The sequence below is a fragment of the Peromyscus eremicus genome, chromosome 15, assembly GCF_949786415.1.
Source record: "Peromyscus eremicus chromosome 15, PerEre_H2_v1, whole genome shotgun sequence".
In the NCBI taxonomy this organism is placed as follows: Eukaryota; Metazoa; Chordata; class Mammalia; order Rodentia; family Cricetidae; genus Peromyscus; species Peromyscus eremicus.
This window is the reverse complement of record NC_081431.1, coordinates 83745788-83817876: the sequence shown is the minus strand read 5'-3', so window position 1 is coordinate 83817876 and position 72089 is coordinate 83745788. Positions and strand designations below refer to the sequence as shown.

The 72089-nt window shown below is 38.4% G+C and overlaps 1 protein-coding gene and 1 long non-coding RNA gene across 2 annotated transcripts in view; both read right to left on the bottom strand.

Moving 5' to 3' along the window:
• LOC131925353 (uncharacterized) overlaps positions 1-203 on the bottom strand; it is a 5859-nt gene extending 5656 nt beyond the window's left edge. Inside the window, exon 1 of the long non-coding RNA XR_009383227.1 lies at positions 8-203. This is a non-coding gene — a long non-coding RNA (uncharacterized LOC131925353). The remainder of the gene's footprint in view (positions 1-7) is intronic.
• A 40813-nt stretch (positions 204-41016) lies between these two features.
• On the bottom strand, positions 41017-41568 carry LOC131925424 (PEST proteolytic signal-containing nuclear protein-like). The gene has a single exon (XM_059280743.1). The coding sequence runs from the start codon at positions 41565-41567 to the stop codon at positions 41031-41033; it is 537 nt and encodes a 178-aa protein (XP_059136726.1). The 5' UTR covers position 41568; the 3' UTR covers positions 41017-41030.
• Positions 41569-72089: the final 30521 nt, after the last annotated feature.

Sequence of the window (72089 nt, the reverse complement as noted above, 5' to 3'; positions counted from 1 at the left end):
GTCGTACCACAGCTGGGGTCTGTGTTGATGTCTGTAGTCTGTGTTGTTACCAAAAGGCCAAACACATGTCCAGGGTCTGAGATGCCACCTGCAGTCATGTTGGTATCTAAGGGTGTGCCACCACTGTTACCATGCCAATCAGCGTGGCCTGAACTGGATCTGGGGCCATGCAGACATCTGGCCTGAGCTGCAGCCAAGGGTCATGTCTGGGTCCATGCCCTTGCTTAGCCAGGGTCTTTGTTGATGTCCATGCCTCCCATTATTACTGAAGGCCATGCAGATACCTGGGGGCTGGGTCTCTACCTGAAGACATGTTAGTGTCTGAGTCACATTGCAGCCTACAGCTGACATCATACATATCTGAGTGGCCCGCATCACCACATGGAGCCATGCTGACTGACATCTGGGCCCAAGATGCTCTCAAGGGCCATGTCTGGGTATATAGTCATGCTGTAGCTGGGGTCTGTGTGGATCTCCATGGTCCAAGTTACAAGAGGGGGCCATAGGAACCATTTGTATTGAAACCGAGTGCCATGCTGAGCCAGCACCACTGTTTGCTGGCCCTGGGAGAGCTGGCTCTGCCACTTGGTAACATCACAGCAGAAGAGCTGGTTCTACCCCTCATGGGAGAGCTGGTGCCATACTCAGAAGAGATGGCCCCATCCCTCATCACAGGCATGGTTGAGCTGGCCCCCATGACATTGGTGAAGAAGAGTTGTCTCTGTCCCTCACATGAGGGGGGGTGGTCCCATCTTCCCAGACTGACTAAGTCAGCTACAACCGAAACCCACATCCAGGCCTTTGAGTTGATCCATCTCAACATATACCCCATCTATGACATGCCAGAGTGTCTGAAGGAACTGGTCCTGCAGAACCACAGTTGCAGATTCTCCATCTGCAGGATATCCAATAGGAGTCTCAGTGAGGGTCCAGTAATGATGGCATACAAGAAAAACAATCTAGAGATTCAATGTAATCCCCATCAAAATTCCAAAACAATTCTTCACAGATCTTGGAAGGACGACTTCCAGCTTCATATGGAAACACACACACATACACAAAAAGATAGCTAAAACAGTCTTATATTATGAAAGAATGGCTCATGTTATCACCATCCCAGATTTCAAATTGTACTACAGAGCTATAGTCATGATGGTATTGGTATAAAAACAGGCATTAAGATCAATGGAATTGAACTAAAGAGCTAGATATAAATCCACACGCACCTATGGACACTTGATTTTTGCCAAAGAAGTCAGATATATACACTAGAAAAAGACAACATCTTCTACAAACTGTGGTGGTCAAACTGGATAGTTGCATATAGAAGAATGCAAATAGAGACATATTTATCACCCTGAAAAAACTCAATTGCAAATTTATCAATACCTTAACATAATTCCAATGGTTCAGATACCATGAATCTTATAGAAGAGGAAGTGTGGAAGCATCTTGAACTTTTGGCACAGGAAAGGATTTCCTGAACAGGACACCATTAGCACAGCACTAAGACAACAATTAATAAATGGGATCTCATGAAATGGAAAAGTTTCTATATGGCAAAGATACCATCATTCAGGCAAAGCACCAGGCTACACGATGGGAAACAGTTTTTACCAATTACATGTCTGATAGAAAGTTATTAAGATATTATATATCTAAAATATATAAAGTTATTTAGATATTATATATCTAAAATATATAAAGAACGGAAAAATCTTTACATTAAGAAACAACAATAACAAAAACCCTGTTAAAATTGTGTACCAAACTCCAGAGAGGATGCCCAGCTCAAAAATTGATTTATAAATGGCCAAGAAATAGTTAAGAAACGTTCAAGATCCTTAAGGATCAGGGAAATGCAAACCAAAACTACTCTGAGATTTCACCATTCACTATTACACCATTCACAATGGCCAAGATCAATAAAACAAATCACAACTCATGCTGATGAGGATGTGGAAAACATTCGTTTCTGGCAAGGGTGCAAACTTGTACAGGCACTGTGCACATCAGTGTGCTGCTTCCTCAGGAAGCTGGAATGGATCTACATCAAGATCCAGCATTACTTCTCTTATGAATATATCCAAAGGACTCTTCCTCCTACTGCAAAGACTCAATCATGTTCATTTTTACTCTGTTCATAATAGCCAGAAATTGGAAGCAGATAGCCATTAACAGATAAATGGAAAAAGAAAATGTGGAACATATACACAATAGAATATTATCCAACTGTTAAACAAAATCAAAACTTTTTCAGGTAAATGGATAAAACTGGAAAAAAAAACATCCTGAGTAAGGTAATCTAGACCCCAAAAGACATATAGTATATATTATCTTATAAATGGATATAAGATTTTAAGCTTTTGGCCAGGCGGTGGTGGTGCACGCCTTTAATCCCAGCACTCGGGAGGCAGAGGCAGGCAGATCTTTGTGAGTTCGAGGCCAGCCTGGTCTACAGAGCGAGATCCAGGAAAGGCACAAAGCTACACAGAGAAACCCTGTCTGGAAAAACCAAAAAAAAAAAAATTAAGCTTTTAATATATATGCTTGTAGCCAATAATCACGGAGGTTATGCACAGAATAATGAACTAGGTGGAGGAAAGACTTTCCCAAGTAAGGGAATATAATTATAGTGTTAGTGTGTTGGGTAGTTTTATGCCAACTTGACACAAGCTAAAACCATCTAAGAGGAGGGAACAGCAATTAATAAAATGACTCCTTAAGACTGGGCTGTAGGTAAGACTGTAAGGCATTTTCTTAATTATTAAACAATGGGGGAGCACTCAGCCCATGGCGGGTGGTACCACCCCTGGGTTCTGTAAGAAAGCATGCTGAGCAAGCCATGAAGGTCAAGCCCGGAACTGAGATCACTCCATAGCCTCTGCATCAGCTCCTGCCTTCGGGATCCTGCCCTATTTGAATTCTTGCTCTGACTTCCTTCAATGATGAACAGTGCTATGGATGTTTAAGCTGAATAAACCCTTTCCTTTCCAAGTGTCTTTGGTAATGGAGTTTCATCACAACAGTAGAAACCTTAAGACAAAGAGATAACAAGGGGAGACTGGAATAAGAGGATTAAATCAAAATGGAAAAGAAACAGGTGGTAAGGGACAGAATAGAGGAAGGGAAAGCTAAGACTAAGGATCATTTGAGGGGTTATATGGGATCCTACCACCATTCTACCAGAAGCAGAATCTTCTGAACGTTCTTAAAATGTGTATATATATGAAAGAAGTCTAAATGAAATCACCAAATGATGGGAGAGATATAGATCTAAATAGACATGCCCTGCCATCAGGAGAAAACTTCAATGCCAGGAATAGGTTACATCACCCAGGAATGAGTTACATATAAACCAGTTTTTGTTCAAGGGGCCCCATGGAAAACCCCAAACAACTCAGGCTACTGCCAAGTCTATTGGTTGCTCACTACAAAGGGATGATAATGCACTATTGCTGAAGACACCAACCATATATTTCATTATAGTGACAGGAAATAGAAATGCCTGTGAAAAAGGTGTTGTTACCTTTTTTTAGTCAGTTAATAATGATAAACCAGTGATTCTAGAATTTGTTCATTTATATTAACAGCATTTTGAGAGCAATAAAAAATACAAATAAATTTTATAAGTTTGTTTCAAAAGATTTTATGATTTTTAAATAAAGGAAAAAACACGTTGCTTTAGAAATTCCTTTCCTAGGTATTGCCAAGGAGATATCTATCTGCCATATATATTTAATGTATATGTGCATATGTATATGAAGTGTATATGCATATATATGTATATAATGTATACACACACACATACATACATACATTATCATTTCACAGGTCCTAAATGCACCCAGTGCTGTTTTATTTTGTACATGGTTAAAAAGTGTAAAGTACATGACTTCAAAAGAATAGCAAAACTGCATAGTTTAATAAGAGTAATAAAATAAATATAGATAAATATGGATACTGTTTAGTTGAGAGCAAAAAACAGAAACAATGAAGTATAACAAACAGCATGTACATTCCATTTATATGTCATAGCAAAATTGTCAATCTAAGCTATAATAATAGAAATCTTATCACTGATTATATCAGAAAGTATGTTAGGTCAGGCTAGTCTAAAACAGATTAGAGAACATTTATAGGTGACAAAAATAAATATTAACAAAGCAAATATTTTAATACATACATTTATCAAAATTCATAAAAATACACTTTAAAATATATTCACTTCATTATCTTAATTAAGTTTCAGCAATTTGCATGTATAAAATGGAAGATGAGCTTGAATCAGAGATTCAAGGTATCTTGATTCAAATGCATTTTTTAAGATGAGTGAAAAACACTTGCTGAGGACTGGATACTAAATTAAATTGAATAATGTCAATTTTTCAGTTATGTTCATGGCATCATTGTTATGTAAAAATGTCTCAGATACTCATAATGAACTATTCATTAGAAGTGATGTCTTAGATGTGTCTGAAGCTCGTTAAGGAAAAACTTGAAAATAGATAAAAATAATTGATAAACAGTTAGGTTGATGATGCTCAGTTAGATGATATTATGGAGATGCATAACAAATGCCTTCCAAAATGTTTACCTAATAGGTAGTTACAGTATTCATTCACTGGCTTCCATTGCAGTGGTTTGGAAGGTGTGGAAAAGTTGACTTCACTATGTATACTGTGAGCCTTGAAAGAGACAACATTTGTAAATTCTGAGAAGGCTTCCGTGGCTCCTGCAAAAGTCTGCTGGCAGGTAAGCAGAGGCTGTTTCAGGGAAAACTGCGTCACCCAAGTCTGTATGATCCTACAGTGCTGTTGCTGAAAGAAAAGCAAGCAAAACAGTTTAGATGGCTTGTGGTGGTGTTGTTCTTTGTGTGTGTGTGTGTGTGTGTGTGTGTGTGTGTGTGTGTGTGTGTGTGTGTAGGTATGGGGGCAGTTGGATTTGGACTGATTTGTATGTATGTGTGTGTGAGTGTGCAAGTAGGTATTGGGATGGGTTTTGTGGTGCATTTGTGTGAGCATGTGTGTAAGTATGATATTCTCCCACTAATGATATACTGTATAACTGATAACAGATGTTTTTTTTTTTTAATTTTTTATGCCCCTCTCTATCAAGCAATGAATACTTTCTATAGGCTTGAAAAATACTGAGAAAAAAAAAACTGTTCCAGATAATTACAAACTCCCAAAAAGTTATATTTTAGTACCAGGTACTTATAATTTAGGACAAATAGTTAAAACTTTTGCTTTTTTAGAGTAATTTGGCAGTAAATTATATCATTTCTCAAACTCAAAACAGTATTTTTCTGGCTTCTTTTTGTTTTACCTCAGGGATAGATGTATTTGATAATTCCAGGTTATGAAAAATGAGTGACAGAATAGATGTCATAGAAGAGAAGTCAAAGAAAGTACGTCATATGCTCCTTAAGATTTACTTTGGGTTTAATTTTCCTCTTCATACCCATGATATATGACTGTGAAGAGAATTAGCCATAGGTCTTCTCTGTGTTGCTAATTTTTCTTAGAGGGATAAAAATACCAGTGATGGAGCACCTGTAATAAACACCTGCATGAGTGCAGAGGACTGGTAAACCAGGTCATGCCAATATGCATGCTAATAAGCCTCCCGAAATGCTATCCGTGGCTTCGAGTGGAACAAGAAAGTATTTAATGTTTGCTTCTCAGCACGGGATTATTGCTAACTCTTTCCTGCTTGGTATCTTTCCTCCAATGGACTAAAATATGCAAATAATCATTTTAATTGTTCATGAGAACTCATTAAATTCCCATCTTATGATGAGATTTCATTCTTTTAATCAGCAGTTGTTTGGAACCTAATAGAAAACCGAAAGGATCAGTGTTAGCACACTTTGTATGGGTCTTGCTTTGCTTTTATAATTGAACAGGAAGGAAATTTTACACTGAAGTGACTGCAGAATTTAATTTAATAAACCACATTTCTTTTTTCATCTAATTAGAATTTAAAGTGGTTTCTTATATCAAAGATAAACCATCTGACCTCTGCTCTGCAATACTCATTGAGAATTCTGACTCTGGAAAGTACCAGATATGAATGGACACTTTGTCTCTTCTTCCTAGGAGGAAATGTAAATTCTTGGTTGAAATAGAGGCAAAATGAGTAAAGATTGTAATTCACAGAACTGAGAGTATCTAAATTAAAAAGCATGTTTTTCAGTCAAACTGCCAACCCATAAACAATGGAAAGCTGGCAAAACAAAATACTGAAATTTGGTCTGGTACAGTTCCTTCATTAGAAGATGGAGAAATTGATTAGTGATAAAACCATCACAGTGTTTGCCTCCTTTACCTGTATGAATACCCATGACACTGGGCTATTAAATCAACTGCCTGCCTATGGATAGGAGAAAACGGAAGTAAATTATTACTGATTTAATGGGAGTCAGTCTTTTGTAGTGGAGTACCCTGTTTAAAGATCCCGTTCACTATGTCTGGATAGCTCTCTGAGCTTGATGTAATATGGAGGACACCCTTTGCCGTAGAACTCCCTCTCTGCCTTATTTAATGTCTAGGCCCAAATGCCTGACCTTATTTGGAGGTTGACCTTGCACAAAAAGCTCCCTGCAAAGTCTGTGTGACTCAGCACACAAGTCCCTCTGCTTTTCCCAGATTTAAATGGGTGCATCATTAAAGTTCCACTGTTTGCAATCAGGTCTGCATGTGTAAATCAGGTGCACTCTCTCCGTGTTCATCCATCCTTCCTTCCCCTCTGACTTGGGCAGCGTAAATTGGCCTCAGGGCTTCAGTAAACTGAGCTGTCTCACTGAAGCTGACTTCCAAAGGTTCTTTGTGTTGTACTCACAGCCATTTGAACCATGGCTCCCTCTTCCTTCTTGGGCCAGTGACCAATGACCCCAGAGGAGGAGGGATACCCACATTCTGAAAGTCACTCAATCTACAGCATCCTGGTTGTTTTAAACAAAATTTAAGAACAGAATTTGGCATTATATCATTCTAATTTTACCTTGTTTTGAAAAAATATCAAGATCCTAATTATTATACAAGTTAATCAGATCATCTAGCTTAGCTAAACCATATGACTGCAGTCAGTGCCAAAAAGCTTAATAACTAAAAGTGTCTTTAGAAGGTCAGTTACAAAGAAAATTGATGGTTTCCAAAAGTGTGATTGACTTATTGATGGAAGCTAAATATTGAAAGGTATTTCTTTAAAATCAAGGCAGAAATTAACTTTAGTTTTCTTCTAATTTAGGAAATATTGTACATTAATGCACTGTCTTAGTTACTTTTTTGTTGCTGTGATAAAACACCATGACCAAAGCAATTTATAAAAGAAAGTCTTGAATCTGGCTTACAGTTTCAGAGGGTCAGAGTCCATAAAGGGACAATTAAGAGCTCACATCTTGTTCCATTAAAATGCGGCAAGGGGTGGGGAGTGGGGTAGAGGGGGGTAGAGGAGTAGGAAGGTAAGGTGTAGAAACCCTAAAGCACTTTAAAACTCTAATACCCCCAATGATACACCTGCTCCAACATGGTCACACTTCCTAATCCTCCACAAAGAGTTCGACCACATATTTCAACATATGAGACTGTGGGCATCATTCTTGTTCAAACCAGCACACGCACCCAGGGTAGCCGAAAGTGGGCTTCTGGAAGTGACACTGATCTGCAGTGTCATGCTGGTGGACATTAAAATCTAAAAAGACCTTTGTGTCAAATTTTCATTAGGTAGAGTATTCTTCATCCTTGTATGTTCTATCATTGCAACAGTCTTAAAACATGCATGTAATATTTCGACTGTCATACAGCCAAGAGTAAAATTCTTTTAAGTTACACTTTTGTGCCTTTGGAAATGTAATTCAGCATGAAACTACGGAGCTGATAGCACTGTGGTATTTTTCTGTATGACATTTCATTTTGCTTTTGATATTTAAGTTTTCTAAAACTATCACAATACTAAGTATTTTTAGTAATTATTGTGTTTTTTTCTAGTTAAAGAGCACCATTTCATTTAATAGAATTTCTAGTTTATCTCTGCTCTAGCATGTATATAGATATTATAACTGAATTAAATGTGTCTATTTTCCTACATTAGCAGGGTCAGTGGTCTATTACATCTACTGTCTTTTACAGATTTTTTTCTCATTTACTTTTTTCAAAATTTTCTTTTTAATAACTGAAATTAATTATATATTATATTTTCAAAACTAATCTTTCCTCGTGTACACCTTGAACAGTATTTCTTGTATTTTTTTTGTTTTAAGGTATCATTTATTTCCATAGTGACCTATTTTTCATTTATTTTATGCATCTTACGTTTGTCCCTCTTTTAATATATTTTTAATTAATTTATTTTTGTTTTCTCTAAGAAATTTATGAGTTTTAGAAATATCCTTTATGCTTTCTTCTGAACCTTACAACAATTGTTCTAACACATCATATTTATATTTATTTTGTTTGTTACATTTCTTTTATCAAATCTTTGGAGTTATTTATTTCATTTTAAAATCATTATTAATTTCTGTTTGTAGTAAAATTGATATGATAAAAACATTTTGGACAAAAGGTGTATGGGGTGCATTAAGTAATTAGTAGCTTCAACTGGGACTTTTTTATTTACCTTAGAACTAAATTGTGTGGCTTCTGCTTGGAGGCAAAGCTATTTTAATGCTCTCATTTCAAAAAAATGAAATAGTTGACTTGAGTGCAATGTAGTTTCTTGAGTGTGACATGCTATGATTTTCATCACATGACACAGAGAGTTTTCCTAATGCATGCATGCGATGTAAGTGGACTGCTCTGAGGAGGACACTAGATCCCAAGATTTTAGCCCTCCCAAACGATAAGTGAGTCAAAATAACAAAAAGTGCATATCTTTAAGCAAAACAAAACTTTTTAAATTCACTGAATTTTGTAGTAATTTTTACACAAAAAATGTGTAGTTGTAAAAGAATAAAATGGCTAATATAAGTAGCTACATTAGAATTCCCCATACATTCTATGTTTTGGGCCTCTATGCAGGTGAATTTGGCAAATAAATACATAGTGAGATATAGAAAGTAAAACTACGTACTTGGTTTTGGTGACAAGGTTGTGAGTATTTACTGGTAGAAGGGGAATGTGCCGTTTATCAATATTTTAGTAGTGTTGAACCATACAGCCATAGCATGAAAGAAACTACTGTAGTCAGCAGCTGAATTAGAAAGCCAACCAGAATAAAATGTAAAAAGTAGTACTCAGGAAAATTGAAAGGAAATAAAAGAGCAAAGGCCTTTTCAAGGCTCTTTCTCTTTGTATTATTTCTCTGAATATGCATACACTGATTATTTTTCTGTATACATAGTTAAGCATATGCTTTATTAGCTTCTTCTCTGTTTCTATGATAGCATGCCCTGAAAAAAGCAGTTGAAAGGAGAAAAATTTTATTTTGGTTTACACTTCCAGGGGTTCCATTCCATCATGGTAAGAATAGCCCAGCTACTTAGGGAGCAAGGAGAGACAGGAAGTGAATCCAGGCTCTAAGCACCCAAAGCCCGTGGCAGTGATGCACTTCCTCCTCAGCTGAGTCCCATAACCTTCCCAAAGAGTGTGACCACCTGGAGACCAAGCTTTTACACACATGAGCATATGGAAGACAATTTACAATCAAACTGCAACTTATTCATTGGATCTTACTTGTGTTGTTCAAGCAACTTAGTAATTGGAGACAATAAGACCCTTTTATTTGCTATAATCTTTTAAGATTAAAGATAGTTCTGTCTCACAGAATTTTTAGGTAGCTTTACAAAGATCCAGTTTGTTGGAAAAAATAATATGGGTAAAATTAGGATTTAAAATAAGGTTGCTAATATTAATTTTTGTAATGTTATTGTTGTAAAATGGCAGGAGAGAGACCTTGGTGGGTTGGAGCCTCATGGTGGGTGAGGGAGACATGCCATGCAAGCATGGTGAGCAGCTGTCAGGGCAGGTGAAAGCCAAGGGAAAGACATATCGTGAAGGTGGCACTTACAAGAAAAGTTTTATTATTAAAGGGGCAAGGGAGAAGGGAAGAGAAGGAGGGAGGGAGGGAGGGGAGAGAGAGAGAAGGCACGGAGGTGTGTACCTTGTGGAAAGAGAGGGGGGGAAGGAGGGGAGAGAGAGAGAGAGAGAGAGAGAGAGAGAGAGAGAGAGAGAGAGAGAGATGGAGGGAAGTTTTTTTCCTCTTAAAGGGGAATTTACATAGAACGGAGTTGTCAAGATGCTGGGTGGACCAAGGTATTATCTGTTTATTGGCCATGACTCCAAGAAGTGGATCTGAATACTAATAGTCATCATTTCTGGAGATTCAAAATCCTGACGGCCTACCCGAACAGGACACAGAAGTAACACAATTTAGGAACCTCTCAATAAAGAATATCAGTACTTGAGTGGCTTGAGCGTTTGTTAAGTCTAAAATTACTGCAAATCTTTCATGTGGTTCAGTGATAAATCAAACTGCACTTAACTGTCCATGAAAGATGAGAAGGGGAAGCTTCTTCTGTTTGCACCAGTTGATGCAAAAGGTCTTTTCAAGATTAAAGTCCATAGTGGTTGGCTATAATATCATAGATAAACTTGACATATCTTTAGCATTGAAAATTGCATACCCATCTGTTTCTTTGCCTTGACAACCCACCTTCCAGGGATCCTGAAGGACTACTTTATTTCTCTTCTTTTACAGTATTTTGGTTGCAGTAATTCAGTCCCCATACAGGTCAGCTTCAGTAATAAAGGTATTTCTAGTTCGTTATTAGGCCCTTCAATGTTAATGAGAGCTTAGTGATCGCAAGGCAAACCAATAACCTTCTGGTTATGAGTTGTTCTCCATTGTAGTTTTATTTAGCTGTAAGTCGTAAGCACCATTTGGCATTAAAAAGCAAATCCTGATTTATTTTCTTGGTAATACTTAAAGAGGCAACAATGCACCAAGAAAACTCACAGCAGCCCGGGGCAGGGGGAGGGGGGGGGATTCTGAACTTTAGAAATGTAACAACAGGCACAATTTAGGGTGAAATCCTATGATTTCCTAGAAATTCAAGTTTGTACAAATCCATTGCTGCATTTCACCTCTTTTCTGTCTCTTTTTTATTCCTGTGATAAAAACAGGGATTTTGCAAAGACATTCTAAACATTGTGATCTAAATGCATTATATGTATGATTTGATTCATGAGAAATATCTTTCATTTGGCCTCTGTTAAGAATTAAATTAAGCAGGGCGGTGGTGGCGCATGCCTTTAATCCCAGCACTCGGGAGGCAGAGGCAGGCGGATGTCTGTGAGTTCGAGGCCAGCCTGGGCTACCAAGTGAGTCCCAGGAAAGGCGCAAAGCTACACAGAGAAACCCTGTCTCGAAAAAAACAAACAAACAAACAAAAAAATCAAGAATTAAATTAAATGACTGATTGAGTTTTTAATGAAGTCTTAATGTGTCAACATTTGTTTCCTTGAACCCAGGAAAGATCAACATTAAACCACTTTTCTTTATTCTTTAAATATGATATTGCACCTTAAACAAGGTAGTTGTGATTCTGAATTCCATGTAATTTAGAAATTACTCCACCTATAATGTATGTCATAAATTTATTCAGTCAGTCATCAATATTAGCATCACAATGGGAAAGTAAACTTGAAGCATCATTTGAACTGTGTACAATTTTAAGGAGAAAGAACCTCATTAATAATGTAATATTCAGTTTAAAAATAAAACAAAATAACCTCTTGCTAATGAATATAAGAACTGAATTTATTGAGTTCTGTAATCTTTTGGAATCACAACTCCCTACCTGTGTGCATGTTTCTTTTAGTACATGTCTCTTTGCTTATTTTCCTTTGATAAGTAATAAAATCTACTCACTTCCAGACACTGCATATTTTCATTCTAAGACCATGAGTTCTTAGCAAAACTGTAATTGGACATAGGACAGCTCTTATGTGAATAATTTGAAAGCACCTTGGCTTCCTATCTGAAAATCCCTGCTTATTTGGTACCCAGACTCCTCAGCTAAGCAGCTCATGTTCCCTATCCTTTCATCACAGCACAAGAATTAGGAACCACTTTATGAAAACAAGAATTTGGAAGTTTTTGAAAAAACAGCTTCTCTTTCAGTACTTCCCACATGCTTTAGAGTTGCAGGGTACAAGCTCATGCTTTCATTCTCTATTAATCTGTAATCATAGCTTAAAATAAGTTAAATTAAAAATAATTAACCAATTATTGTTGTTGATCCTTGGACCTGTTGCCATCTATGAATGAGATGTTGGCCACAGTAATCAAAACATGAGTCTAGATGTGATGTCTGTTCTACTGAGGAACACAGTTGTGGGGTTTCTGAAATGGAGCATCTATGATCCTCAAGACTGACTAAATAATCCGCAAATGAGTCCCCACAACAACCATGTCTGTTCTGATCCTCCATCCTACTGACAAAGACTTTTGCTCTCACATCTGGCTAGAGTTCCTTATGGTCCACCTCACTAAGCACCTACCCAGCTGTTCCCTCCATGTTCAGAGTCTGTGAATACCCAGTGATCATGGTAAACAAGCACTGCAAACTGACCTGCATTGTAGTCCATACAGAACGTGAAGTGAGTCTCCAAATAAAAAAGATAAATCTTCACATTTATAAATAACTAGCAATTCTATCCCAATATTTAACTATTTCACACTGCTAAAATGCTCCATGGAATATCAAACCAACTGTAAGGGAGAAGTTCTTTTCTCTACTTTTTTTTTAATAAATTGTTGTCGAGGTAAAAATTCAGTTCACAAAAGTATATTTATCTAATATATTCATTTGTAGTATAAACATACACAATATATTCATGAAAATTCGTGAAAATACATCACTTAATATGTAAAATATTTATTATTTACATTTTTCAATAAGCAGAGAGTGATGGAGAGAATGCCCTATGCCTTCTTCCGGCCTACATGTGGGTACACAGTCACACATACCTGCACAGACATTTGTGCATACACAGATAGACATACACATAAATAGGTAAATAAACACATAACTACTGAAATAAACCAGTCTTTGGAAATACATACATATAGGAAAATCATCAAAAATTAAGATAACACTCAGGAGTGTTGCCATCATTTTATTTGTGAAGTAAGATTTGTTCTATAACATTCATTCTGGTTTAATTTTAGGTTTATGAGATACAGAGTGTCACTAAGAATAAAATCTCTTACTCTTAAGGTGAATACAGTAAAGAGAACATGGGAAAATGAATTCCATCACCCATTAACTATATCAGGAAAATAACAGACTAAACAGAATGAATTAAACAATTTTTTCTAAACACTGATTTTTGAAGTTCATGTCTCTACATTCTAATGGTTGTGGTAATAAATGTAAGACATACATAGCTTATGTGTCAACCATATGCTAATTACAGGAACCTTTCAGATTGAAGATTAGGTCTCCTTATTTTGAGAGACTAGAACACTAAAAAAGTCTGATTATAAGCATACCTACTTATTCCAATTTATGCTAGTGGTTCCTCCTTTTCAGAATTCACATTAATTATTTTGTATCCTCTGGATGAAAGCCTGCCATTAGGTTGGCAACCTCTGGTAATCCCTCCAGAATTTCACATCCAGTTTGAGACCTAACTGTAGGCCCTGCTGAACATCTTATTAAGATGTAGATCAAACTCTAATAATACTTGCAGGAGTTCATTTAAAATAAACTCAATTAAATCCAACAGTAATGAAACAAAACCTGAAAAATATGGGTTATGTGAAAAAATTGTAAAATTTTATTTGACAAGCAGTCTATGTTATTTTTAGTGTAAAGTTACTGCAAATTGAATAAAATATAAAATAGAATTAATTTTACCTTCTAAAATCAAGAATAAATATGACTGTCTTGAATTTGAAATTAAATTTGAAGCCAGGTAGACTCATTCACAATGAATTTTTAAACCCTTTCTAAGTGTCATAAGCAAAGTGTGTGCTTATACTCCAGTGTTCACTGTGCTGATCTCGCATTGGATATTTTAAAGTTGAAATGATTTGGCCACTGCTTTATGACAAGGCAGAAAGGGACAGAAAGAGGCTAAAATCAGATGGTATGAGGACTACTTCCTATTGGGTAGGCTTGTGAAGTGTTTTTCCAAATCTGAAGAAGATGCCCAAAGTATAACAGAAAATAAGGTGAGTCAGATTTTCAATTAATATTTTAAATATTAAAATCTAAAGCCATATGCAAGAAAGAATCGGCATTTGAAATAAAGGCGAAGTTAACAGAGCTAGTTTTTTGTTGTTGTTGTTGTTGTTGTTTTGGGTTTTTTTTTTTTGTCTCAAATGCCAATCCAACTGTGTATGACGTTACTTGGATTGGAACAACATGAAGGGCAACTTGAGAGGGTGTACTTGGCTTTGCTTACAGTCCTTCAGGATGGAAATAAAATCTTAATTAGGAACCAGAGTTTGCATGATTGATATGGGAAGTGGGGAGACACTGTAAAGTGCAACAAGATAGTAGAGATATCAGCAATGTCTGTAAAAATACAGCCAATGAGTATTTAGTACAGTTTCTCCAGAGTGCAATTCTCTTAAAGAAAAACAACAGCTCGGACTTTCTCTCGACCACTGCCAGTAGTCTATTGTGGAGGTATCTTTGTGGATTTCTGGGGACCTCTCTAGCACTTTGCTTCTTCCTATTCCCATGCGGTCTTCATTTATCATGGTATCTCTTTCCTTGTTCTCCCTCTCTGTTCCTGATCCAGCTGGGACCTCCCACTCCCCTAAGCTCTCTTTCCCCCAACCCTTGCCCTCCATTACCCCCCACCATGTCCAGGTTGCTCATGTAGATCTCATCCATTTCTCTGTCGTTGGGTGATCCCTGTGTCTTTCTTAGGGTCCTCCTTACTAGGTAGCCCCCCTGCAGTTGTGAGTTGCAGTCTGGTTATCTTTTACTTTACATGTAGTATCCACTCTGGTGATTGGATGGCCGAACACCCTAACTGTCATGATAGAACTCTCATCTAGTGTCTGATAGAAGCAGATGCAGAGATCCAAGGCCAAGCCCCAGGTGGAGCTCCAGGAGTCCAGTCGGCGAGAGAGAGGAGGGATTATATGAGCAAGAGATATCAAGACCATGATTGGAAAAAGCACAGGAACAAATAGTCAAACTAGTGGAAATTCATGAACTGTGAACCAATAGCTCAGGAGCCCCCATGGAACTGAAGCAGGCCCTCTGGATAAGTGAGGCAGTTGATTAGTTTGAACTATTTAGGAGGTCCCCAGGCCATGAGACCAGGACCTGTCCTTAGTGCATGAGCTGGCTTTCTGGAACCTAGGGCCTATGCTGAGACATTTTGCTCAGCCTCGGTGTAGTGAGGAGGGGATTGGACCTGCCTCAACTGAATCTACCAGGCCACGCTGAATCCCCAGGGAAGACCTTACCTTGGAGGAGGTGGGAATGGGAGGAGGGCTGGGGGGTGTGAGGAGGGAGGACAGAAGAAATCTATGGCTGATGTGTAAAATTAAATTAATTACAAAATAATAAAAGAGAAAGCAACAATATTTTCTCAAATAGGGCTGAAGTGTAGTTCTGGATTAGAGCACTTGCCTAGCATGTATGTGTCCCAGGGGTTAATTCCCAGGAGAACAAAATAAATGAATAAACAAACACAATTTCAACACAAGGGTTCAATATCTTACAAGAGTTTTAGATACAGGATGACTATAAAAATATCAAAACATTGACTCAGACCTGAGAGTTCTTCTCTATTTTCACCTATAACTTCTAACGTTTCAACATAAGATCATGTAAATTGTAAATGTGAGGAGGAAGGGGTGGAAAAATGTTGGTAAATTGCTGTGAGGTTGTAGTTAAATAGGATGAGAAGCTGTAATGTGCACAGTAGGGTAACCCAAGATAATAATGTACTGAATTTTCAGAAAGCTAAACATTTCTTGATTATTTTTTTTACCATGAAGAATTGATAACTGTTTAAGGAGACACAAATGACTATTTATCTTGATTTAAGCACTTCAGAATGAGCACAGCTATCTAAATGTCACTCAGTATTCCATACATATGTCATTTTTATTCCTCAACTAAAATTTTATTAAACACCTGGATTCATTTTTCTCTTTATGATAAGATATCCAGAAAACCTCAAAAATATAATACTTAAAATTTATGTCACTTGCTTTCATGTATGTTCATACTTTTTTGACTTAAGTGATTGTGTTTGCTCCATTACTAACACCTTGATTTTAATATACTCCAAATTTCCTGTGTTTCTCTGAGAGTCATACAAATGTATGTGTATTGGGTTTAGTTGGCTCTAAGGGTGAATTCTTGTTTAATTTTGGACCCATCATTAAAGAATCAATCCTCACAAGTGTGATGTGACCTGTTGTTTGTTGTCTGTACACAGGAGAACAGAACAGAAGATGTAATAGGTTTCATAGATTTTGCCATTTTTGTAGAGGTCATAAAACTGTAATTTATCACCTGTCCTTCTGAAACACTCTGCTGTATAATTGATGTTAATTGAGCTTTTAAAATACTTATATTGTTTATCAATAAAAACAATTTTGCTTTTTAAAATCTTTCTAACCCCACAAATCTTGACAAAGTGCTGAACTCATTCAGAGCAAGTAAACATTTTTGTAGTTAAGCATAAATTGATGTCTTAGTGTCTAATTAATACCCCTAACCATAAATTTTCATAAATCTCTTTTTTTTCACATTTTCTGCTTGGAAAATAGGGTATGGGGACATTCACTTGATAACAGTAAAGCAGCAAGTTGCGTATCTGAAGAATCCAGGAAAGAGTTTATTGTGTTAAGGGAATAAAGTTAGAGATGATGACTTATAGTATTTATCAGTGAGCACTAACGACAGTACAAAGGGCCAGTAAGAGGGCTTGGAAGGTAAAGGCACTTGCTACTAAGCCTGGCATACTGAGTTTGATTGCTGGGACCCAGGTGGTGGAGGAAGAGGTACAGGTGGACATTCAGCTTAGTCTAGTGCAGAACAGTTAGCACTGATTTTCATGTGTTCCACCACTGAGTCTAGGATATATGGTCTTTTTGAGGCAAATTGCACATTCCACAGATATGCAATTCAGAGATATGCACACTAATGTCTTCTTTAATTCCATATTTTACAAGGAATTTCAATGTATTTGTGACCAGGTAACTGGATTTATGCACTATATTATCTGGTTTTGACAAAAATTAATCCTCTTAAAATGAAATGACTTCAATGATTTCTGCCATCGCAGAGTGTATGGCCTGACAGTGCAGACAGGATGGTTTACTTCCCGGACAAGCTTGTTCCCCTGTGCAGGGCAAATAAGACCAGCAGCAGGCGAGTCCACAGAACTAGTCAAGAAGTTCAAAATATGAAAGCTGTTATCTCCAGAACAAATTTACATCATGTTCTGATAAGGATAAACATCCCCGAGAGCTATTTCCTGTTGTATAAATTACAACATGTGACTTATATTTTCCAGCAGTACTCATCATGAAATCTGTAACAAAAAAAAAAAAAACTTCAAAGAGGACTTCTGAATTCATATATTTTAAAGTACTTAACCAAAATATCCTCAGAAAAAATTCTCTATCATGTTGCTTTCACTAAAATAGAGTGAATAATATTTAATTAGATCAAAATTCTGTGACATTAAAAAATTAAATATACCATCAGGGAAATGCAAATCAAAGCTAATTTGAGATTCTATCTTACACCTCTCAGAATGGCTAAGATCAATAACACAAGTGACAGCTCATGCTGACCAGGATGTGAAGCAAGGGGGATACTCCCTCATTGCTGCTGAGAGTGCTGGGAGTAGAAACTTGTATAGCTACTATGGAAATCCATATGGTGGTTCCTCAGAAAGTTGGGAATCAATCTACCTCAAGATCCAGCTATAGCACTTTTGAATACACCCAAAAGACACTCCATCCTACAACAAAGACACTTACCCAACTATGTTTATAATAGCTTCATTCATAAGAGCCAGAAACTGGAAACTTAGATGTTCCTCAACACAAGAGTGGGAAAAATGTGGTATATTGACACAATGGAGTATTACTCAGATGTTAAAAAAATGACATCATAAAATTTGCAGGCAAATGGATAGAACTAGAAAAAAAATCATGAGCAAGGAAACCCAAACCCAGAAAGACAAACATGATATTTACTTATTTATAAGTGAATATTAGGTATTAAGTAAAGGATAATCATCCTGCAATCCACAGACCCAAAGAAGCTAAGTAACAAGGAGAACTCAGGGGAGGATGCGTGAATCTCCCTGGGAAGGAGGAATAGAATAGATTATGCTGATAGACTAAGGGAAGATGGGCATAGGAACAGGAGGGATCAGATGAGGGAGAGAGGGATGGAGGAAGACAGCCTAGGGAGAGATGACTGGAATTGGGGGGCAATGTGGAAACCTAATAAACTGGAAACTTCCTGAAACTTATGAGAGTGACCCTAGAAATGACTCAGTAATGGAGGATATAGAGCCTGATTCATTCATCTTTTGTAAATAGGAAAGTAGCAGGACTGAGATACCAACCCAGCCCCAAGACCTTTGACCCTTTTTCTGTCCTGCCTATAAAATGTTCTAGAGCAATGTTGGCTCAGAGTTTGTGGAGTGGCTAAGTGATGACTGGTATAACTTGAAGCCGATGCCCAATACTGTCTGGATGGCCAGAAACTGGAAGCTGGATGGCTCAAAGACTTAGGATAGAGCCCAACATGATGGCGTGGGGGGCGGGGGGAGTCAATGAAATGAGTATAGTCCCTATACTCATAGATAGATTGATGCCTAGCCCAATCATCCTTGGAGAAGCTTCATTAGGTAGAGCTTAGGGAACCCTGCAGAAGAAGGAGAGGAAAGATTACAAGAGCCAGAGGGCTCCTAAGACACCAGCAAATACAGCCCACAGAATACAGACTCAACTAAGCAGGGCACATAGGGGCACACAGAGACTGAAGCAACAATCTAGGAGCCTGTATGGCTCTGTGCTAGGTCCTCTGCACAGATGTTGTGGTTGTTTAACTTGGTGATTTTGTGGGACTTCTACCAGTGGGAATGGGGGTATCTCTGACTCTCTTGGGACCCTTTCCTTCCTACTGGGTTGCCTCATCCAGCCTTGATATGAGAATTTGTGCCTAGTCTTACTGCATTTTGTTATGCCATGTTCAGTTGGTAACCCTGAGAGTCCTGCTCTTTTCTGAAAGGAAACAGAGGATCAATGGATCTAGGGAAGAGGAGACATGAGGGGCAACTGGGAGGAGTGGAGAGAGGGGATGCTGCAGTTGGGATGTATTATATGGGAGAAGAATAAATAAAAAGAAAAAATACATTTCTACTGTCTTACTTTCATCGTGTATGAACCTTTATGTTGTGCCTGATGATGGGCATATTAAAGCAACAAAGTAACAACAGTTTACATTTTTGTGGGGATTCATTTTATTCTTTATATTGGTTCTCTTTGAGTTAGCATACAAAGCATGAGCTTCACCAGGACATTTAATTACCTGTTTGGTTTGTTGTTCCTTCTCCATTGCTGTTGTCTCTGTCCTCTACCTCACACCTGCTGGTCAGCTTTCTTTCTTTACCTCTTTCCTGTTACATATATTCATTTAATATGTACATATTGACATAAGATAAAAGTTAAGTAATTTATACTGGTACATTATCTAAGATCAGGAATCTAAACAAATGCTTTTTCTTATTTTATTTATATATTATTTACATTTTATCATACAATATACTTTGATCATGCCTTTCCTTTCTCTACATCCATCCAATAACTTCCATGCACACCAAACTTTATATTGTCTTTTTCTCCTTCTGAAAATAAAACAAAATTCAAAACAAACAAGCAAAAAGACCAATAAGACAAAAAAATTCATACCAAAACAAAAAATGAACAACAAAAGAAAAACACAACAAGAAAAGATGGAGTTTGTTTGGTGTTACCTAAGTGTTCTTAGACATGGGGCCCTCCCTGGAGTGTGGATGACCCTCCATTGGAAAGAACTGATTTTTCCTTTTCCAAAGGCATGAATTGCAAATAGTTAGTTAGTGGTGAGATCCCATGTCTGTTTCACCTTCTCAGTGCTGGGACCTGTCTGATTTGTCCTTGTCCAGGTCTTATGTGCACTGTGAAAGTCTATTGAGTTAATATGTGCGTTAGTTTTGTAATGTCTGGAAAACAGTTCTCTTGGTGTCATCCATTACTCCGATTCTTACAATTTTCTGCCTCATATTCCATATAGATCCATGAGCACTGGGGTGTTGAAGACGTCCCATTTAGAATTGAGTGCTGCAAAGTCCCTCCTTCTCTACTTGTTGTGTAATTGTTGGTCTCTGTGGCAATTCCCATTCCTGCAAGAAGAAATTTTTCTGATGAAAGCTGAGCAAGGCAATGACCTACAGGTATAGTAGTGTATCACTAAGAGTCATATTATCGCTATGTTCTTATAGCAGAGTAACAGGTGTAGATTTCCCCCTAAGCCCAGGGCCTGTCTGGTTTCAGACTCTTGACCAATAGAGCAGCAACAGCGTCATTGAAAGCAATGTGGTTTCCAGCTCTTGAAATGCCCTGAAATCCAGGCAAAAGTGATGGCTACTCCCATGACATTGTGTCGCCAGTGCACTGGTTCATATTTCAGGTAGGCCAGTGCTGTAGGTCACAGGGTTTGCAGCTGGACAATATTGCTGACAACAATACGATAGTACTTACATACATCGTCAAGTACCGCAAATTCAAGCTTCACTCCAACTGACTAGCTGTCATGTGCTGAAAGGTGACCATCAACATCACTATGTGTTCTTTTCCAATTAAGTCCTTATAGGAAAAAAATGACATACCATGTTTTAGTACAACATTTGAATTCCTTCTTAACAAGCATTTGGCTCAGTTGATTCTTAAGTAAGGAGACAGAGATCAAATTGACTGGAAGTTTCCACGTGGATGCATGATGGGGCACTGAGATTAGAGATGGCCACTGAAGGTGAGGAAAGAAGCTACAGTTAGGGGTAAAAAGGCCCAGAAATATCTGCAGCACCATTTTGTGTGTGTGTGTGTGTGTGTGTGTGTGTGTGTGTGTGTGTATTCACTTTGATTTTAATTTTTCAGCTTTTCTTTAGCAGGGACTATGGTTTTTAGCAAAATAATAGAGATGACTGTAAGTATACATATTTCCTTCCTTAGAAAAAATGCTGCTAGAGCTATTAATGGAAAACTGCGTAGAATTTGCTGGAACTCCTGTGAACTCTTTTGGTTATAATGGATGTACTGAATGACTAAAATTTTGACTCCTGTATTCAATATATTGCTATAAGTAAAGATTAATATCAACTTTGGTAAGACTTGAAATTATAGACATGGGTGAGAATATGCCTTGTTGGTAAATCACTCGCCAAGCATGAGCAAAGTCTTCAGTTTAATTAATAGTATTGTAAATAACAACAAAAGAAACCCACTGTATGTGGCATTCAAATGCCTGAGAAAGAGTATTACTATGACTTAAAGAGCTGGCTCATTTAAAAATTTAATATTGCAGTAATATTTCTTCATCACAAGCTATTTTACTCTCTGGACAACTCAGGGAACATCTGCCAATGTCTACAATTACAGCTTTGCTACAACTTAGAGTATAAATACTATAGGGATCAGAGATGCTGCTTAATGCCCTGGGAAGCATAGAATGGTCTGAGCCACAAATTCCTGCCCAACACAGTGTGTTAACAGAAACTCCAAAACAAGCCATCACTTTGTATATATTTATTTTTTAAAGTTTGGGAAATAATATTTTTAAAAACAAATTTTATAATTATTTTCTGGCATTGTCTTGCCTCGCTTCCCTACAATATCTCTGCTGATTAATGTATATACTGAACAATGCTTCTGTTGTCTATTTTTATGAGTATCCTGTTGCTTTCTGTTTGTTTTGACAAGATAGCTCTCTTCTTTTACAGCATTAATTGGCATCCAAACAATTGCTGCAACTTCTCCTTCCAAACTACATTATTCACTAATAGCACTAGTCATTAAACACTGTGTGTGTGGTGGTGGGGTCCATGTAGAAATTGCATTCTGATAGATTATTTCTTTAAAATTATCTATATTTCTCATGAATATATATTCCCAAAAGATTATTTAGTCTTTTTCAATTCTTTTTTTTTTCCTTTTCATGAGATTTCTTGTAACAAAAACAAGGGATTGCCTTATTTGGTTAGTTTTAAATTTTTTCTCCTTAATATGAATCCCCTTTTGGGTGTAACTGATCTGTGTAATTCTCAATACATCCCAATGGCTAATTTGCTCCCTGTGTACGTGTGTGTGTGTGTGTGTGTGTGTGTGTGTGTGTGTGTGTGTGTGTGCATCTGTAAGTCTGCTGGGGTCTATGAAGGGTAGATACTGGTATCAGGTGGCTTGATCAATCCCTTCTACACCTAATTTTTTGAGCCCATGTCTTTCAGTGAATTTGAACCTCATTGATTTGGCTAGATGGACTGGCCAGCAAACTTCAAGGATTCTTCTGCTTCTCTTCCTCTCCAGTTTAGGATTACAGCCACTTGCCTTAGCACCTGGCTTGGGAAGAATGATTTTAATTGACTAAGCCATTTCCTCAGCCAATATACTTTGTGTTTTCTCTGTTTGTTTTTCCCCCCTTTTAAGTCATTTACTTTCCATACAAAAATCTATTCTCCATTGCAGAGGCAATTTTAAAACATAAGTGACTGTGTGGTTAGGTTTGATGTTCAAATGAGGAATTATTTTATTATATCAGTCTGTGAGTGTATCTGGGGGATCGTTTTCTTGATTAGTGATTGATACGGGAAGACCTAGCTCACTGAGGGTAGTTCCAACCCTGGGCAGGTATGACTGGGTTATATGAGAAAGCAAACTCATCAAGTTGTGAATAGAAAGCAAGTAAGCAGCATTCTTCAAAGGCCACTGTTTGAGTTCTTCTAGGCCTTTTGATTCCCTGTCTTGCCTTCTTTCAATTACAACAGACATGCCAGTCAGCCAAAGCTCCCCCAAGCTGCTTTTAGTCATGGTGTTAATCACAGCAGTAGAAAGCAAAGTAAAAATGGTTATTTACAGTGTTAAAAAATTCATCTTTGCAGGGTTGTGCTGTAGGATGACATAATGCTGGTGCAGAAACTCCTACGTGCAAAAAATAAATTATTGAGCAGGATAATAAACTCATTTTAACAGAATAGATTTTTAACAAAAAAATAATAAAAATAATGGTTTTAGAATGGAACAAATTTCTTTATACTTTGTATTTTCATATATTTGTATGTGCCTGCATGAGTTTTTGTGTACCACATATGTGCAAGGTGACTAGATTATCAGAGGGCATTGGATTTCTATAACTGGAGCTTTGGTATCCTGTGAGCCACCTGATATGGATGCTATCAACTGAATCGAATCTGGGTGCCCTGCAAGAGCAACTGACATTAACTGCTCATCCATCTCTCAAGTCCCAGAAAAAAAAATTTCAATCTACATTAAAGAAATTAAAAAGTTATAAACATGGATGACCATATGGAAACATTCATTTTGAAATAATTTGATAATTTATAGGTAAAAAAATTCAAATGAAAATAAATGCATACATTTAGAGAGAGAGATTGGTGATATATGTGAATCTTTGTTTTGTTTTTTCTTTTTTTATGGTGAAATATTTTTTCAGTTAAGAATTTTTTTCATTCATTTTACACCCCAGTCAAAGATCCCTCTCTTCCCTCCTCCCACCCGCAAGCCTCCTCTGCCAAACTCACCACCCACTCCTCCCCACAAGAAGGCATGGGCCTCCCATATGGAGGCACATTCAGTAGAAGCAAGTCCAAGCCCTTTCCCCTACCTCAAGTCTGCATGAGGTGTTGCATCGTAGGTAGTGGGCTCCAAAAAGCCTGCTCATGCACCAGGGATGGATTCTGATCCTACCACCAGGGAGTCCCCCAAGCAGATCAAACTACCCAACTGTCTTTCCATGCAGGAAGCCTAGTCCAGTCCCATGCAGGCTCCACAGCCATTGATCCAACTTTCATGAGTTCCCACTAGTTTGGTTTGGTCATTTCTGCAGGTTTCCCGATCATGATCCTGATGCACTTGCTCATAGAATCCCCCTTCTCTCTTTTTGACTGGACTCCTGGAGCTCTACCTGGTTTTTGGTTGTGGATCTTTACATTTGCTTCCATCAGTCATCGGAGAAAAGCTCTGTGATGACAGGGTAATCGCTGGTCTGATCACTGGGGTAAGCCAGTTCAGTTCAAGCACCCTCTCCAATATTTCTGGTTGTCCAAGCTAGAGTCATCCTTGGGGTTTCCTCGCAACTTCCCTAGCACCAGTTTTCTCTCCATCCCCATAATATCTCCCTCCATAATGGTATCTCTTTCATTGCTTTCCCATTCCATCTCTGTTCCAACTCAATCATCCCATTCCCTTATGTTCTCATTCCCTATCCCTACCTTCCATTGCCCTCCTCTCATCCTCAGTTTACTTCTCTGGAGTTGTGGGTTGTTTGTTGTCTAGTTATCCTTTGCTTTACATCTAGTATCCACTTATGAGTGAGTACATTCCATGTTTGTTGTTCTGAGTGTGGGTTACCTCACTCAGGATGATATTTTCTAGTTCCATCCACTTGCCCGAAAATGTCATGATGTCATTGTTTTTCTCTGCCGAGTAGTACTCCATTTTGTATTTGTACCACATTTTCATAATCCATTCTTCAGTTAAAGGGCATCTAGGTTGTTTCCAGATTCTGGCTATTACGAATAATGATGCTATGAACAGAGTTGAGCATGTGCCCCTGTGGAATGACTGAGTATTCATTGAGTATATGCCCAAGAGTGGTGTAGCTGGGACTTGAAAAAGATTGATTCCCAATTTTCTGAGAAATTGCCACACTGATTTCCAAAGTGGCTGTACAAGTTTGCATTCCCACCAACAGTGGAGGAGTGTACCCCTCGCTCCACATCCTCTCTAACATAAATTGTCTGCAGTACTTTTGATCTTAGCCATTCTGACAGGTGTAAGATGGTATCTCAGAGTTGTTTTGATTTGCATCTCCATGATGACACCAGCTTGCTTCTTAAATCCATCTAAATGGAAAGTTTTTCCCAGCCTTTTACTCTGAGGCAGTCTCTGCCTTTGAAGTTGAGGTGTGTTTCGTGTATGCATCAGAACGATGGATCCTGATTTTGTATCCATTCTGTTAGCCTGTGTCTTTTTATAGGTGAGTCGAGTCACTCTATCTATGGTGATTGAAAGTTTTGCTGGGTATAGTAGTCTGGGCTGGCATCCATGGTCTCTTAGTGTCTGCATTACATCTTTCCAGGACTTTATGGCTTTCAAAGTCAGAATCTCCATTGAGAAGTAGGGTGTTAATCTGATGGGTCTGCCTTTATAAGTCACTTGACCTTTTTCGTTTGCTGCTGCTAATATTCTTTCATTATTCTGTGTGTTTAGTGGTTTAATCATTAATGTGGTGAGGGGACTTTTGCAGGAAGTCTAGTCTATTTGGTGTTCTATAAGCTTCTTGTATCTTCATAGGTAATTCTTTATGTTGGGAAAGTTTTCTTCCATGATTTTGTTGAATATATTTTCTGTGCCTTTTAGTAGGTGTTCTTCTCCTTCTTCTATCCCTATTATTCTTAGGTTTGGCCTTTTCATGCTGTCCCAGATTTCCTGGATATTTTGTGTTATGACTTTTTTGGTTTTGGTGTTTTCTTTGACTGGCAAATCTATTTCCTCTATTGAATCCTCTACACCAGAGATTCTCTCTTCCATCTCTTATATTCTGTTGGTTATGCTTGCATCTGTGTTTCCTGTTCATTTACTCAGATTTTCAACATTCTCTCTCTTTGTGTCTTCTTCATTATTTCTATTTCAATTTTCAGTTCTTGAACTGTTTCCTTCACTTGTTTAATTTCTGTTTTATGGTTTTCTTGGCTTTCTTTAAGGGATTTATTGATTTTTTTTAATTTTTTTTGTTTTTTCCTCAATTTCTTTAAGGGAATTTTTCATTTCCTCTTTAAAGGCCTCCAGGATCTTTATGAAATTATTATTAAGGTGGATTTCTTCTGCTTCTTCTACTTTGTGATGCTCAGGTCTTTTTGTTGTAGAATGGCTAGGTTCTGGTGATACCATATTGCTCTTTATTTTGTTGTATGTATTTTTGCACGACATCTACCCCTCTCTTCCTCTAATAGGTGCAAAGGGTGCCTGTGTCTGAGTTAGTTGCTATTGGTCCACTCTGTACTTGCTGTGTCTGCATCTTAGGGGACCTCTCTGTGTCCAGTCTTAGCTCTTGGTCTAATTGAAGCTGGCAGATTCTGTATCTCAGGGAGCTGCTCTTATTCTAACCCAAGCTAGCTGATTCTGTGACTCAGAAAGCTGTTCTTGGTCTTACCAGGGTTCTTGTCCAGTCACAGCTGGTGAATTCTGTACCTCAGGAAGCCTCTCTTGGTTCAATGAGAGCTGGCAGATTATGTGTCACTAGAAGCCGCTGGTGTCACAGGCATATGGGTATTTGGGTATGGTGTGGGTCTTGTAGATTGCAGTGTTTTATGGTTTTTTTTTTCGGGGGAGCCTGGCTGCAGAAGTTTTCCCTGCTGACCAGCAACTGGGGCAGATTTGGGTGGAGGGTCCCTGGGACTGACTGTGTCCCAGGGCCTGGGTCTTAGAGGCAGGACTTTCTGGATGGGAGAAGAGTCATTCACCTCTTGGTCCAATAAGAACTGGTGGATTCCTTGTCTCAGGAAGTTACTGGGGTTGCGGGCAGATGGGTATTGGGGTAGAGCGTGGGTCTTGTAGATTACAGGGTCAGATGGGGGGTTTTGGTGGGAGATTCTGGTCTCAAGAGTTTTCCCTGCTGGCTGGCAACTCTATATGTTGATCTTATGTGGAAAAATAACTAAAATGTCAAGTAAGTAATTTAGAACAGTATGACAATGTAATTTTACAAAAATCATTTTTTAAAAAAGAATTTCTCCACTATCACACATGATATGTATCCACATATGAGCACTGTAACTTATAAAATAAAGAACATGTTATAGACATATAAAAAGCATGGAATTTTTAATTAAAGAATTGGTTTTTATGAATGAAAACAAAGATTCTCAGATTTTAAAAAAAAGTGTAAATTTAGTAAATGTCAATCTGTTGTGGATATCGCTCTGTATAAGTAAAACACTGATTGGCCAGTAGCCAGACAAGAAGTATAGGCAGGACAAGGAGAGAAGAGAATTCTGGGAGTAGAAGGCTGAGTGAAGGATACACTGCCAGCCGAGCCATGACAAACAGCATGTGAAGACGCCAGTAAGCCACGAGCCATGTGGCAAGGTATAGATTAATAGAAATGGGTTAATTTAAGATAGAAGAACAGTTAACAAGAAGCCTGAGCCATTAGGCCAAACAGTTTAAATAATAAAAGTGTCTGTGTGTTTATTTTATAAGTGGGCTGTCGGAATACCAGGGCTTGGTGGGGCCTGGAGAGAAAACTCTCAAGCTATATCAGTCCTTCAAAATCTCCATGTGAAAATAATAGAAAGCTAGACATGCAAAATTAGCAATCAGAGGAAATACTGCAGTTACCTAATTCTTGAATATTTCCTTCTTGTACTTGATGAATGCACTACTTCTTTACTATTTGTTAACTGGAAAACTTCACAAAATATGGGGAAATTGCCCATATTAATAAAATGAATCAAGCATAAACTATGCACTACAGTTATAATAATGTATCATTGTATACTCATTAAGTGTAAAAAGACACTAATGCAAGACAGTAACAGTTGGAGAAACTGCAGGGATATTGAGGAGGTGGAAATGGGGTTAGTACATAGGTCTCTGCTCAATCTGCTCAGTAATTCCTTATTCTAAAACTATCCGAAAGTTAACCTCCCAATTAATTACAGAAAAAATGACAGAAATGTGCAGGGGGGGCACTGATGTTTTTAATACACAGAACAGTGTTTACAATGAAAGATGAGAACAGGAAAGCTTGTGCCTATTATGGTTTGTGTCCAAAAGAAAAATACTAGATGACACTTTTGTGTAAAGTAGATTAAGTTTGAAGGAATAACTGACCTGAGGTTAATGAGGCCAGGAAGGTTTCTTAAACAGAAGAATCAGAATGTTGACTGTGAAGAAAGTGATGTTTAGATTGTCTTGTTAGGGCAAACGTTCAAACTCATGTCAACTCTAGAATCCAAGATTTCTAATAATAACATATCCAGTAAATCAAATAATTTCTTTGAACTTTCATTTTTTTATATTAGGATTACAAAAAAACATTTTAAAAGAAAATATATGTAAAAAATTGTTGTTCATTAATAGCAATACTTTTAAAAATAACAATGACAAACAAAACTGCATAGAGTCTAGGTTGTGCTGTGTAGCTATTTCCTCTGAACTGAAACATTTTCTCCTGAAGAGGGGTACTGATGCTCCTAAAAAAAAATCCCTAAGTCTGAAATACTCACCAGGCTATGGGAGTTCAAGCATCTTATGGGATTCAGAGACCTCTCTATAAGATTTATAAGTAGTGACAATCTTTGGGTGGAGAGCCCTCCAGGTGAAGCTGCCCCTGATGGAGAGGGAGCCCTAGGGAGATTGATGCTGCCTTTGCCTGGCTGCCACTATGCTCAGGTGAACTTCTCAGTGATGCAAACACCTTTGAGTCTCTTACCCAGGTTCCCGTAAATGATTCTCACATATGCTCAATGAGCAAACTGAGGAAGTCATTGGTATACCAACCTAGACATGGGTACGGTTTTTCCTTTGGCAGCAATGGTTTATTTGAACAGATATTATGAATGTTTAATCATGTCTCCTCAAGAAAAATCACACAATTACAACAAAATTAATATAATAATAGTTTAGGTGATTGGGAGTTTGATACAACACAAAAGTCCAAAAGCTAATGAGGGTACATTGAGTATCCTCTTAGAAAGTTTAACAATAATAACCAATAATAACAGTGTGATATCTGCTACTAATATGCATAACATGCTTATTTTAAGCCCCCAAATATTTCTCATGTGTTTTTCACACAAATTCTTTTACTGCATTCAGATACAATGGATGAAGAGGTGGCACACTGAAGGTTAGAATGTAGATTCACTATTATCTGAATAAAAAAATCTAACTTCTGTAATATGTTAATATTCATACTATAGCATGAACTAAGGGTGTTTCTCAATGTGTATCTTGAAATTTAATTAAGAGCAGTGCACCTAGTTTTTCTCATTGTGAACAACTCTAAGCTATTAAAAATTAAAATAAAGTTTAAATAATAATTTATACTAACTAAATGTTGTCTCACTGTATGCTGAAGAATATAAAAATCTAATTTAAATTAATGCTAGATTATTTAAACTAAGATTTTGAACTTTGCACATATTGTTTTATTTATTTAATGTAGAAAGTTAAATTTTACTTGAAAAATAAGTAGACAGCTCATTAATATTTTGAGCTTTTAATTCTTCTGCTCGATGTGTTCTACCCACAAGATTTTCCCTTTAGAATTCTAGGTGAGTTATTGTGTTTTTCAGTTCTGTCGTTTCATGCTGAGGCCTCGTCAGTGCTTCTGTTTGTGTGTTGAGTTCTGTTCTCAAATCCCAAGTTGCTGTCGTCATTTCCTTCAGCATTATGTTCATGTTTTCCTGGGCATTATTCAGGCATTTATTCTAAGTTCACCCTCTTTAAGTTCATTGAGCTATTTCGTTGTGCTTTCTTCAAACTTCTTCAATCTTTAATGAAGTTTATGATTCTGCTTTTAAACTCTGTGTCCTAGAGCTTATATAGGTAATTGTCATTGATGAACATTTCTTAGGTATTGGTAGAGTTTAGGGCCTGGGTTGGGGGTGGGATTCTACCTTGCTTTTTCATATTATTTGTATTTTTTGTGATTCAATCTGTGCATCTGGAATTTTCATTAGTTTTATGTCTGATATGGATAGAGAAGGCTAGGGAAGAAAACAGGATATGTGTCCCAAGTTGAGCTTAAACATTGGGGGTGGCTAAATAAGTGAAATAAAATCAGATGGACATGGGACTGGCACACAGGACATGCATAAAGGTACAACCCTGAAGTTTGGTGTTATATCTGAGGATCGGGGAAGACACTTGGTAAGAAAAGTTGGGCAAACATGCCTGTAGGCAATATAAGAATCTGACTGAGCAGAGAGGTTGAATGTGACACTAGATGGGTCTCTAGTTTAAAAGTAGACAGGGAGGGTCCTAGTGGAAGATTAAAGGTTGGTAGAGGTACATGCAGGGGTAGATAGACTAGTCTGGGACACTGGATGTGTGACCTAGCCTAGAAGGGGGCTTGGGAAAGTTAATGGAGGGGAGAGACAAACAGACTTACTAGCCAAATCTTGGTGAAGGATGTCCAATTTAACATTATTACAGCACTTGGGATTTTTAGAGAACAACAAAAGCTATAAACCATCAATGGTATCCTTCATCTACTTTCTGTTTAGAACTTCATTCTGGAAGTTTAGATATTCAATTATTCCAACTGGTAAACTTTGATAATTTCATGACTTGAATTAAGAATTATTTCTGGATAAAAGAAAAATGAAATCTTGAAATGTGTAGGTAAATGGATGGAACTATACTATATTTTATTATGGAAGGTTCCCAGACACAGAAAGACAAATGTCACATGTTTCCTCTGAGCTGTGGTCCACAGCTTCAAGATTTTAGATGTGAGTATACAATATAGAGTAAACACAGAAAGTAGATCTTAAAAAAGAACCTACTACTGCCACCTTAGTAAACCAGCATAATTGTGTGTGTGTGTGTGTGTGTGTGTGTGTGTACGTGCAGGTATCCATATAGGGGTGTGTGCACAGGTACACATGTCTTCACTACATATTCACACATATACAGAGAGAGAGGGGGCGGGGGCAGAGACACAGAGAGTGTTAATTCATTATTTGGGGAATTACGTTTCCCAGATGACTTTAAATATGGTTATCCCTTAAACATTTTAGATTGTGAAAGAGGGAGAAGGAACAAAATAACACCAAAGGTGTTTGATAAAAATTTAAAGAATTATATTACTGTATAATTCCAAATGTTTATTATATAGATTCTATATCAAGTTATGACACGTTTATTTGAGGTTTACTATTTCATAGGGTTTGAGTCCATGACCATCATTATGGGTAGTATGAGAGGCAGGCATAGTGCTACAATAGTAGTTCAGAACTCACATCTTGCACCATGATCAGGAGAGAGAATAAAAGCTAATTAGGGATGGTATGGGCTTTTGAAACCTCAAAGTGTTTGTTACACATCCCTCCTATAGCATAGCCACAATTCCTGAATCAGTACCAAACAGTTCCATTAACTGAGGGCCAAATATTCAAGCATATGAGCCTATTTGGAGCCATTGCGACAGGAAGTACCACAATGTGCTAACATGGAAGGGGAAAGAAAATCTCATGGTGTACACCCCTAGCCCAGAGATCCTCAACCTGTGTGTCATAACTCCTTTGGTAAACCTATACCTCCAAAAACATTTACATTATGATTCATAACAGTTGCAAAACTACAGTTATGAAGTAGCAACAAAAACAGTTATATGTTGGGGGTCACCACAAAACGAGAAATTGTATTAAAGGGTCACAGCATTAGGAAGTTTGAGAACCACTGCCATAGACAAAGAACTACAGACTGCTGAGAGAAGCAGAATTGGCCTCTCTGAAGGATGAAAACCCCTAATTGATTATTTATTATAAAGAAGTCAATCCTGAAACCATATATACATAAACAATAAAATATATACAGTAGGTTGCATTTGTTAGATATGTGCTTATATGTATTCATGTATAATAATAACATTCAAAGGAACAAAATGTCAATAATTTGAGAGGAATTGGGAGAGCCATGGGAGGGGTTGAAAGGAGACATGGGAGGAACTGGTAGGAGAAAAGAGAAGGGAGGAAGTGATGTAATTAGGTAACAATGAAATCTATTTTAATATATGTCAGATCCACATTTAAAATCATGCTTCTCTAATAGTTGAGTAGGGCAATATTTCTTTCTTCAAGCCTTGATGATTACAGATGTGCTTGATCCGCGCCAAGTAATTCATACTATGAAAAGATGGTCTTTGTATAACCTCCTACAAAATGTTACTCCAGGATTAAAATTGATTAAACCATCATGAAAATGTTAAAGTTTTTCAGATATAAGGATACTGGAGACTTAAGGAAGAGAGAATAAGTCATTGGTCTGTTTAGTAATTGTGTATGTAACTTAGTAGAGAATATTTTGCAGCTCCAGATTTCAGAGTCTAGAATGTATCATCTCTGATCGTCTATAATGTGGAAGACCTTTCCTTTCCTTAAATGTATGGCTGAGAAGGAAGCATGTAATATATTTCAACTAGTTTGAAAATATCAAGTCAATAGTCAGTGAAGGACTGACCGTGAGAAGTCATGAACTGGTGAGTGAATGACCTGATAAGGTAGCCAAAGCACCCACCACATTTGTAGGGATCTGAGCTCCAACCTCTGATTCCTTAAGTTGCACTGTCTTCATTGACACATGAAAGAGACAGCTTACTGCTCCCACAGGGGTGGGAATTCATCTGCAGCTGTGTTATGAGAGAGGTAAGTGGAAGAATAAAGACCAGCCAGGTTACAAAGAAGCTGCCTGGTTAGTGAAGTGTTGAGGGGTGGGGTAACATTAGTTTGAATCTAATATTGTCTGGAAGGGCTGCTAGTTCACAGTGGTACCAAACAGGTCACAAAACCCTGGAAAAAAATGTACTCTGGGATTTGAACATGAATGATTGAAAGAGGCCTTTAAATGTCTCATTTTATTGTCTGGCAGCATCCTGGCATCTTTTTAAGAAAGGTCTCTTGACACTTTCACAATATTGGAAGATAAGATGCTGTCTTCCAAAAACACGCCTGTGTATTTTACTGGCAGACAATGTAACTGTAACCTGGGGTCATGTTTCTTGCTTTTAAACCCTCCTTGGCTCCTGTCTGGGAAGATGCTCAAGCTGACAGAGGAGCTGGACTTTGGGCTCTGTTTCATTGTGAAGAATACCAAGTGCCCTCAGTTCATTCTTTCTGCATTTAAAAGAAAACACTAAATCACAGCAGTAAAGTGTGATGTCTGTCCATCTGAGATAGTCAGATCTCTGCTATCAAGACGCTTCTGTGCACATGACCTCCTTTGGGAGGTTCATTTTGACTCCAGCTGAAGTTGTTTCCTGACTTAGCTATGGTCTTATCTTGACTGTTTGCCTGCTCTTTTTGGACACTTTATATTTTTCCATTCTCTCCTGTCCATTTGTTTTATACTTGCATTGTCTTCTCTGTCTCAATATGCTCCTTCAAAACCATAATAAATTACATTGAGTCAAGATAGTACTTTAGAAATATTTCCAATCAGATTTGTTTCCATATCCCACAAATACTGCTGTTCTAGACTCGTCCTTTTCCCTATCCCCAACTGCCTTTGAGGAAATGGCTTTGTGTTTTTCAGTGAGAACTTTCTCAAACAAGTCAGTCATTTTTAGCTTTGAATGTCAAATATAATTTTTGTTTGTCAGTTCGTATAAATTTGTGTCAGAAAATAAGCATGAAAGTTGGCTTTGTGGAGAGAGTAACAATTTTCTCAATTTTTCAGCATATCAGAACTAAGCCAGGCAGTCCCAGATAACACTGTAACATCCATAGGTACACATGTGACTTTGTTTCCCCATGACGACTAGTGCTTGAATCTGGCTGTATCAGAGGAGGAAGGATAGAGACAGAAATTGAAAAAGTTAACCTCTCTTTCTTCCAGATAGGGGAATCACAGGGACAGGAGAGGCAGGTTGTCTTGGGCTCTTTTAAATAAAGTTGTTGAAAACTTCATGGTATACTGAAAACCATCAAGATGTTTAAAAACAAAACGGGACAATACAAATGACTATGGACTTCCAACTGCGGTGCTGGGTACTCTTTAAGAGTGATGACAGTAGCTGTGGAACTGGTAAGAAGTTCAATTAAAAACTGTCATGTTTGTAGCTGAATTAGAAGTGTCACACGAGGTTTAGGCATAGTAAGTTGTCAGGTCCTCTCTTTCCGTCTCTCCCTCCTCCCTCCCTGCTCCCATCCTCCTTCTCTCTCACTGTCTCTTAAAAAAGTCATTTGTCTCTCATTATTTGCTTTTGAGTAATATTTTCAGTTGATTTAACTTGCAGTTGGCTGTTGTCCACAGTGGTTTTCTCTATCCAGCAACTTTAGTGATTGTTTTATTTCACATGACTTTTCTGTTTCTAAAGGAATACCTACATCTAAATCCTAATGTTTTTTAACATTGTCATATTTGGCCATCTTAGGTCAGAAGTTTACAATTATTCCAAGAGTCAGCAACTGAAGGATCGAAGGTGTGAAACAGAACAAGCAAGAGCTTGCTCATTTTAGGGCCGTGTACATGACACACTCTAAGAGACTTTATTGATGTTTCCAAAACAACCTTATTTGTAGATAACAAATTCTGTGGTTACATAGGATGGAGAAGTCCTCAGATCACTAGGATCAGGTGGATTCTTTAATACAGAACTTCTTGTGTTACCCACGGAAAACAGCAGAATTACAATTCTTGTTTTAATATTCGAAACTCATTTTTCTGAAGACCTAATTTGCTTGTTTTCAAAAACAATTCATTGTATGTTTTTCATATCACACTTGAAAAATTATTTGTTCATTCTGGATAGGAAAAATGTTTTCAAGAAAACATCTTTGTACTTTTATTGAAACACATTTAAGTGTAGATGTGTAAATTTGCTCATTTATTTGAAATCTTTTCAAGCATTCTTACAACAAGCCCAGCCTGAAACCATGATGATAAAGACTAAAAGTTCACACAGAGATTAGACTATTGGTGATGGTTCTTAGTAGTGATTATTTTCTCTTTTACTTTTAAAAAAATCAACATTTTCCATACTATTCATTGAAGAAAATAATAAACTTTTAGTTAAATCACCACAGACAGAAGAATCTCATAAAATATTCCATTTCCATCACTAGACATGATGGTGATATATAAGAGGTCAACATGTAGAGATCAGGTAAGACTGGAGTCTCACCAGAGCCACCCATTGTGATACTGACAGCTCTCTTATTGTGGAATGCTCTAGCAGAGAAGCAGAGGTTAGATTGCTTCAGTTCTTCATTGTGAAATCCAAGATCACAGCACCACAGACTTATAGCTTGGTAAGGACTTGGTATCAGATTATGAGTCAGCTCTTCTCACTATATCCTCATAGGGAGTGGAGATTAGGAGACATTTCTCCAGGATGTCTTTCTAAGGACACTAATTTCATCCTCATCATCTAATGCTCTAAAGACCCTGTGATTCCCTGTCCTAAGAGGAGATGTTGTGGAATGGCTGTCCTCCATGCATTGTGTGGTGATTGTTTTCTTGCACTCTCAGCAGCTATGATAACCAACAGGAGACCTGCACAAGATTTGATCCTTTATTTTTTCATTATGCATGAAGGAGGTAATCATGAAGGTCTACCTGTCCCTTAATAATATAGATATGCCATTAATGATTATTAGAGCTTGGCGGATCTATGATGGCATACCTCTTCCTGGTAGCTTTTAGGCAATTAAGCATTATTGAAAGAGAAGGTTTTTTTTTTTCTTCTATAGTGTAGCCATTCATAAGTTACCATATTTCTCTAAATAACCCCTCATGCATATTCCTATAAGAAATCCCTCACCTGAACTGCTAAAAATAAGTCTAATTAAATACATTATTTCACCAAGATAGACTTGGGTGAAATTGTTTCTTCAATTTGTTCTTTGTAGCTGGAGAAGTTTTCTCCAGCTCCCACCGCAAAGTCCTGCCAGTCCCGGAGCCCACTTATAAAATAAACACACAGACTCTTACATTATTTAAACTGCTTGGCCATTAGCTCAGGCCTATCATTGTCTAGCTCTCACTCTTATATTCAGCCAATTTCTATTAATATTTACTTTGCCACGTGGCTTGTGGCTTACCGGTACTTTACATCTTCCTTGTCTTGGCAGTGGCTCCAGCCGGTCTCTCTTTCCTTCCTCCTTCCTCAATTCTCCTCTCTCCTTGTCCCGCCTATACTTCCTGCCTGGTCACTGGCCAATCAGTGCTTTATTTATATAGAGCGATATCCACAGCAGTTCTTCATGACCTATAAGGGTAAATAGGTGTCTATTGGTCTCTGCAGCAAATGTTCACATGAGTGGGGGTAATGATGCCTGACTTTATAAGACTATTGAAAGAAATACATTTAATAGCACATGTGAGGAAATAAAAGAAATCACTTAGCAGGGCATACTAAAAGAGCTGGGGTTGATAAGGTGAAACAGTGTATGAGCATTTCTTGTGCAATCATGAAGACATAATTTTATTTCTCCCAACCAACATAAAAACAAAACAAAACGAACAAAAATGGGTATAATTGGACCTGAGAGAGATGTCTTAGTGGTTAAAAGGGTGTACTCTTCTTGTACAGGACCTGAGTTTAGTTCACAGTGTTCATGTCAGGCAGAAGCTTGTAGCATGCTACAACAGCAGTTTCACTGGGCATGATGCCCTATTCTGGCCTGCAAGGGCAATTATCCTCATGGTATTGTGTTCCCCAAAATATTGTGCACTCTAATAAACTTATCTGGGGTCAGAGACAGAACAGCCACAATATTAAACATAGAGGATAGGCAGTGTTAGCACATGCTTTTAATCCTAGCATTCCAGAGGCAGAAATTTGTCTGGATCTCTGTGAGTTCAAGGCCGCAAGGATATAGCCAAGCATGGTAACACATGCCTTTAATCCCAGAAAGTGATCCTTTAATCCCAGGGAGTGATGGCAGAAAGCAGAAAGATATATAAGGTATGAAGACCAGAAACTAGAAGCATTTGGCTGGTTAAGCTTTTAGGCTTCCGAGCAGCAGTTCAGCTGAGATTCTGGATGAGGACTCAGAGGCATCCAGTCTGAAGAAACAAGATCAGCTGAGGAACTGACAAGGTGAGGTTGGCTGTGGCTTGTTCTGCTTCTCTGACCTTCCAGCATTCACCCCAAAAACTGGCCTCAGGTTTGATTTTATTAATAAGACTCTTTAAGATTCATGCTACACTCATGTGCACACACCCAAACACAGACACACACATTTAAGTAAAATAAAATAGTCACCATTTAAAAAGCACAGCCCAGTCATTGATATATTCCTGTAACCTCAATGATGTTAGGTATAGGGAGACCAAGTGGCTGTGTAACTATGGATTTTACTGTAGCACAGCCAGTGTAGCTAAAACATCAAGCTTTAGGTTCAGTGGGAGACACTGAACAGGGCACCGAAAACACTAAAATCTTGTTCTGGCCCCCACATATCCATGCACACAGGTGTATGTAATCACATACACTTGCACATGTACTACACAGAGAGAGCATTCATATACACCCCTGCTCTTCCACATACACACACATAGACACAAAGAAGGAGAGGAAGAGAGAGAAGCTAGCTACGGCTACTTAGTAAGATGTTACTAGAGCAAGGACCTCAGACTCCTATTGCTTGGACTTGTTCCTGGCCTATCACATGATATAGGCTTTGTGTTAGACTATGCCAAAGTACTTGCATAAACACCTCATGAGAGTAGAGATTGATTTTGGCTTACTGTTTCAAAGGCTTGCATCCAAAGTGTTTGTCTTCACTGATTCTGGTCCTGTGGAGAGTCCAAACATCAAGGCAGCAGAAGCATGTGGTGGCAGTTCCTCACCTCATGGTAGATAGGAACCAAAGACAGAAAGCACAAGAAGGGACTAGACCAGGTATAACCTTTAAAAGCTACTACCAGTTACCTATTTTCCACCAAAGGCTTTGAAGTTCCCATCACTCCCCCTAAATAACATCATCAACTGGAGTTCAACATGGCACCACAAGAGCCTTGTGGGGAAAATTTCCATTCAAACAGTAACAGGGCAGGAAAGACTTTGTAATGATAGGTGGCTTATACTGCTGTTTTAGTTTCTTTTCCTGATGCTATGATAAAAAATAGCCTGATGATGCAATTTAGGGGAAGGGGACGGTTTACTTAGCTCACAATTGCAGGTTAAGGCTCAATACTGTAAGAAAATACAATCACAGGAAGTAGGTAGCCACACAGGAAGTAGGTGACCACACTGCATCTACATCAACCACAGAGGCAACAGAATTAATATATGCACAAGGTGCTCTGCTCACTTTTCCCCCTCTTATGTATTTCAGGATCCTCTGCCCACAGAATGATGCTACCAGCAGTAGGCAGGTATTCTCAGCTTAATTAACATCATCAAGATAATCTCCACAGACATATCCATAAGACAACTTAATCTAGATAAACCCTCGTTGAGACTTTCTTCCTAGATTATTCTAGATTGTATAATCATGACAGTCTGAATATGTGTTTCATATATATATATATATATATGGGAAAGCTAGAAGAGAGCTAGTTAGAACTGAGAGAGCATATGTCATTTGAGGAGTCCACTGGAGGCCAGAGAAGTGAGTCAGATGTTAAAAGATCAGGAGTATGTGCTTACAAAGTACCTGAGTTTGGTTTCCACACCCATGTCAGATGATTCACAAACACCTGTACCTTCAGCATCCAGAAGATGTCACACTGTCTTCTGGCCTCCCAGGACATCTGCACTCAAATGTACACAATGCATACACCTCATATATATGCATAATTAAAAATATAAACAAAATTTAAGGAGATACTTAGCTTTCTGGGTTCTGGGTTTGAAGCAGAGGTAAAATCTTAGGAAGCTGTAAATTACTAATCAGTCCTGATTGGGTCTCATTGCTGAAGAGAATGTGGCATGCTTTCCGGGTCCATTTGTTGCAGTTGTGGGCAGGTGTGTGTGTGTGTGTGTGTGTGTGTGTGTGTGTGTGTGTGTGCAGCTACTGTTCATGTGCATGTGCAGGTGTACATGCATGCCTATGTCCATGTATATGAAGGCTAGAGGTCAACCTTGTAGTGTTGACTGGTAGCTGCTCCTCTTCTTGTTTGTTTGTTTCAGCATCTCAGGACTGGAATAGAAGGTTACTTACTTAGTTAAGCTGGCTGCCCATAGAGCTCCAGGGATTCATCTGTCTCTACCTCCAAGCACAGAGATTTTCAGTACATGCCAGTACACTGGCTTTTTACATGATTGTAGAGTTATCTTCCTGGTCCCACATATTTTTTTTCAAGTTTGACAAAATTTATTGTAATTTTAGTAAAGACATTCAGCTCAGTCATCTCTCTCTCCTCATCTTGACCTCAGGTTAATATGTCATTGAGTCAAGTAAAGAATATGTCGGAGAGATGTTATTTCAACAAACAGTAAAATGGACAAATGAACGGTTTGCCTACATAAAAGTTAAATTTATGTATCTTGATATACTTAAATCATGTAAGAACTAACAGTGCTATGTACATTTCCATTGTTTTCCTTGGGGCTTATTAAGTAAACTTAAATGTAGTGAACAAAGTGTTAGGAATATCCGCAGGCTGCTTCCTGGAAGTTATTACATTAAAAAATGCCTAGTGAATAATTACCACCAGTGAAACTCACTGAAGCTGCCTCCCAATTTAACATTGTAATTTTCAAGGAAATCTTACCATTTCTTTTGTCTGTGACTATTAAAGATGCATTAACTGTCACAATAAAAAAAGTCCATATACGGGGTTGGGGGTTTAGCTCAGTGGTAGAGCGCTTGCCTAGCAAGCACAAGGTCCTGGGTTCGATCCTCAGCTCCAAAAAAAAAAAAAAACAACCAAAAAAGTCCATATACAATACAAAAATACAAAACAAACACCTTGCAACACACAAATCTAAGAGTATATGTGGTGAGAGACTTCATAATGAAAATGTGTTTGAAGAAGCATTTTCCGTCCTGTTTCAGTCATTAAAGTGTGCTTTTGAAATCACTGGTCAGCATGTATATACTTAAAATAAGCCATGGAGTTGTACAAATAAATCTTGTGAGTTCAATTCAAATTGGATCTAATAAGTTAGTAACTTAAATGCTTCAAAAGTCACAGAAAGTACATTGCCTTATCTGTCTTCATACAATGTTATAACTTTTTCTTTTTCCTTTTTTTGGTATTTAACCTTTTAAATACTTAAAGCAGTATGTACACTGATGCTTTTGGTGGGGTTTTTACTTTAAAAGATACAGCTTCCTTACGATTTGCCTCAAGTTCTGGTGGAAATGCGTATAGGAACTAGAATAAAAACCAAGAGAAGCACATTCAAAATACTGATTTACTTTGGTAGCAAATAGTGTTCTTTGAAGACTCCTGAATGGAGACAACCTCCATTAAAGTCAAGTGGGCTATTTTTAATAATACTTCACATAAGAATTTTTGACAAAAAGAATATATTTTTTAAAGAGCAAAGCGTCCGTACCCACTGATAGCAATGCAATACTAGTATATGATAACCCAGAACAATGAAATGCCCATAGGAAAAGGTTTATTTTAATTTTATCTAAATTTACTTCAGGCGATAGTCCAGCAACATCGTCTTCTCAATCCAATCCTATCTACGAGGCTGCTCCTGGGAGCCAACAGTCCAGGTAATGAGGGAGTGGAGTCAGGAGAGGAACTGCTCAGTTTTAAGTAGACAATAACTTTTGGCTTCCCTCTTAATGTGCTAATAGTTGTGTCTAAAAAAAATATGCAATTCTTAGAAAGGTACCACTTCTGATTTCTTTATTATCTGTAACCTTTGGAAACTAATCACATGAAACTACAAAATTAGCAAATGTCTTGAAATCTGTATATAAAACATAAATTACCTCTAATTTCAAACTCTCATTTATTAGTGTACCACTCAATCTTAAAAAAAAGAAAAAGAAAAAGAAAAACGAAAAGAAAAGCCGGCCCCAAAGCTAGTCTTACACCATTCTTTACAAAAGGAGACTGTTCCTTCTGACTGCACCCACCCACACCCCAATCTCAAAACACTTCATTTAATTGTCTTGGTCATGTACATTTCCAAGATGAGATTTTATGTTTCGCTCCCACAGCTTCTGATTATCGGAAAAGCCATGCTTCCCTTTACTAAAGGAGTTTGGTCCACCTGATGTTGGTGTGTCCCTTCCAATATTCTTCATCCTCATCTTTGCTTCTGGAGGCATTTCTTCTGGTTCACTATCTTCATCCTCATTGAAAGCTGCTGCTACTGAGAGGGTTTTTGGAGCGAGAGTTGGGACCGTTTCCTTGGGCTTATTTGATCCAAGTTTGATGGATATGGCTGATGCTTTCTTTGTCGTCTGACTACCTATGGCAAATCCAAACTTGGAGATCTTTGTAGGCTTTGTTGGGAGGTCTGCAGCTTCTTCATCAGCTGATCGCTTTTCAGCACTGCAACTGGAACTTTCCCCTCCATTACTGGAAGAAACAGCCTTAGTTTTCACAGGTTTTTCTGCTTCTTCTTCAGGTCCTCCGGCGGCTCCGGCTCGCTGCGGCTTCTCTGGCTTCTCGTCTCCCGCCTTCCCGTCCGCCATCTTCCCCCCTGGTCCCACATATTTTAGCATATACCTTGATGATTACTATTAGTATAGTAAGCATGTGAGCTTATTCCAATTCTTCTCTGCTGTGCTACAGTAAAATCCATAGATCTCTGTTCTTGCTATCATTGATACCACATTCTTACTATGTTTTTTAGCAAATATTCTGCTCACAGTAGTCCTGTGTCTGTGTTGACTTGCGACTTCATTCAATAGTTCATTAACACTGTAGGGTCTTTATAAACAATTTTACTGTAAATTAAGTTGAGAAAATAAGTGAAATAAAGAAACCAAACCTGCCTTCTTCATATCCATCAGCTTCCCTTTATCTGAAGTGTTGATCTTCCTGGAAAGAGGCACTGATTAGCTTTCTTGGAAGTGAAGGGGCTAAATTAAATAAATCCATTTCTGATAAAACACGGGACATCCTGATGGCAGAGAAACAAGCAGTACATGTTAGGAGGAACTGGAGTGAGACCGGGGTACACTTGCCATTGCACAGCCTGGATCTCCTTCCTGGTGTGAGAGTGGAACCTACAAGAGCAGCGATCTTGTCAAAAATAAACTGTTTTACACATTGCATTTTCAGCAAGCTGTTGCACTATACCATAGAGAACGTAAAACAGGGGGGTGACATATTCTCCTGAAGTACCATAGCCAGCATATGTTAGCTTATGCTGATGGCTGCAGAAAAGTTCATAAACAAAATGTCAGAGCTCCTGAAGTATATTTCTGAATACTTTTCAAACATATCCAGCTTTATTACAGCCAAGACAGAAAGCCACCATAAACCAGAGCCTGTTTTATAATTTATCACATCATTCTATATTCACAATGAATATATGCTCTCATCTTACAGCTTTTAGATTACTGGTAGAAGAAAATCAGTATTTTGTACTCTGAAATGTTTTTTCTCTGGTTTTATGACCCAGACAATTGTATTTATGGCATATAATAGACAATTTATATGTCTATATATTGTGAAATAATTACCATGCTCTTTCAAGTATGATGCATGGGCTATCTTTGTGTCTGATAAGAGTGCTTAAGATACAAGCTTCCAAGTGCTCAGTGCTTTTGCTTGTCAAATACCTAGAACTTATTCATCTTGATAGAGTGAGCAACACCATTCAGTTTCACTGCACTAACTCCCATTATTCCATGCTCTTCCTCTATGATCCGGCATCCTTAGACTTCACTTACAGATGGAATCACGCAGTATTTCTCTGTCTGAGTCTGGATTATATAACTTAATGGAATTTCCTCTACTTTTAGCTTGGATGTCACAAACGGCCACAACTGTGTCTACCGTGTCCTGGCCGCTGTGAGCAATGGCTCACTGAAGACGGGGCTGGGGTTGTGTCCCCACAAACTGTCCTCAATTCCTGCGAAGGAGGACGCCCCCAGAAGTGGGATTACTGCATCACATTTGTTCTGCCTTGAGTTTTCCGAGACATTCCATAGTGATTTCTGCTTCCTCAGTCTCTGCACATCTTTATACACCAACTGATATTTTGAAAGTAAACTATAAGTGTGTAAATACAATTAAAATTTTAAAAATATAACCTATCTGGCACATATATTGATTCATTTATGTTTTCTATTTCCAAGTTCACTCTTCCTTTTCTCTGTCATAGATATTTAGTTACTAACATCCCTCAAGAATCGTTTGGAGTATTTCCTTATTTATTTTTTCTTCATTGTTTTATTATTCAATCATGGACTTCTGTTTGATTCTTATTTAAGCATTCTGTTCTCTACTATGTTCTTTTGATTTTATTTTTGTTTTTGTTTGAAGATTTTTCATTGAAGCTCATTTCATCATTTTTATGATTGTTGCTTTAAAATTCTTGTCTGAAAATCCTGACATTCATGTAATTTTTTTCTTGGCTTCTATTGATATCAGTTTGTCATTTGAATTGCAGTCCCCTGGGTTTTCATGGTTTCCAGAGGGAAGGGGTATCTGTTATAATAAGAGGTAAACGTGTTCACTGCATTTTTAGACTATGCATGTGATGTGTGGGGATAAGTTCAAAGATCTACCTGTGATAGATCTGAGAAGGGATGTGTTCTGGTTATTGCATTATGGGGAAGGATGGTAGAAAACAGCCTTGTTACCTTCCCCTTGATTCATAGAGTAGATAACTGAGACTTATTTTCTACTTCTTCCTGGTCTATACTGATGGCTAATTCCCATGCTGAACACTTCTCAGGCACTTGGACTAATAGGTAAAAGAATCACATAGAAAACCCAATTCTCATTCAATTTCAAAGAAACTTACCAACCTCCCTTTCTTCAGTATCTTTTAATATATCATTTTTATATTTTTTCTAGGACTTGCTCGATCCTTCCTTCCTTCCTTCCTTCCTTCCTTCCTTCCTTCCTTGCTCCCTTCCTCCTTTCTTTCTCTCTTATTGGCATGCTGAGTAGTAAAGAATGTCCTTCCCCTCTCTTGTCCTGTTCATCATTCATTTTTTATGTATTATTTTCAGAATGTAAATATATTTAGAATTTTTTTCTTATGGGAAAAGATATGTTTATTTTCTACCTAGAATATCTGTATTAATCTTCTTCATTTTTTTTCTTAAATTATGGTGAAGAATCTGAAATACTCCCACTCCAATAGAGAGTTTGCAGCAGCTTTAGATAAAAAAAAATCTTGAGAAAGCCTGGCTGCTTTATCACTCTGGGCTTCCTTGTCTAAATTAGATTCCAGAGGAGTTTTTGATCCTGGCTTCTAAAATCAACAACTATTGAAATAACAAATAGCATATATGTCTTGAAGGCCCACCAGATAAAATATTATTTAACATGCTATTCCTCATCCATGAAGCCATGTATTCATCTGGTTAGGTCATGTTCACAATCTGAGATAGGATTCACTTTACAAGTAAATTGAAAAGTAGTATTAATGTTTGTCATTGGCTGATGGGCAATGCTACTGTTACATACAGAAGATGATACACAATGTGTGCTCTGTCTGAACATTTTGTCACAGAGTGTTGACTATTTCTCCCTAAGCTGATCTGCATCCTCCCTAGGAATAGAATCATTGGTGCAGAACGATGCCGTTTCACTCTTCTGGAAGCCAAGAGTAACAAATTCTTTCTTCTCCAGGAAATTGCCATTTTAAGTGTGTGGTAAGTTTTATTTATTCGTGGGACCAAATGCCGTAGGTTTGATACTGAAAGGATAGATGATGATAACACCTTAGAAAATTGCCTATAAAGTGATAATAGCAAGACTGGAGCATTAAAGATGAATTCTTTTATATCTTGTTTCCAGTTATAATAAAGAGAAATTAAGGAAATCCAAATGATATGTATATAGAATCTTGAATTTTGATTGCCTCATAAAAGGCAGATGCCTAACTTCAGGTATGTCAGAATTTTTCTGTTTTACACTCTAAGGAGCCCAACAAATGTGCTTTAACTTTTTTTTTCCTTTCAACAGATTTTGTCTGAATGATCATTTTTCACACAGCTTTGTAATAGAGGTTGGATGGAACCAGAAGCTGGAAAACAGATAGGATAAATGTGGTTTATAGTCTCTGGAATCCGAAGTAGAATGATATATCCCTACCAGCCTATTAAGCTTACAAAATAAGAGCTGATACCTTCCTCTTACAAAGGTTATTTTCTATACACATGAATACAAATCAGCTACACACTGAAACATCATGGGACTACTGAGCAGCATGTTGTGATTCTGCTAGGCTCTAGGGCACATACACTTCAGTAAAAAAGCTTTGTTGGACTGACAATGTTTGAGTTAATATCACTTCCAGACATGCATTTTGTAGACTTTATCATCTACTAAGTAAGAGTGGCTGGAGGAACAGATGGTGTTTAATATATAATTATACTATGTATCATAAAACTGGAATCAAATCTGTTAACACTCCCCAAATGACACCCCAGTTCTAAAAGATATCTAAACCTTTGATGGGCTTGGTTTCCTAGGTACTTGTATACCAGTACCTACACTGTGATAGCCTCCTGCAATCACATGTGCCTTTCAATATAGAAAACCACATATTTTCATAACTTCGCTTTATATTTGAGAGCAAAAGCCTTTTGTAGGCTTTTCAGAAGTCCCTTTCAATAATTGCTTAGCTCTCTCTGACAAATACCCCAGCTGTGAAATTGCAGCCTAACCTCTGGATGATAAAGTGAATGTTGGCTTTCTAGTTTAAGTTTTATCATTGTCACTCATATTTTCATCGTAGTTAGATTAGATTTTTAATTATAAATGTAACAAAACTCTATTTCCTCTGTGTGAAAGCAATACAAGGAACACTGAAAAAGCAGGTTAGGAATCATGACTCAAGTACTGACCTTGGCATGTGAGACACTGGTCCAGCTGCGTAGTCCTTTGGACATAGAGTTCTTGTTGCTGGCCTTTGACATGTAGAGAGAAAGTTTTACCTAGCAACAGTTTTGAAAGCAAAAAGAGAAATGGACTAACTTTATTTTGTTCCTGAGTCCAGCAGGTCTGGGAACCAATTAATGTTTCTGTTCTGGTGAAAAAGTTCTGAGATAGAGCACATGTTTCTGACTTTGTGCTAAATAGTAACAACATATGTATTCACTCACAAATTACCAAACGCCAGCCAATTCTCTGTCTTGAAAGACTCAGCTCAAAGTTGTCTTTCCTGTACCCATAACTCTGTGAGTATCTTCCACGCTGACTCCAGTCCTGAAAAGGTTGAGATTCTGACACTGGTGTAGGGCACTCTTTCCCTGAGGCAAGCCTAACAGAGCTGGCTACACTAAGTCAACACATTCTCTGGTGATTTGAGGTTGATAAAAAAGGTTGAGAAACAGACCTATCAAACCTGTAACAGACCATGTCTTTCTCACATTCAGTAACAAATCTGTTCAATGGAATTGCTTGACTAAACACATTGGTTTTTCTCTTTTTAGGACTTAGCTAAAGACATAAATATAAATTATAAATATTCATATATTCACAAGCTTGCAAGTCTCTGTATACACTTTTAAAAAGCAAAAGAGGTGATGGAATCATGGCTCTGCAGTTATAAGCACTGGGTGCTCTTCCAGAAGGCCCAGGAATAGTTCCCAGTACCCACAAGGTAGTATACAACCATGTGTAACTTCAGTCCCAGGGGATCTGAACTCATCTTCTGGCCTCCATAGGTGCCACACATACAGTACACAGACATGAAGACATAACATCCATACATGTAAAGTAAATATAAATAAAAAGTGAAAGTAAAAATATGAGTTTATTTAATAAAAATTGAATATTTTCTAGAAGTATTATATAGATAGGAATTTTGAGTCTTTAGTGATTTAAATGTGGACTTATATTCTAACATTATTATTTGATATGAAAGATTTTTTTAATTTCAGTTTCTATATGAAAATTGATTTCTCAAAAGTTCATGAGAATGTAGCCAGCTCTTGTTGAAATGAGTTGCTTTGTTAGTTTCACTATCTTTTTATTCTAATATAGGATATAAATTTTATTTAGCAAATATGTGGTACAAATCAAGGATGCAGCTTCTGTGTTTCACCTGGTATATCTAATAGTATTTGTTACTTGGCAAAGAAAAGTGGACTCAAAAGCAATATTACAAGATTCTGAAGAGTGATGGCAATATTTCCTTTCTGTCTAAGGAGGGACAGAAGTAAATTGGGAATGGAATACATTGGAAATGTGATCCTTCTTGGGCACTAAAATGGTGCTTCTAGGCTGTAACATGGCAAATGCTAACAATTTGATCTGAACCATTCTGCCTGACCAGGACTCACAGACAGACTTAGTGGGAATTGAGGAAGCTGGCACTGATTTTAGTGGTAAGACAAAAGAGAAATGTACCTCCACCCCCACCCCAATGCTTCAGAACCAAATGATGGCCTCTACGCAGAACACAAAACAGAAAGTACCTGCTATATCATTTTCCCATTTAGTCCCCACCGTGTTTACTGTTTGGTTTGGTAAGAAGCAGCACAGAATAAGAACTGTGGAACTGTTCAAAGGGAAGAAGGGCCACTGCTTGGTCAGTTACAAGGCTATTGATTGACTTACAATATTCTGAAAGTTGAAGACGCAGATTTTCTTGTTGATAGTTTGGACAAGTGACTATTTTAAAGGCCACACCTGTTTGGTCCTGGGGAGGCAATGATGTCAGAAATAGTCCCATACTGCTTTCCCAAGATTCTAGAAGCAGTGTCTTCTAAAGGACAGACATGACTTGAGCCATATCCTCTGAAGACACTACTTAGAGCAAGGCTGTGATTCATTGCATAGGATCTGGTCATCCATATTTTTTTGGCTGTGAAATCTCTGCCTTCACCACATGTATGTGTCAGGTGCCCACGGAAAGGAGAAGAGAGTGTTCAATCCCATGGAACTGGATTTATGGTTTGTTGTAAGCTACCCCATAGGTGCTGGGAACTGAACCTGGGTCCTCTGAAAGACCTCAGCATATCTGAACTGTTTTTCTACCACCAATTCCCTTTTTTGTTTTTAATATTATGTTTCATAGAAGACAAAAAAGACAATGTTTAATGTTTAATTTTCATTAAAATGGGTCAAGAGAGAGCTAAGAAGAGTGTTGTCCAAGCTGGTTTGATATTCTGAATTTCTTATTGCTCTCATTTCTTATGGTCCATTAATTCCATTTATATACATACCAAAAATTCTGTTACCCTAGATAAGCCTGGTAACCCACCAGGCCTGTAATTCTAGCTGGGTAAGAGTCTAAGAGACAGGACACTCACAAGTTCAAGACCTACTTTGGCTAAAGACTGAATTCAAAACTAATCCATGCAGCTTAATGAAATTATCTTAACATAAAAAAGTAAAAAGCTAGATACAGCAGAACATGCCTATAATCTCTGCACTGAGAAAGCAGAAAAAGCCTAACCCCTGGGGCTCACTAGCCAGGTACTCTAGCATAAGAATAATGAGCTCACAAGAATACCTCCACAATAGACTACTGGCAATGGTTGAGAGAAAGCCTGAACTGATCTACTCTGGTGATCGGATGGCCAAACACCCTAATTGTCGTGCTAGAACTCTTATCCAATGACTGATGGAAGTGGATGCAGAGATCCACGACCAGGCTATAGGTGGAGCTTTGGGAGTCCAATTGGCGAGAAAGAGGAGGGATTGTATGAATGAGAATTGTTAAGACCATTATTAGAAAAAGAACAGGGACAAATAGCCAAACTAGTGGAAACACATGAACAATGAGCCAATAGCTAAGGAACCCACAACTGGATCAGGCTCTCTGGATAAGTGAGACAGTTGATTAACTTGAACGGTTTGGGAGGCTCCCAGGTAGTGGGACTGGGACCTGTCCTTAGTGCATGAGCTGGCTGTTTGGAACCTGGGGCCTATGCAGGGACACTTTGCTCAGCCTGGGTGAAGGGAGGAGGGGACTGGACCTGCCTCAATTGAATCTACCAGGCTGAGCTGAATCCCCAGGGGAGTGCTTGCCCTGGAGGAGATGGGAATGGGGAGGTGGGCTAGGTAGAGTGCGGGGGGGGGGGGGGGGGGGGGGGGGTGGGGGGGTGGTGAAGGAGGAAGGACAGGGGAATCCTTGGCTGTAAAATTAAATTAAATTATAAAATAAATTTTAAAAAATGCAAAAAAAAAGAAGAATGGGCTCCAGATTCAATGACAGACCTTGTTGTAATGAGGAACTCAATGGTATATATAGAGAAACCCTTGTCTCCCAGGGAAAGATGGGGAAAGCTTCAGACCAGGTCACCGAACCATGGGTCAGAAAGCCTTCCAAGTCCAAGAGATAGCTCCAGACCCCCTCCTCCTTCCCTTTTAAGAGGTCATATAGGCAGACAAGAAGCACTGCCTCTATTTGGCCAGCTAGCCCAAGGTCATGAGCTAAGCGAATACCCACTACATTTCCCCTTTTTTATCTAAACAAGAGTAATGGAGGGAACAATGAAGGAATGAACAATGAACAATGAATGACCTCTGGCTTCCACAAACACACATAGACACATGCTTGACTACCTTCACACTCACACACATGCACACACATTTTAGAGAAATTGAGATGCAGTTCAGAGGTAGAGTGCTTCCTAGCATGGGCAATGCTCTCTGTTCACTCCCTAGTCTGAACAAACAATTGTGTTACCCACATTAAATTGACAGAAGTTACAAGGAACCGACCAGTAGCTTCTGGAATGACTCAAAACCAAGAGCAATGCCATGGAGGCTAGAGTTTATTTGCTCTAACATGATCACTATTACTTTGTGTAAAAGTTATTTAATTTACAAAGATGGTATGTGTGTTTACAAATTAACTGATTGGCTTTTCTCCTTTAAGGCCTTTACTAAAGGAATAAATATAAACCTCTTAGTCTCTTTATACACTTTTATAAAGTAAAAGAGGGCCTAGAGAGATGGCACAGCAGCACATTGGTGCATACAAAATACAATCCCTACATTTACAGAGCAGCTAAAAAGAAATCTGACTTCCCACCACTTTTATTAACAAATTTTTATTTACTAATGGATGCTAGATTAGAGAATTAAGTCAACCAGATATAACTTGTTTACTGATGCTCCGGTGAAGATTTTTAAGTGGGCCTATATCTGTCTGTGACACCAGGAGATATGTCTATGTTGCTAAGCAGCAAGCTGCTGGGGAACAAATAGTTACTCAAAGACCACAGCTCTGGAAGTTCAACTGGTTTGGGAAAATATAAATAAATTAAAATCTTACATCTTGTCCGCACTCCACTAATAACTGGCCTATGACCTGGCTTTGGGTATCTCCTCTTTTATTTTCTAAAATTGATCATTTAAGGCCCAAATTATCCTTGTTTATATAACACATATCATTACACAATGTGCTTCCTATTAGGAACCTTTTGTGAGCAGGTAATATGGTTCTTTCTCATGATAAAATGCATTTCCCAGGTTGCTTTCAGAAGCTTGCTCCCTTTCTGCTGCACCTTGGAGAAAAAGCATCTGCTTGTTTTTTCAGGACAGGGTCTCACTATGTAATCCTGGCTATCCTGAAATTCACTGTATAAACCAAGCTGGCCTCAGACTCACAGAGATCTGGCTGCTTCTGTGTCCCACAAACTGAGATTAAAGGCTCAAGCCACTATGCCAGGCTGAGCAGCTGTTCCTTAAAGACTGCCCCCCAAAAGATCTCCTGACAGAAGATATTAATTTAACAATAAAAATCAGGCTTTGTGATAAACACATACAACTGATCCTCCTTCCTGTAGAGTTTGTGTATGCATATGTGCTAACTTGCCATAATTTATTAGTAATTCCTAAATATACTGTCTTAGTCTGAGTTCTATTGCTGTGAAAAGACATTATTACCAAGGCAACTCTTATAAAGGAAAACATTTAATTGCATTGGCTTACAATTTTCAGAGGTCTACTCCATTATCATAATGGTGGGAAGCATGGCAGTACACAGGCAGACATGGTGCTGGAGAGGTAGCTAAGATTTCTACATCTGGATCCACTGGCAGCAGGAAAAGAGAAAGCCACTGGACCTGGCTTGGGTTTCTAAAACCTAAAAGTCCACCCCCAGTGACATACTTCCTCCACCAAGGCAACACCTCTCAATCTTCTAAGAAATGCCACTTCCTATGGGGGCCATTATTGTTCAAATCCTTCCCAATACCTATGGCACTTGCCTGGATGTTTAGAGCACAACAAATCTTAAGTCTCCTGGCCCATGTGATCTCTGCTAAGGTCACACAGGGCAAGACTGTATTCTCCTTTCAGCTCTCAATGTAAATAAGTGTCTGTTCTGGAGTCTGTTTTGTGGGATTCCATCATCCCATCTTAGTGTCTTTAATGCTATGAGAAATCTTATGGAGAAATTGTGCTTTAGGACTTTGCATTAGGAAAGCAGTCGAATGTTTTAAGTAGGGATTAAGAGGACATACAGGTAGAAGCATGGGAGACAGTATTGCTAAAATGTAAATTATAATGGCAAGATTAAGAGATTTTTAGAAGACAAGAATATTTGTAAAGGTTCTAGAGATCATTCTTGTACTATTGTGGTGAGGAATGTGGCTGCTTTTTGCCCTTCTCCAAAATGTCTGCATGAAGCTAAAGTAAAGAGCTTTGGATTAATGGCATTAGCAGAGAAGATTTCAAATCTGCTTATTATGGACAGTCATGTGGTTATTAATGGCCAGTCTTATGTAGATCTGTAATAAAAAGGAGTAAGCTGAACAATAGAAAAATACAAAATGTATGGTTTGAGGAGAAAAGGAGCACTAGGAAGTGTAATGAAGCTAAATCTGGTGCTTAAGGAGATTAACAAGTTTAAAGAAAATCTGATGCTAAATGGAAAATAGAGAGTGGTGACCCCAGGGCAAGGCCCTAACCAGTGAAGTTTCCAATTTGTGAAAGGGAATGAAAGAAAAGTTTGAGGCCTGATGTGGTAGTACATGCCTTTAATCTTAGCACTCTGGAGGCAGAAACAGGCAGATCTCTGAGTTTGAGGCCAGCGTGGTCTACACAGTGAATTCAAAGACAGCCTAGCTAAGACAGTGAAGGAAACCATCAAAACCAGAAAGCTGGTGAAAACGTATTTGAAAAAGGGGCGGGGCAGGGCACAATCCTAGCAAACAGCCCAACTTGGCAGCTTCGGCCACACGGTTGGTTCTGGCATTAAAGTCAAAGATGGAAGGAAAGGGTTGCCGATTCTCCCTCTGTGACTAAGGAAAGCCACTGTGGCCAGTCATGTGTCAAGGGTGTCACTGCATGGAGACCCAGAAAGGCCATTGCATGAAGAAATTAAGGTGAAGCCTGGATTTTGTTGCAGGTCCCATGATGGTAGACATGCCAGAGCTGTGTGATACCAGCCGAGGAAAGCTGCAGATAAGGTATGGAATCAGCTAGAGAGAGAGAGAGAGAGAGAGAGAGAGAGAGAGAGAGAGAGAGAGAGAGAGAGAGAGAGAGAGAGGTGTTTCATTCAACAATGCTGAAACGTGTTGGAGATCTGAGGAGTTCTTTAATGTCAGACAAGGAAATGCAGAATTTGGAGATGGGCCTGCTGGTTTTTTAGGTCTTGCTTTGGTCCAGTACTTTCTCATTATGCTCCCTTTCTTCCCTTTTGGAATGGTAATATGATCGCTTTTCGGTCTTTTGGATAAGATCAAGTGTGGAATGGTAATATATATATTCTGTGCCATTGTATGCTGAAAGCATGTGATGTTCTTTTCACTTTTGATTTTACTGGAGCTTACTGTTAAGATATTGCCGTGAGTACCAGAAGAGACTTTGACTTGGAATTTCTAAACAGTATTAAGAATGTTATAGACTATAGGGACTTTTGAAGTTGGATTGAATGAAATTTTCCATTATTATATGATAAGCCTTTGGGGGCCAGGGAAGACTATGTGGTGGTTTGAATAAGAATGTCCTCCATAGGCTCAAAGAGTCAAATGCTGGTCACCAGGGAAAGGCACTATTAGGAAGTATGGAGTAGGCATGGCCTTTGTGGAAGAAATGTATAACTGAGGATGGGCTTTAAGGTTCCAAATGCTCAGTCCAAGCCCAGGGTCTTTCTTCCTACTGCCTGCAGATCTGGATGTAGAACTCTCAGATCCTCCAACATCATGTCTGCCTATATGTCACCATGCTTCTGACAATGCTAGTAATAGATAACCTTTGAAGTGGAAACAATTCCTGATTGAATGCTTTCCTTTATAAGAGTTGCCATAGTCATAGTGTTTCTTCACAGCAACTGAATATTAAGAATTTCTAGAGCAGTTGTTCTCAACCTGTGGGTCACTACTTCTTTGGGGGTTGAATAATCCTTTCACAAGGCCCACATATCATATATATATATATATATATATATATATATATATATATATATATATACATATATATTAATAACAGCAAAATTTCAGTTATGAAGTAGGAACAAAAATAACTTTATAATTGGGGAAATGTGTTAAAGGGGCACTGTATTGGTAAGGTTGAGAACCATTGTTCTAGAACATAATTATAAAACAGAATCAATTATGCTCATAAAAATTTGTAGATATCATTGGGGTGTGTGTGTGTGTGTGTGTGTGTGTGTGTGTGTGTGTGTTTCTAATGAAAGACCATCATATTTTGAAGGCTTTTCTCCAGAAATATAGGGAAATATAAAAATAATTCTGGATAATTTGTGTATAAGACATATGTCATGGGCTGGGGATGTAACTCAAGTGGTTGAGTGTTTACCTAGTGTGTATGAAGCCCTGGGTTCATTCCTAGAACCAAATACATCTGTCTATGGTATAATGCAAGCACTCAGGAGAATCCCTAGTTCAAACTTGTTTTGTTTGGTACAATAAGTTCAAGACCAAGCTTGGCTACATAAGACACTCTCATAAAGAAACAAATAAACAAACAAACAAACAAAAATCCTGTATACTTTAATGTCCCTATAGAATTTAGTATCTACAGCAGCTGGATTCTGGACTCATACTATTTATTCTTAGAAAATTGAATATGCACTGAATCCAGGGTTGTATGGCATGGTGTTCAGTTACATGTAATTTTCATTATGTGTGCATGCACACTAACATTAAGAAGCACTCATGGATGGTGTTGATTGACACTGAATAATGTATAGCTGACAGTATAGCAACAAGCCCTTTTCCATGGCCTCATGTCAGTACCAGAAACAGATAACCACCTGGTTTATCCCTTTGACAAGTATTCATAGCAAGAAACTGGGACTAGACATGGAATTTGGTTTCTTAATGATTGTTTTTGTCTAAAATTCCTAAAGCTTAAGTTGGGGAGATTTCCAAGGAAGTTACTTAATGATAACCTTTACTAATTGTGAAATTTTGAACTGGGCTTTGAGATTAGCATTCACATGCCCAGGTCTCTAAATAGCATGGGTTGTCTACCATTGGTGGATAGTTTGAGGAGAAAATCAGCCTAGAAACTATGGTGAGCAGCTACTGAGAACAAGCTATTATCCCAGTTTCATATCCCGAATACATCAAGTTTACAGGACTGCAGTTTTACATCTTTGCTCATGTTTACACACATTTTACAGTTTTAAGTAGCGTTCATAAATGTTCACTTTCTATGTGTGTGATGGAGTGTATGTGCATGTGTATATGTTTGTGTGTGTGTGTGTGTGTGTGTGTGTGTGTGTGTGTGTGTTGTTTGTATCTGTACATTTGCCAGCAAAGGCCTGAGAATGCCGTCATCTATCCTGCTTATCACTTTCCCCATTGTTCTCTAAGGCAGGTTCTCTTCTGAAGGCAGGTTGGCAGCAAGAGAGTTCTGGCCATCCTCCTGTCCCTTCCCCATAGCACTGGGGTCACAGATACTTGGAGCCATGTGTGTTTTTTTTACATGCAGACTGGGGATTCAAACTCAGCTCCTTATGCTTGTGCAGTAAGTAGTATGACCTACTGAGCCTTGATCCAGTCCTGATGCTTTTAGGGTGTTTATTTGTTAACACTATCCTTATCACTTTTTTAAATTATCCTAGTTTTTAGATATGCAGCATTTCTTAATTTTTTATACATTATATCTAGGTATTAAAAATTAACATTAACTTTTACCAATAAATATCTAATTCTTTTAAACAAAATAGCAGTACTCAATGTAGTCTAGATTTTATGTAGTTTACATTTATGGTAGCATTTCAGATTATACATCAATGCATTCAGGTGGATTTGTGTTCTAGCTAGTCTGCTAAGCTTCTTTATAAAAGACCTATGTGACTATGTAAGCTACAGTATGAGTGGACAGGAAGCTCACTATGATACTCTTGTCATTACATTTTAAAAGTAAGGCAATAATACTAATTTCATAATTACAAAATAATCCAATTCCTTTGAACTAAAATGCATTTTCACTTCTGTGCAAAGGTCACCATTTGAAATGCAGTACTCCTTTAAAAGAACATTAGTAAGCATGTTCTGGTGATGGAGATTGAGATCCTAGAATGCAAGCAGAGCCTTCAAACTCAAAACACCAAAGATAAAGATTTCAGTGAAACCATGCAGTAATGAGACCATCCTCTCCCTTTTTCACAGTTCTTACTACAGTGTCTTAAGGATGCAATACATTAACCCAGAATCATGTATGTTGGATCATAAACAGCACTACATAAATGTTCCAAAAATGAACATCATCACCTCTAATAAGGAGTAGCATCATAAGGAAAATGCTTTGTAAAATAGCTACTAGTAGTTAACAAACTTCACTGTTAAAATTTAAACTTATGCTGGGCATGGCAACTCTCACTTGCAATCCTAAAATTTGGGACATGGGTAAGGAGGATCAGGAAGGAGTTCAATGCAAGCCTCAGCTCATTCAGCTGGAGGCCAGCCTAGGCTAAATAAGACACTGTCTCAAAACATAAACGATAAGTGATGGTAGTCAGAAATTTTTTATCCAGTTTCTATCTGTATGAGGTTAGATAATTTATGTCATGTCCATGATCTGTGAGTTCCTTCTTACTACAATTTAAATGATGGTGCTCCCTCCCAAACTCATGTTGGTATTTAATGGTCAATACAACAGTATGAAAAGGCATTGGCAATTAAGCTTTGAGGACTCTGCTGTCAAGAAGAAATCAGATTTCTGATAAAAGGACTGGGATTAAATCATGTTAAATTACAGCATGTCTCTCCTTTACAGCCTGGGTTAAATAAGACAATGAAGCTGCATTTTGAAAGTAGAGTGTGCTCAAGGGAGGTGCTCAGGTAAGGACCAGACATTGAAACTGCCAGAACTGTTAGAGATAAATTTCTACTCTTTTAAGCTATGTAGTCTCAGGTGATTTCTTACAGCAGCATAACTGAATGAAGACATTCTTCCACTTTAGAAAAAAGCAGTTAGTAGTTGTGGTGGTATGAATAGGCATGGCCCCCATAGACTCATGTGTTTGAAATGCTTGGCCTATAGGGGGTAGCACTACTAGGAGGTATATTCTTGTTGGAGTAGGTTTGTCCTTATTGGAGGAAGTATGTCACTGTGGTGCCATGCTTTGAGGTCTCATGTATGCTCATGCTATGCTCAGTGTGGGACAGTTTACTTCCTGTTGCCTGCTAATCAAAATTCTGTCCCTCTAAATTTCAAAAATTGTAGTAATAAAACAATAGATACTTTTAAACTAACTTTATTGTTAGCTGAGTTATATGACATTTTAATAGCAAATGATTACAATATTTTTCTTCTAAAGATCCAAAAATCTTAAAAAATACAAAAATCCTCACATTAGACTGTTGTCTCATGTATCATGTAGCGGTAGCGCCCACGCTACCACCACCAGTTCACCATGTCCGAGTGAGGGGCTGTGGATCAAAGAACAGAGACAAGACAGTGGGCCATTCCTCTCAGCAGAATGCCAAATACCGTTTATTGAAGGAGGGAGGAGGCCTTAAATACAGGCTTACAGCACAGTGGAGAACCCCGGAGGGCAGAAGTTCACTACAGATGTTTTACATTCTTGCATCCTAGCTGCTTACACCAAAAGCAGGATACACAAACAAGGTAAGCTGTTTAGGAGGAAGGAAACCGGCAGGGAATCAGCATAGGGAGGACATCTGGTCAAGGTCAGCAAGCAAGGCAACAGCTACCCAAAAACAGAGGGCCAGGGCCCTACAATATCACACACATTTTTACTCAAATGTGCATTTTTTTTCTAATTTCTAGTCACATTGATTAAAATACACAATGTCTACCTCTCCTCACCAATTGGTTGCTCATGTTTCTATTTGTCATGTTTTATTTCCCTTATAACAGATTATAATGAAGTGAACCTTGTGCTTTACAGATTGAAATATGAGTAATATGCAGATGGTAATATTCAATATACATACATTTCTGTAGAAAAGTTTCATATTTTGGTAATCTTACATACAGGAGACTCATGCGAATTGTAGCTGTGCTATTTTTCTTAGTTTTCTGGTGTCCTATCAATTTATAATATTTTTTTTAATAACATAATTCTTAATTGATTCTTTGGGAATTTCACATCATGTACCCCAATCCAACTCATCTTACAGTATGTCTATATCCATCTCTCATCCCTGCAGCATGCCCCCCAAAATTAATTAAAAACAAAACAAATAAACCACCTATGTCTTCCATCTTTCTCACTTCTCCAATATCTCTTCGTTTGTCCTAGTGGCACAGGGAGCTGTCATGTGTCACACAGTATACCCTTGGTTCAATCAGTTTCACCCACAAATGTTCATTGCAATGATTCATTCGTCTGGTTGTTGAGTCCCTCTTGACTTGTTGAACTGATTCTGAAGCGGGGAGTGTGGAATTGGGAAATGATAGCTATGAAATATAGACATAGATAATGAAAAAGACAGAGACACAGGATAGCTTCGGGAGGTTCTGATTCAATACTACAGACACTGACTTTATTGCTCACAGCTTTTGGATACCCAAAAGCAAGGGTGGCAAAAAGACCTCCTCCTTTCAAGGACATCAAGGTTCGAAGTACAAAGTACAGTTAAGTGTAAACACCCCTTCGTACTCAAGACATCTGGTGACCACACCTTACGGCAAAGTATCCTGTAAATAGACCTTGAAGTAAAAGACACCTGGTAACCATGCCTTTGGCCAAAACATCCTATTATGCAGCCTTGTAGGGGGGGAAACAAGCTTGAACTCTCTGACTTTGAGCAAGATGAAAACAAGCCTCAAGCTGGGCTCTCTGTGGGCCCCCCACATGTGGTTCAAGGCCTCTAGCCTCTGGCATACCATCATCACTGGACCCCCATGGAAACTCTTCTCAGATATCTTGCTATTGTCCTCAGTCATGGAGGACCTGTGGCTGTCTTCCTCAGGACCAGTCCCTTCACCCACTCAAGCATGGTCCAAAAGCCATGCTGATCTGAGTGGCATGTGCTGCCACATGCCTGGGCCCAGATGTCACCAGGGCCCCATGAGGCAGCACATGGCCCTTGGACTCCAACATGGCATCAGGTGGTGGCCCAGACCCCTGGCATCAGCATGACCTTGCATGGTATCAGGAGCCGCAGACAACAACACAAACCTTGGCTTCGTTAGGGCCATGGACCCAGACATTGTCCTACACTGCAGGCAGCTTGGGTCTGGATATTACCATGGCCCCAGTGGCAGCATAGTTCGAAGACACCACCATAGACTCGGGTGGCTGAACAAGTCCCCAGACATCCCCATGGCCTTCAGTGTTTACTGAAGCCCTGGACCCCATCGCAAACCCTGGCTGCAGTAGTGGCATGGACCCAGACATGGCCCTTGGCTGCGGTCTGGGCTGGACATTACCCTGGCCCTGGGTGGCAATCAGGCCACCCACATCAGTCTGTTTGTCACCCCCTTTGCTTCTTCAGGTTTGCCTCTTCCCAAAGCACATGCATCATTCTGCCTCTCATTCTCTCCTATTTCTCTACTATGTATTCACTCATCAAAATGGCACCTAGCTGGCCGGGTGCTACAAGGTGCTGAGCAGCCTGTGGATATCATCAGCTAGCCAGGACTGTGAAGACCCAGGCAGACCTATGGGTGCCTCCAGCCAGCCAGGACTTTGAAGCCTCAGCCAGGCCTGTGGGTGTCTTTCACCTGCCTAAACCGAGTCAGTTTATAATATTTCTTAAACATGTAACATAATAATTTTCTAAAACATTTGTAAAATCATTTTTATTTCAAGTTGAATTTAGAAAGCTACAATCTTCATACATTTTTATTATCAAATATCAAATAACTAATCTGTGATGTGTTGTAAAAGATGAAATATTTTAAATACCAGAAATGCTTGTTTATCTTTCCTGGTAACCTTAAGTGTGATAAACCCCCTGCCTTCACCTCAACAGAGACAGAAAAAAATGGGTCTACCTTTGTTATTTATTAAGTGACACAATGTTATTCATTAAGCAGCACTGTTTACTGTACAAGAAAAGCCACAAGGTACAACAAAACCCACCATAAGATTTTATTAAGGGAAGGTGAAGGGTTTACAACACACCCCCATGGTCGGGCGTGTTCCCATATGCCTGGCAGACACTTCCGCCTAGCCAGGTCCAGGTCAGGATAGCCATTTCCAGGTCAGGGCATCTTGCGTGACCAAGATCCGTGATGTTCCATTGGCTACGTAGGCGCGCAACGTGGCCATGTGATCTATGTGCTTGCGTGTAGTAGTGACGCTGATCTGTCCACGCCCAGCCTTTAAAATCTGGCGCCATGTTCCCGGTTCCTTCTTCTTCTCCACACATACGTGTTTTCCGCAGGCCTGTTCACTCTCTGTCCCTTTACCTTTAATAAAACTCTTATTAGCAGATTCTGTCGTGTTTCGTGACATTTCCTTGCAGAGTAAGAACACAGCACAGCTAAATAACTAACAGAAGGGAATAGGAAAGATGTGCATAGGCCTATGGAATGATCATGCAGGAAGAGGGAGAAGGAATAAGTGGAACACGCTTTTATAGGTTCCCCCCACATATGCGCATATGGGTTTATGTAGCTATGCCACACATTTGCATAGATTATGTGACCACACTGCTGGCGAATTACATGATCATGTAGCCCATGCATTACGTAGGACTTAAAGCATCTTGCCAGTGCACATGTGGTCATGTAGCTGGGGGAGTAGCTAGGAATTCTAACAACCTTATCTTAGACCAGAATCTCCAAACTGTGGGTTAAAGTAAACTTTTATTTTTAGAAGTTGATTATGTCAGATATTTTTACCTTAGTGATGCAAGGATAACTGATAGAGGTAATTAATAATCTGCCACAAATGCCTAGGGTTTGATTCACACTTTAAAGCACGGAGCAGAAATGACCAGTTTTGGAAAATTGTTCTAGGTAACTGCTCAGACCCAGCAAATGACTTGACTTGACTGGGGAAGCTCTGTGTTAGGATACTTCTATTAAAGGTTATAGACCCAGTGGGACTCAGCTGGCCTTCATCCAATTCTGAAACTGAAACCACTAAACCAGAATAAATGAGTCCCTTGACTTCTACATGTATCTCTCAGGTCTCTATTTATGTCTTTATATTGCTCTATGTAGTTTAAGGCAGACTTTTTTTTTTTTTTTCGAGACAGGGTTTCTCTGTGTAGCTTTGTGCCTTTCCTGGATCTCTCTCTGTAGACCAGGCTGGCCTTGAACTCACAAAGATCCACCTGCCTCTGCCTCCAGAGTGCTGGGATTAAAGGCATGCATCACCAACACCTGGCTAAGGCAGATTTTTAAATGTGGAACATATATATGATAAAAAAGACAAAATTCTAAGGAAAAAAATTCAAAAACTACATAAGTAACTAGATAATCATGTTCATGACTAGAACATCTTGATATTATCAATATTAGTTTTTTACAATTTGATCTATACGCACAATTTTTAGTAGATTGCTACACTATATAGCATCATGGAACTGAATATGCAGATCATGGAAAACTGGCAACAATAAAGGCATTTGAATTCACAATGAAAAAGATTAGTTGAATCTCAAATTTTTAATGAATCCTAGGTTTTTCTGGCAGCACTTGACCATGTGAATTGTGTGGTTTCACTGTGACCTTGGTCCTGAATACACAGCATGTACTACACTTTCTATGTCATTATACCATAAAGTATCACTGAATGTTGCCTGCAACAACTTAGCTCAGATTTGCACTGCTATGTGTGATGAACTGCAATGTTCTTACTGTACTTCTGCTCTTACAGAACCACAACACATTAAAGAGTTTCCACCATTAGTCCTCAGCATATCAGCACTCAGTTAATGAAACTTTGGACTGTATTGTATGAGAGTGTTTGATTTTAAAAAACTTCTGATGAATTTAATAAAAATGTTGAATGAATTTTAACTTGGGCTTCGCACAGAATTTTTATCAGTTTCTGAAATTGTCTTCAACACACTTTTGTTATTTTGTTCTGTTGGCATTAAAAATTATAGTTACAAAATTGATCAACTCTAAAAATGTTTAAGGTGTTCTACATCCTGCATCATCAAATATTCACACAAGATTTAATCTTCGTGCAGAAGTACCCATTATTTCCATTGCATTAGAATGCAAACTTGCTTCAAACTTTAATAAATAGAAAATAATTTATATATACCAAACTTTTGTAAGTTTTATTAAATTTTTTTCTTTGATAACTTCTTAGATGTATGTGATACATTCGGATTACTTTCTTTCTCCCTCCCTGTCAACCTGTGTCCTACCTGTGTCCTCACTACAAATCCCTTTCTCATACTGTTTTTTTTTCCTCTAGAGTTTTTCCATGGCCAAATGTGTGATCATGGGTTAGGAGTTATGCATTGAAGCAATTGAAGACAATGACTGTAACTTTCCTAGAACCCATTAGTAGCCTATAGGGCTCCATGATGCCTCTCTCCCAATCCATGATTGACTGTGGATGTGCTCAGTCTTGCATAATCCCAGGACAGGCAATCTCCACTGGTGTGAGGTCATGATTGCAATGGCTGCATCATGCCTTGAAGGTACCACTATAAAGCACTTCTCTCAGACTCTGGCAGCTACATTCTATTCACCCCTTTTCCATGATGTTACATGAGCCTTAAAGGGGGTAGTATAAATATTCTGTTTAGTGCTGAGGACTCACGTGTCATTTATTCTCAGTATGTTAAACAGCAACAAATCTCTGCATTTACCACTGTTCATTGCAAAGATAAGCTTCCCTGATTTAGGCTGAGATTAGCACAGAAATGTTTAAGCAGTAAATTGATACCAAATCAATTTATTCACATTATTTTGTTTTTGGCTTTGTTTATTTCTGAGACAGGATTTTACTATATAGTCTTGTTTGTCCTAAAAAATCACAATGTATACAAGGCTGGCCTCCAACTAATAGAAATTGACCTGCCTTGTCTTTTCCATGCTGAAATTAAAGGTGTGAACCACTACACCTGGTCTGAAATTGCTCAATTTAAGTGAAATTATTAGTAATCTTCTATTTAATGATTAAGACCTCCTCAACCAAAGGTTTTTGAGTGAGTTTACAGGACTGATCTTGAAATCCCTCTCATGGAACATGTCTCAGATACAATCAGAGAATGGTTGATTACCCTATAACAGTTATACCACTATTGTTCTGGTGGCACGTCTTACCTAGTATGTTGGTATTGTCATAGGGTTCATATCAGGATAAGGCCATTGTTTCTTTTCTCTCCTCTTGCAAGAATAGCACTTTCTACGATAATGAAGCCTAGACAGCAGGGATGAAGCTTTCAGTTTAGTTCCAGCTTGCTTTCTCTGTGTCTTTTAACAAAAGTATATATCTTTGGGAATAGATTCAACTAATTCTAGCAGGTAACCAAGAGGAATGACAAAAGACTGTATTTTTTATGAGTCCTTTGGGACCTCCATGCCCAACAGCTAACAAGAAAGTATCCCATCTGGCACTTGGACTTTTGTTTAATAATGCATGACTTTTAGGATCAGTTTTGTGAAGATATACAGGTTATCATCCTTGCAATTTTTTAACTTCTATTTTTAATTGCCTTAGAATGTAATAGGTTTCCAAATGGAACATTTCATACACTCTTAGCTTTGGTTAACTTTCCCTTCCTGCCCCATAATCCTCTTATCCCCTCATCCCTACCCTTGTTCAAAACTTTCTACCCCCAATCATTTAACTAACTCAACTCAAGACCTACTGTAAAAGTACTCCAATAAAGACAATGTGGACACATTCAAAGAATAGGATCAAAGAATAGGAAATTAAACAAATAAAACAGAATTGGAAATTTAGTAATAGACCTAAATAAATATAGTCAACTGAAGCCTTTGTACTGGCTAGTTTTGTGTGTCAACTCCATAGAAGCTGGAGTCATCAGAAAGGAAGGAGCCTCAGTTGAGGAAATACTTCCATGAGACCCAGCAGTAAGGCATTTTCTTAATTAGTGATCAATGGGGGAGGACCAAGCCCATGATGGGTGGTGCCATCCCTGGACTGGTGGTGCTTGGTTTCTATAAGAAAGCAGGCTGAGCAAGCCACTGGGAGTAAGCCAGTAAGCAGCTCCCCTCCATGACCTCCACACCATCTCCTGCCTCCAGGATTCTGCCCTGTTCCTGCACTGACTTCTTTTGGTGATGAGCAACATGTGGAAATGTAAGCCAAATAAACCCTTTCTCCCCAATGTGCTTTTTATTCATATTGCTTTGTTGTAGCAATAGAAACCCTAACTAAGATACTCTTGTATGGTGGCCACAACTTTAATTCTAGCACTCAGGAGGCAGATGCAGGCAGATCTCTGTAAGTTCAGGGCCAGCTTTGCCTACATGGAGAGTTCTAGACCAGACAGAAATAAAAGTGAAATCCTGTCTCAAACATTATAAAATAAATAAAAGAAAATGATGTATATGGTCAACTGAGCTTTTGCAAAAGAACGAAGGAAGCATAACAGAAAAGACTATGATTTGACAAATGGCTTGCCTAGAACTTACCATAGATAAAATTGGCCTCAAACTCACAGAAATCTGCCTTCACCTGCCTTCTGTGTGTTGAGATTAGAGACATGCACCACCATGTCTGCAAAATGACTCTTTAATAACAATCCAAAAGGATTGAGTCATCAAATAAGGAGACTGAATTTCATCAAGACTAAAATTTGCTGGCTTGTGAAAGACATTGCCAGGACAGTAAAAAGACAAGCCACAACTAGAAAAAGACATAATTAATAAAAGACTGTTGTCTAACATATATAAACAACTCTTCAAAGTTGGTAAGCATACAGTAATTTGGTTAAAATGGGCAAAGACCTTAATAAACATGTTAGAAAAGAAGAAACACAGCTGGAAAATAAACAAATGAAAAGATGCACATATCAGATGTTGTCACATTAAAACAATGAGTGACCTTACCTATTAAGATGTCACAAATGAAGAACAGTGAAAAACAAATGATTCGGATGACATGTAATATTACAAATTCTCATCCACTGATGACAGAAATGAAAAATGTTACAGCCTCTTAAAAAGGTTTACTGTTTCTTACAAAATCAAACATTTTCACCTAGTGAGCCATCATTCCCACTCCAGTTTATTCAAATGAATATATATATATATGTGTGTGTGTGTGTGTGTGTGTGTGTGTGTGTGTGTGTGTGTGTGTGAAGGGGATTTGTTAGAATTGCTTATAGGCTGTGGTCCAGGTCATGCACAATGGGTGCCTATAATAGGAGGTCCAAGAATCCAATAGTTGTTCAGTCTATGTACACTGGATGTCTCAAATGGTCATTATATTCCAGAATCCCAAAGAGGTAGGCTTTAATTCCAGGGAAGGGATGGACTTGTTAATGAGTTCAAGAGCAAGCAAGCCAAGAGAGAGGCTTCCTTCTTCACTGCCCTTTATATAATCTTCCTGCAGAAGTCATGGTTCAGATTAATAGTGAATCTTCCCACCTCAAAGATCTGGATTAAAGGATTATCTCCACACCTTAGAGATCCAGATTAGAAGTGGGTCTTTCCACTTCTAAGTATTTAATTAAGGAAACAAACATACAACCAAAATTCCTCACCAGTGTGCCTAGTCATTTGAGTTTTAGTTAATTCCAGATGTAATCAAGTTGACAACAGAAAATAGCTATCACATAAATGAACCTCACATACATGTTTTTGTGCTTTGTTATAACTGCCACAAATCTGAAGCAATCCTAATGTCCTTAGAAGGTGACAGATAAATTATGATACACTACGGCTATAAAAATAATATTTACCACTAAAAATAAATTTCTATTGATCCATGAAACCACATGGATAAAGTTCAGTGAATAAGTTACTGAGAATATTATTTCAACCACATGACATTATATAAAAGGCAAAACTATGGGCGTAATAAAACATCAGTGGTACCCAAAGGGTATAGGAAAGGAAGAATGAATAAGCAAAGCATAAGGGACATTTAAGGTGGTTGATATATCAGTAGACATTTGTACAATATCAGGGACGAACTATAATATAAACTATGAACTTTGCATTATTTTAATGTGACATGATAATTCATTAGTTTTAAGAAATATGTCACTTTGTTACTAAGTATTGATAGCAAGTGAGGCTATAAACACTGCTTAATTTCTCTGTGAGTAAAACTACACTAAAATTAGAAAATATATTATGATAGTTAATTTTTGTCAAGTTGAATGGACCTAAGGATGTTCAGAGAGCTGGTTAGACAATGTATTCAGGGATGTCTGTGAGTGTTTCTGAGCTAGATCATTATAATTTTGTTGCATGTGTTTTCCTGGAGAATGTGAACAAATACCTATTCATCCCTGTCAATTCAGTGTAATATAATTTTGTAAGGCATGTACTTACTATTCTCAGAATTTTATTGGTAACTGTTTTAAATGTCTCACTTTATATGTCTAAATTTTTAAGATTTTATTTTGTTTTTCATTTTTCTTTTGTTAATTTGGTCAAGGGATTGTCTATCTCACTTATGTTTCAAAGGAACCAACTCGATTTCATTGATAATTTATATTATTTTTCTTGCTTGTTTTACTAATTTCTGTCTTGATTTTAATATTTTTCTCCATCTACTAATTGTTATTATTTCTCCATAGCCTTAAAGTATATGGTTAAACAATTGGAGAGCATCCTTTTTTAATGTAAGTACTTATATCTATGACCTTCCCTATTCATACTGCTTTCATTATATCTCAAAGATTTTTGTTTTCATTCAGTTCTAGGAATCTTAAACTTTCTTGATTTCTTTAGTGACCTTTTAATCATTCTATACTATGTTATTTAATCTACATGAATTTGTGTTTTCTGCAGTTACTGTTACTGCTGATTTCTAGCTTTATTGCATTGTGGTCAGAGAATTCAAGAAGTTATTTCAATTTTCCTATAATTTTTTGAGACTTGCTTTGAATCCTAATATGTCATCTATTTTGAGAAAACTTAGTGGGTTGTTCAGAAGAATATGCATTTTGTATTATTTGGATGGAATGTTCTGTAGATATCTATTAAGTTCATTTAATTTATGATGATGTTATTTAACTCATATGTTTATGTTTATCTTGTTTAGTTGACCTATCTAAAGTAAGAGCAGGGTCCTGAAGTCACCTATTATACAGTGTGATTCATGGATATAGCAATGTCATTAGGAGTCATTTAAATGCTATGCCCATTTAGCAGAATAATAGTAGTAGGTTCTCCCTTAAGAACCATGACTTACCTAGGTGCAGCTTTGTGGCTGTATTAAGAGTGCCAGGTATACATTATGTCTCACGAGTGGGCCTTAGCTTCAGGTAGAAAATGGATTGTTAAAATTTTTAAACACAAAATTTTCTGAAGGTAATTTTATATAATAATTTTTAGTGCATCTTGATTTCAGCTGTGAGACTATTACACAGCTTCAAGTTGGGAATTTTCCATCTGTTACATTTGTTATTTCAAAAGGTTTCAGATTTGTAGCAGGAGGCATGTGGGATTATGGGCCTAGGGATGATATACCTGAAATTTAAAAAGAATTTATTTGTTTCTCACATCACAGTTGAAGATCTGTCTCTCTTCACCTAGCTGAACATGGCTCTTCTGTACAACCCAAAGAGGCCATGGCCTGTACAAAACCACCTATGAATATGTGGTTTCCAGGTGGCCCTTGCTTCCCCAATGACAAGAGTTTGGAAAAGGAGATATTCTCATGAGCAAACAGGTAGAAGTCCTATAATTCATCCATAATCAACAACTTCTATTCTAGGTTCATAGGGTAACTTGCTGTAGATCAAACAAGAGTGATGCAGTATCTTCAGGTCTTAGGCCTGATCTTAAACATCCAGACAAAGCATGTTGGTAATTAAAACTAAACCTATTTTACAAATAGGAAAACAGCATCTAGGATAATTCAAAGCTTATCCGTTTTATATTTCACCAAATTATCTCTACCATTTAAGTGATATTCAAATGCTAAAGAATAATCACAACTTAAGAATGGAAACAAGGCATGTAGGCATTACCTTTAGTCCCAGTACTCTAAAGGCAGAGGCAAAGGATCTCTGTGAGTTCCAGGCCACCCTGGTCTACAAAATAAGTTCCAAAAAAAACAAGACACATAGAACTTGTCACAAATATGCATGCACACATATGTACATACTTATACCTACACACATATAATATATAATACACACATATATGTATATATGTATACGTATATACAAACATAGTATATACACACATATACATATAATATCTCCAAGAAAAAGATGAATTAGAGAATACCCAGGAAGTCAGACAGCATGAACACTAGATGGGATAATGAGGAATTTAGGAACTCAAGCACAACTGGCACCTGCTGCCTGGCTTGGGTAAGTCTTTTCTCTGGGTTCTCTCTCCTCATCTGTATAATGAAATATTGGACTAAAATGATACTCATTCCTTCTGCCTCTAATTTTTTACTTGGAAAACAGTGAACAACAATATGTAAGGATGGTAAATAATGTTTAATATTGTTCTAACTAAGGACATAGAAACAGTGGAGATAGCCCTGGTGACCATACAAGGCATCAGCCTAGATGGCTGGAGGCTCAGAGGACAAGCTGTGACCTGGTGGAGAGTCCCAGGTGCTTTCCACATTCCTCGGAAGTCCAACCCTAGCCTGAGCTCAAAGCAGTTGGTGAAAGGGGAATTTTGGAGGAAGGAGGGATCCTCGGAGGAGAGGCTAAAGTCCTGAGATTGCTGGATCAAGAGTTCTTCCTCAGCAGAGAGGATTGAGCTGAAAACAGAAATGTGGCCAGCTTGGAGAAAAGGAAGAGGAAAGGGATACTGTACACACCACATGCATATGACAGCCAACTGGGGCAGGAAGCCAAAGCTGACTTCAGCTCATGACAGATGTACACTCCTGTGTTTAACCTCTTCAGACCTTAGTTTTCTTGTGCAAGTCTTTCACTTGCTTTAGGAAAGAGAAGTGTAAATGTGCTGTACTCTTACCATGTGTCAAGAGCATTCTAGACACTCATCAAATATCTCATTTCATCTTCACAATAGTGAGAGGGAGTTTTGGTTTCACTTAATAGAGAGAGGGATAGTGACTTTCTCACCCAAAGGAAAGCAAGTTTTGAATTTTGATTCTCCAGTCTCTTAATGACTGTTCTATTGCTATGGAGAGATACCAAGACCACAGCAACTCTTATAAAAGAAAGCATTTAATTGGGGCTTGCTTACAGTTTCAGAGGTTTAGTCCACTATCAGCATGGCAGCAAACATGGCAGCATGCAGGCAGACATGGAGAAGGGGAAGTAGCTGAGATCTGGATCCTCAGGCAGAAGGAAGAGAGACTCTGGGCTTGGCTGGAGCTTTTGAAAAACTAAAAGCCCACTTCCAGTGATAGACATCCTCCAACAATGACACACCTCCTACTCCTCCTGGTGACCAAGCATTCAAATCTATAGGCCTATGGGCCATTTTCATTCAAGCCAACACACCGTATATGTCAGTATCTCAAAGATCCTAGTGTGAAAGGCTATTCAACTTTGAGTGTTATAAAGTGCAAAGCATCTAATCTTGTTTAAAGAGAAAAGCAATGTTTTAGACAGAAGCTGAATTCTGATCAAGAAATGGATTTCTCAGAAAGCTTCTTTTTTTAGCTGTTCACTTCATCTTCATCTGCTCATTTTCTAGGCTGTCGAGTGATAGATTTTTAAAGGTAACTATGGTGGTTTGAAAGAAAATGGCTACCCAAAAGAGCGGTACTATTAGGAAGTGTGGCTTTTTTGGAGCATGTGCAGCCTTATTGGAAGAAGTATGTTACTGTGGGGGTGGGCTTTGAGGTCTCCTATACTCAAGCTATACCCAGTGACACAGTTCATTTCCTGTTGCCTGCAGATCAAGATATAGGACTCTCAGCTACCTCTCAAGTACCATGTCTTCCTGCATGCTGCTGGGTCCAACCATGTTGATAATATACTAAACCTTTGAACTGTAAACCACTCCAATTAAATGTTTTCTTTTAAAGGAGTTGCCATGGTCATCATTTTTCTTCACAGCAATAGAAACCCGAACTATGACAGTGACTTGAAATAATCAATCCTGTAAGCTCCAGTCAGGCCATAGAAACTTTAATTTTGGAGTATCACTGGTTCATTTCACTCACTAAATGTAAGGTTAAACCAAAAGATGTTACTCCCTTCCCAAACACCTTTCACCTAGGGCCTCTAGGGTGACTCAGGAAGAGGAAGGCAGCCAGAAACTAAAGAAATACTAGAATAACTAAGGCACTTCTGCCTGCATTCCACTGCTGGGAGCCAACCTACCCCCTTTCCCTTTGAATGGATTTATTTGAACTAGAAGGGAAGTTTTAAGCTTAAAGAAAGTTTGTCTTTAACAGCTGCCCAAGAAACCAGTGCCAAACACCCACAGCCCTGAGCTGAGAAGTCGTGCAAGAGGCTGAGAGCTGTGACTCCTTATTCACCAGCAAGATGCTTCAGGTTGAGGGTCCAATTGGACTTTAGAGGAAGGGTGGGAGTAAAAGATTTTGATGGAGAGAAACTGAAGCCTTGAATCTAGCCTGTTGTGGAGTATAGACTCCCTGGTTACTGCAGTGACTAGTTGCTGTCCCCACAGCAACACACTTGGCTTCACATAAGTGAACATGAATGAGTGTAAGAGAGGTAAGCCTGATGAGAGTAGCAACTGGCTTGTACAACTAATGGAAAACAGCGCACATGTGCATAAGCACAGACTAGAGGAAGTTCTTTAATGGTCACACTGGGGAGATTATTTTATTTGCTCGGTGACTAAATGAGAACATTACCTCCTGCATTAGAGTAGAACTGGTCTTAGAAGAAAATGCTCTCGGGGAACCAAGTAATCTCACCTGTGCAAGCCTTTAAGCGGCAGTCACTTGGAGATCTGCGGGAGTAGGCCCGCAGAAACCTAACAATGGGCAGCGGGTCCTGGGGCTGCCAACTAGTCTGAGCTTGTGTAGCTGTCTTGCAAGTGGAGCATCAGGACTGTCACTCATGGCACAGGCTAGACATGGCTCGGGCAGGCAGAGGGACACTGTGGTGTCTTCAGATGGCCCCTCTGCTCTGTGCAGTCCTCACTGTCTGCCTGACCTGCTCAGCTGGTTCCAGCCCAAAGGAAATTGTGTGACACTCCCTCTCTGTGTTGCAAAGAGGAACCTCCTTTTCATTCCATCACTTAGGTTCCACCCACGCACCCAGGAGGATGCAAACCCCTGATATCTGGCCTTCCAGGATGAAGAGGCAGGAACTCATCCAGAGGTGCTGACCTGACCCATATTCCCATACCTTTCTCCTTCTCCTGTCTCTTACCTTCAGGGTTTGCTGTTGTTGTTTTCTCCTCCCTCTTTTCTGGGCCCCAACCTCCCAGCAGGATACATTTACAGTCACTAACAGTAGTGTGTCCTCATGACTGTTACAAAAGAAATGGACTTTCAGTCCTGTTCATCAGATGAGACTAGGAGACGCACAGTCCCACAGTCATTGATTTCTTAGGTTTCCTGCCTGGGTCTTCTGCTTGGCTATAAGACTATAAATGAATATTTATGGAACAAAGTGGTGCAGAATCGGAAGAAAGGCTTGAGAAACAGTTCTATTACCATATCACCTGGAAAATTCAGTTGTCCTAGTGTGCTGTGTATTAAAAGTTCTATTGAACACACACGTATGCCTGCACTTACTGAAGAGGAATGAAAAGGAACAAATTTTTATAGAGTCAGCAAGGCCACAAAAGGAAATCTTGTCCAATTTGATTCTAAAAAAGTAAATTATTGATTTTCTTACTCGGTATCCAATGGAAGTGGCTGAATCACTAAGTACAAGGAGAGAATAGAGCCTGTGAGAAACTGTGCCTCTTTAGTAAGATGGTGGGGAGGCAATTTCTTTTAGAATCATTGAGAAAGTTCATGATTCCAAGCTGTGGTAAAATTAACAATACTTAGCAAACTATAATTATTCCCAAGTCTGTCTTCAAAGTGCGTTTTACATCTTTGGTGTTTAATGTGTACCAGTAGTACCCGGGTGGTGTTTAACTCGTGGATACCAGCGAGGCCATTATGTCATTAATTTTCAAGCAATTCCTGAGGCAGACAGATACAAACATTATTTTGTCATTATAGTCATAGAGAGTAGAGATCCAGGGGACAAATTCTTAACCAGTTGCACTTTGGGGGCCACACATCTGCTTTTTCTGCCCTCACTGTCTGTTCAGTTCTCTTGAACAACTAGCCTCGCCTGCCTAATCTCCACGCACCCTGTTGTGGAGAAAGATCTAAAACACAAATCTGAGCCTATCTTCTCTCTGCTGAGAATACTGCAGGCACAAGTGTGTGTGTGTGTGTGTGTGTGTGTGTGTGTGTGTGTGTGTGTGTGTGGTGTCAAGAATGTCACAACATTGATGTGCTCCCTCTGGAGTGTATATGTGGACCATTTCATTGTTTATGACTTGGGACAGATAAGTATAGATCACGACCTATACCAAGCTGGATTACCCATACCCTAGTCCAACTTCCAAATGCCTAGTTTTAAGAGTTAGGGTCAGGATAGGCACAGTGTGGGTGTTAGTCCTAAGGTTATGGTTAG

Coding starts and splice junctions, on each gene's coding strand:
- LOC131925424 (XM_059280743.1), bottom strand. CDS start 41,567: ATGGCGGACGGGAAGGCGGGAGACGAGAAGCCAGAGAAGCCGCAGCGA.